Source organism: Protomyctophum parallelum (assembly GCF_964188405.1).
Source record: "Protomyctophum parallelum genome assembly, chromosome: 21".
In the NCBI taxonomy this organism is placed as follows: domain Eukaryota; kingdom Metazoa; phylum Chordata; class Actinopteri; order Myctophiformes; family Myctophidae; genus Protomyctophum; species Protomyctophum parallelum.
Window position 1 is genome coordinate 33986577 of NC_139713.1, and position 60372 is coordinate 34046948.

General features: G+C 42.8%; 3 protein-coding genes across 3 annotated transcripts; 1 reads left to right on the forward strand and 2 right to left on the reverse strand.

Moving 5' to 3' along the window:
- Positions 1-710: 710 nt before the first annotated feature.
- On the forward strand, positions 711-8584 carry LOC310879034 (uncharacterized protein). Its single transcript, XM_083793454.1, has 3 exons — positions 711-833; positions 6664-7037; positions 8463-8584. The coding sequence occupies exons 2-3, from the start codon at positions 6763-6765 to the stop codon at positions 8506-8508; spliced, it is 321 nt and encodes a 106-aa protein (XP_083649580.1). The 5' UTR covers positions 711-833; positions 6664-6762; the 3' UTR covers positions 8509-8584.
- A 9990-nt stretch (positions 8585-18574) lies between these two features.
- Positions 18575-20280, reverse strand: LOC310878782 (claudin-23-like). The gene has a single exon (XM_083793170.1). It carries the CDS (start codon positions 20145-20147, stop codon positions 19287-19289), a length of 861 nt encoding a protein of 286 aa, XP_083649296.1. The 5' UTR covers positions 20148-20280; the 3' UTR covers positions 18575-19286.
- Positions 20281-24660: 4380 nt separating this feature from the next.
- LOC310879027 (N-acetyllactosaminide beta-1,3-N-acetylglucosaminyltransferase 2) lies at positions 24661-25998 on the reverse strand (the record flags this gene model as incomplete). Its single annotated transcript, XM_083793447.1, has 1 exon — positions 24661-25998. The coding sequence occupies one exon, from the start codon at positions 25996-25998 to the stop codon at positions 24661-24663; it is 1338 nt and encodes a 445-aa protein (XP_083649573.1).
- Between the last annotated feature and the right edge of the window lie 34374 nt (positions 25999-60372).

Consider the following 60372-nt stretch of genomic DNA (forward strand, 5'->3'; position numbering starts at 1 on the left):
ACCTCTTTCCTACACTGTCTCCCTCAACTGTCCTGTCTGTCTTTCCTGCACCATCATAATCTCCTTCCCTTGGTCCATTAAGAGGACTGTTGGTTGACTTGGTAGCAGTCTTATAATGGTATGTTTGTGGTGAGCATGCCTCTGCCTGGTCCAGACTTGTTTTTCTCGCCTCAGTAGTTTTCAATCTGACCATCCCCCCCCTACTTGTCTGAAGGGACACACCGCACCTATCCACAGAAATGTATCAGCATTTACCTGGAGGCCAGGAAGAGGTGGGGTCTATTCTATTGTATTGTAAACGAGAACTGTGATTTACTCGAACCACTCGAGCCCTACATAATGTCTTATGGCGAAGTGAAAATTGATGTTCTGCAAGCTTGTGGACGGATCAATTTCTGGCGAAGAGATTTTGTTTAGTCGGGGGGGGGGGGGGGGTGGACCATGTATAAAGCCATAAGCGACCGCAAGTAATCTGGTACTTTATATGGGTTTCAGTGGTTAATTCAGTGTTAAAAAGACCTATAGTATATTTTATCCTAGCGTTGTGTGACTGTGACTGAGCCGGCGTGATTCAGGAGTGTGTGTGTGTGTGTGTGTGGCCATTGCATCACACTTGCAAGAGTTGTGTGACTCAGAGCTCAGGTAAGGGTACAGCCGAGGGAGGAGGGTGGGGTGTCTGGGTGTATGGGCAGGTATTTACAAGGGCTCCGGTTCCTTCCTCTTCCTATAGCTTTTGTTCTGAATTCCTTCACTGAAAAGAGAAGTTATTGTGTATTCCCACTCATACAGACGCCAGTAAAACTGACAAGATAGGTACTGCATTCCTCGTCTTGGTGAGTAGCTGCGTTTCGTGATAAGATACAGTGGGCTACTGGTATGTTCTACAGTATATCGCTACAGCTGTGTGTGTGTGTGTGTGTGTGTGTGTGTCCCGTCCCGTCCCGTCCCTAAGTCTTTGTTTGGCACTAATCTATTGGGTTCTTTGATTTTGGCGGAACCTGAACAACCTGACAGACTTTGACTTGCCTTTCACAGCCATCATAACATTTAGTTTTTATTGTTATCAGCTAGTCTGAGGCGCATGTGGCTCCTTAAGAGTTCACACACAGTAAGCTGTGTTTAAACATTTGTAACTCAGAGAGCACGCAGACACACGTACAGGTCCATTTGGTTCAATTTTTATTAGTATACTCTTCTGAAACTGTGGCTGTTGTGTGTTGGTGTAGCAATATAACCTGCTCTACTTCAATACATATTTGGATGTTGTTAAGCTGTGTTGTGTGTAACTGTGTATCAACTGTTCATGTTTGAGGGATTTCTAGTTACTCTTTGAGTACAAAAGTTAGAATGTAGACTCATGGTGTGTTCAACCACAAGGACAATGGTCCTTTCTCAACAATGAGGTGCTGTTTTAAAGGAGAATTCCATACTAAAAGGCTTTCTTACCTTTCTTTGTAGTTATGTCCCCATCAAAGAGGTCCAGGTGTTATTTTGTGCAAAAGCTCCTTATTGGCTATTTCCCCTACCATAAGCCCTAAATGAATTGCATTGCATTGAATGGGATGTATGGGGTGTTGTGCTAATTCGCTTATTTCCATCGCTCAAAATTATTTTATTTTTTTTATATATCCTCTCTTCATAATGTAAATAATAACCCAAGCGGCACAGTTTACTACTTATTTCGATGGAAATAAGTGAATTAGCACAACACCCCATACATCCCATTCAATGCAATGCAATTCATTTAGGGCTTATGGTAGGGGAAATAGCCAATAAGGAGCTTTTGCACAAAATAACACCTGGACCTCTTTGATGGGGACGTAACAACTACAAAGAAAGGTAAGAAAGCCTTTTAGTATGGAATTCTCCTTTAACAGGCAGTGGTTGTGGCACTTTTAACCTGTATTTCAGTGCCGCCTTATTTTATCGTCCGTTTGGTATTTTAGCCTCTCAGTCAGTATTCATAGTCTCAGATTTGTTTAGTCTCTCCGGTTTTAGCGTTTTTATTATATGATGAAGGCATATAATACATTTACTGTACTGAGAGCGAGTCGATATCGTGTCATTCCTAATAGTATGTCTGGATTTCAGTTGTGAAACCGTTGACTTGTACCATCTTGCTCATCCCAAGTCACAATGAGTCAAATAGATCTGTTATCTTTGTTTTGTCTTGTGAGAAATTAAAAAAACGTAGCTCTCTCAAATACTTTCCACACAATATGAAGAAAAAGAAAACATCAGCAGATAAACAACTACATTTACCATACATATAGTCGTGCATGAAAGATCATTTCTGCATCATTAACCCATTCTGACCGGGCACCCATTTTGGTGTTGGCATCATGTTATGCTTTAGCTATTTAAAAATAGCAGATCTACAAGCTCATATCGCGCCACCGAGTGGCGCGATACGAGCTTGTAGGTCTGCTATTTTTGAAAAATCGAAGAGCGACTGACATTTTTAGAATCTGATCTCAGGTCAGAATGGGTTCATCAGACCAGTGTGTGTCCGGCGGAAACCTCGTATGAATCTGATCTCAGGTCAGAATGTGTCGTTTAGGTCAAACTGGCTGGATAGGGAGCATAGATGTAAATCTAACCACAACAGGACCCTGAGAGGGAACACATTCTGTAAGAATGACCCTGCTGGATGTTAGCTTGGCAGCTACTGTATATCCATTATTTATTTATTTTAATCATTTTTTATCCCACGATTTTGTAACCCATTTTTCAACCCTCGTATCAATTATCTAATGTGATCCTGGGCTCTACACACCCTCCGCCAACCATGTCCCCATATATGGGGGACATGGGGAGAGCAACGGCCTTGATATCAGAGAGAGAGAGACTGGACTCTGGTGGGATGGGATAACTCCTGAGTGTGTACACATTACATTTGTACACACTAAATTCAGATGAACACTGCAGGTGTGGCTAATGGAGTGCTTTGCCAATATGGGCGTTTTCTGCATGTGCTGTGGTTCCTCTGTGTGAAACAATGGCGTGTGTGTGTGTGTGTGTGTGTGTGTGTGTGTGTGCGTGCGTGTGCGTGTGCGTGCGCGCGCCCTGAAGGCATGATTCTGTGTGAAGGTAAACTGTTCATACTTTGCCATATGATGGCAGATCCGCGGATCTGAAATGTCACTGTGCAGCGAATCAGGCTGGAACCCAGGCTAATGTGATGAAAATAACCACCAAGCTCGTGAGCTCCTAGATCTCAAACTCTCAGGTCCGGGATTGGGTCTCGAGGCTCGTCTGCGCCCCCAGATGGTCCAGAGTAATCTAGTAAGAGAGTGGCGACACTATAGCGTTGACTCCAATTGGAACAATAGAATGCGGAAGTGTTCATTCTATATCTCAATGGGATAGTTCCAATTTTTGGAACTATAGCGCCCCGCTTTGCGGAGAGATCAAAGCGTGTCGCCGCTCTCTTACTAGATTACTCTGAGATGGTCATCAGTGGCTACATTGGACAGGACAGTAAGGCCTACTATTCCCAGTAGCAAATAACTCTTCCTACTTTCCGGCCTGGGTACCGAGGCTAAACACCAGAGATACCCAACCCACTGGTACGTGTGCCTGTGCTGGTACTCGGGACATGTCCCACTGGTACACGAGAAGGGAAAGGGAATCCCAAGTTTTCCCGAACCTGAATCTATAACCGCGCGTCACCAGGATTAATGATAATGGTCAATGACAGTGATATAACATTATGTTGTGATATAATAATATAGCAGCAGGTATATATAGGCTACTTGAGGCCAGTCAACTGTTTTTCGTGTTTTGGTACCTAAAACCTACCTAAAACCTTGACTGTCGTCTGTCCTACAGTTGAGCCTGTCACATAGCCCTGTCTCTTTTGTATGTCTCGTTACCTGATGAGCCTTTTACTTTGAATGAACTCCTCATTGAATGTATAACAATGGAGAGTGCTGAGTTTATCTGGAAAGCAGAACACAGAACAGGGAAACAGGATACCGTCCCACGGTGTTGCATGTTTTGGGGGGGGACAGGGAATATAAAGTCTTATGTTATCAACTAGAAAAAGTGCCCTTCCGGGCACAGGTCTCCACCAGGTTATCCACAGATCCGTGCAGTTAGAGGTAAAAACACTTTTCGGCCAGTTATAGCGCCACCTTGAGGCTGAGTTGAAATTGTTCATGTGGCATTTCGTCCTCGGCCTAGTGGGAATGTGGGTGCACAATTTCACGGAAATCACGCGATGTGTTCATGATTTGCAGCATTTTGTTTGAAACTGAGCACTCCTGTGAACTTTGGAAGCCAATCTTAACCAATCAGGATGGAGTCTGATAAATCTGAAAGACCCGTTTCGTTGAATGGCTCTAGAGAGACTGTGTACCAATTTGCGTGATGTTTGGACAAAATCTGTAGGTGTACTGTGCAAAAACTTGTTTTGCACAAAGCGGCCTCCTGGTGGCGCTATAACAGGCCGTTCTGGAAAGTTTGGGGCAGAGGTTCATGGTTGGCATCCAGGGAGTGTGTGTGCAAAATATGGCATCGACCGGGTTAACGGTGGCCGAGATTAGCTGTTCACGGACACACGGACGGACACACGGACGGACGGACGGACACGCGGACGGACGGAGTGCAAAACATACTCTCCCCACATGCCTTCGGCCTGGTGGAGACAACCAGCGCTGACATGAACTGTGGTTGTTGAGCAGTTTCAAGTAGGCCTACCTTTAGCAAACAGACATCCAGAGAAGTTTGAAAACCCTTTTCCGAGACTAGCTAAATTTGGGTGGGTGCACTAGCATGTTGTAACATTACTGAAGGCTTGTCGATGCTCATTTCACAGTTATTGAGCAATGCTTCCTGCCTGTGCCAGTGTGTCAGCTCCCTCAATATTACTGATGTCATTCAAAATGCACTTTTGCTGCCAGGCAACGACAGACACACATGTCTGTCTTGCCTTGCCCGTTTGTACGGTATGCCAGAGCCCAGAGATTTTTCCCCCCAGAGTGCTGAATAATATGGTTCAAGTAGAAGGTGTTAAGCAACACTGGTAAGCTGTTACCATGCTTTGTTTTGAGCTCCACTGTTGCAGCGTTGACTGTTGCGGTACAACTCACACAAACACAACAAGATCATGAGTGCAGGAAAGGAACTGTCCTGGCTCTGCTGGTGTTTAGCCGTCTATAAGTGACCTACTGGACAGATCAGCACCACCACACACACACACACACACACACACACACACAACACACACACATGACACACACATGACACACACACACACACATTCAGACATTCTGAACGAAAATACATTGCATGGATGCAACTGGGACGTACCCCCAGTGATGTATCCCAAGGACATCAGGGTTTCGGGTCTCGCAAACATTATACCCCTCACTCGGGTGACCCAGCCAGGGTGATTAAATGTACTGGATATCTTAAACTCACAATCAAAGTGTAATGAAGTTGAAGTCCAGATCAAGGAAAGGTTTAAAGCAGGGGTTTTCAACAGGTGGTCCGTGGACCACTGGTGGTGTGTGGTCCCTGACCATGCATTTAGTAATGTAGCAAAGTGAAGATTTTGTATTTTCTTGTGTGTCAATGTTGTCAGAATTACTGGGAAGTCTGAGGTTAAGAAATTCCACAGAAAAGGGTAAGTGTACCAGTTACCTCATTGAGTCATCATTATTAGGAAACAGTATTCCATAGCAAGTGTTACGAAAGCACTAATCTTAGCCCATATCCCATTGCAACACAACAGTGGTCCCCAGGTTGATTCTTAGTCAAGGTGGTGGTCCCTGGTTCACAATCAGTTGAAAACCCCTGGTTTAAAGTGTTGAGAACACAATCACAGATTTATTACAAGAGCGCTCCTGGAGAATGACAACACCAAAGTATCATGACATCTCCCAATTACAAGTTTCCACCCTCTCTTATACAATTCGAGAGTTCCCAAAATAAAGACACACATGGTTGAAAAGCAACAAGACACTCCTTTAACACATGGCCTTATATGGCTGTTCTTCCAGTCTGCTAGAATTCACACAAATAGGTTTTTGACTGCTGGTAACAGGTGAAAGAGTATTTACCCTACTACCTCTGTCAGCAGTTATCTTACATAGACTGAAATGTCATTTTCCCATTACAGAAGTCCCGACTTGCGTCCCAGTAGCTACCGTCGATCAGGCCCACTAGGGAAAGATCAGGGCCACACAAAAAAATTGGAACCACTCCGGAACTACTATGCCAGACTGAGAGGTACTATTCTGGCACATGGAGGGACTAGGCTCTGTGGGTTGTCTCCTGTCCGGGCCCCTCCTACGTCTCACCAGGTCCACTCCTGCTCTCACCAGGAGTACAGCCAGGACCTGTGCGTTGCACCATAAATAAATAAAGTCAATGGGGCTCTGATTGGACTTGGACTGATACCTTGCCCACATTTGGAGTCATACCTCATGTCATAAATAACAGGCTAGTCACATTTCCGTTGATGCATTATTTTTTATTCATATGACAATGTGAATGAATTCATCTTAAAATGGAAATGTTTTTCCTTTTTCTACTCTCTCTGTTGATGACTTGACTGCAAAACATTCTGGTAAAAGTGTCATGCAATCTTTGCAATTCTCAAGTGAAGGCCAGGGATCATGATTGTGTGTGTAATATGAGGTTTATGACTTTTTCCAGGGCCAAATCCAACCCATCCTCCAGTGCGTCGATCTACACTTCTCATCCTTCTGACCCCATACTTCATCTTCACTCATCTTGTCATCCATCCATCCTACAATGTACACCTCCCTCCCTCCAGGGATTGACTACGATCTGCCCACTTGTGGGGACACACAGTGTAATGGGCGCGGTAAGTGCGTGGGCGCCCTAGGGAGCGGCAGTGAGATGGTGTGCGACTGCGTGCTGGGGTACAGAGGGCACTCCTGCGAGGACACGGTGAACGACGCCGTCAGCCTACCGCTGACGCTGGGCGTCGTGGCCGTCATCTTCGGAGCCCTGATCCTGGCCTTCATCGTCGCTAAGATACGGCAGAAGTACAAGAAGAGACGCAGGTGAGAGTTACTGATTTCACACTGTGTTGGGCCAGAATAACTCCTCCTACTTCCGGGCCCCTTCCCTACTTCCTTCACAGGTGTTACCGATGATACTAATGAAGGCTCTGTTCCATTCTGGTCAAACAGAGTCGGGGTGCTGCTATTGTGCATGTTGGCTCACTGGAAACTCTCAAAGTGACCTTGAGTGGGTTCCACGGGTGTGAGATTCGGAGATTGTACAAATGGAACCAAATGGACCCTTAGTACGTTTCCATTTGTACACTCAGAGTTACGAGAACACTAAAATAGAACAGAGCTAAATAGTATCGTCGGTAACATGGACAGAAGTAGGGAAGGTGCCCGGAAGTAGTGTAGCTAATCAAATCAGTTAATGGTACGCCTCAGTAATGGCCGTGTCCAGGGCACCCCTCTGTGGATTAGTCTATAAATAAAATCCATTCATACTTCAAACAAAAAGAAAACTGCCCCCTCACGTATTAGGAGGGGAGTATGAGTCACCAGAACAGGACGGTTGTTTTTGATTAATCTATTATGGTTAAAAGGGAGTTTGCAGCTACAATGGGTTTGCATAGGAAGGGTGCGTGTCTGATAAAATCAAATTATCTAAGTACTGAATCAAGCAACTTGGAAACTGTCCGGGGTGCTCACAACACAAAAGTGAGTAGACAATGAAATGACTCACATTTTGTGCTATTTTTGTTAAAGCTTGACAGTTGGAAGCTTTGGGTACTTTGGTAAACTAAGTTTATTTTGATGCCAATACTTTTGTACATCTCAACCTCCAATTTTCCAAAACACAACTCCCCCTCTCCACAGTGCACCCCCCACCCCCTACACCCCCCCCCCCCCCCCTGTCTGATAAAATCAAATTATCTAAGTACTGAATCAAGCAACTTGGAAACTGTCCGGGGTGCTCACAAAAGTGAGTAGACAATGAAATGACTCACATTTTGTGCTATTTGTGTTAAAGCTTGACAGTTGGAAGCTTTGGGTACTTTGGTAAACTAAGTTTATTTTGATGCCAATACTTTTGTACATCTCAACCTCCAATTTTCCAAAACACAACTCCCCCTCTCCACAGTGCACCCCCCACCCCCCCACCTCCACCCATACCGCCGCTACCTGCCCCTCACCACTCCCTCTCAGTAGTAGGCGTGAGTCATGGAAATGGGAACCTGTATGTATGCAGCAGAGGTGGAGTGGTGTGTGACATCTAGTGGCTGATATTTAGCGCGTTTAACCACTTGCCTATACACAGCTTCATGTGACATGCAAATAATTCAAATGCACTGGAGGGGAACTATATCTTTCTGCACACTGCACACTGTTTAGTGGTGAGCTCCCTGCTTGTATAAGCATTGAACCATTCTGCTGACTGACTCACACAGAAGAAATACATTGTGTGTGTTTGTTTCTTAACAGGAGCGAAATTGCTGCATTGAGACAGGGCTACAATGTGGTTCTGTAACACGGATCAAGGCAAGTGTCAAACTGAAACACACTGACAGAGACCACAATTAATGACTGGCAACGGTTGAATGATGAATACATTGTTATTGAATGATGAATACAATGTTATGTAAAGTTAGAGTACCGGTATATTAATACAATATACAATATGTGCTGTGGTGGTCATTTGTGGATGACCCCTTCTCTTCCATTGAGACATTCAGTGTTCACTGAGACATTTTCAACTCAAGTGATTTTGTCAAAGTGAAAAGAGTTTAACATAACATAACATAACATTACCCACACTTTGTGGGTGGTGGTGGTGGTGGTGGTGGTGGTGGTGGTGGGGGGGGGGGGTATATTGCTTCAAGTCATGTGAAAATGTCACAACACTGTGGTTCATCGCCATGCTGGCTTGTGGTGGACATTTTTGTCAAATTGCCATGGAACAAATGAGTGGACAATAATATTGCCAGAAACAAATAAAGAGTTATATACGGTAGTCTGAAATGATCATACTACAACAAATGGACCTGCACTGCCTGTATAGGGTCCACAAATAAACCTGCAGGGTCCATTTGGTTTTATTTGTACACTCTCAGAGTTATGGGGTTCCTTGAAAATAAAACGTTAGCGAACCACTGTCCGGGTGGACTCCTAATGTGCCATAGGACAGTGTGTCATAGCAAATCGGTTTCTGTCATAAATATTTTGATCATAAGACACAATTACTGAGTGTCAGTAACGTTATAATGTTATGTAAAAAAATCCATGTCTTGCCACGGACACATTTTTCCGTGTATGGACACGTTGATGACCCCTGTGTGTGAACGGAACAGAATGGTGCTTTTATCATATCACAATCACATACACTGTAAAATATAACACTCTCAGTAGCAGTATTTTTTATACAGCTAATCATTTTAGAATATATACCTAGTGCAGGTAGCATGTATGTTTATGAATCGGTCAGTCTAAAGAGTTCCTACATTGTCTTTCAATATAATAGAGAGAGACTCAACTTAGTCCAAATTGGATAGAATGAATGAAGAAAATATAAGGCTGTGCAGGATAGACTATATGAACTCATCATACTGATTCTCTCCTTCCTCCCCTTTTCTCTCCTCTCCTGCAGGTCAGCTGTGGATGCCAATGACCTTTGAGGGTAATTTCCTCATCAGGAACAAGTGAAGTGTTGTAAAGACATTGGATTTCATCAGAGGAACCTTTCTTTATATAGTATCTGTGTAATCTGAGAGAGCTAAAGAAGATCCAACCTGCTATCCGATTGGTTCCCTGCTCATCTATTCACTGGACAGCTCATTGGCTCCCTGACCAGCTCGACCAGTGACATCCTAGAGACATTGTGTTGACATATTCATCATCAACTGCACCCTGACTCAGAGCGAGACCAACATGGCTGCCATGTCACGATGATCAATTGCATAGTTTATGCAATGTCCTGGTAGCTTATTCATTGAGCCTCTTCAAATCCTATATATTTGCAGAGTGCTTGACACTTGACAGACAGACAGACAGACAGACAAGACAGACCGGCAGTCTCCTTGAAATAGATTCCAGTTTGCTTTGTGGATCAACTAGTAATGCGTCACTGTCAGGAAGAAACCTTGTATGATATATGTTTAATCTTTTTATGTGTTCACCTATTTAACCATTCAATCCCTATTTTATACTATGTTATATGACAGTGTTGTGCTGTTAGCTTGTGCGTCTGTAGCCTACTATTGTATACATTTGTAAAATATTTGACAATTTTTGCCTATAATGACATGCTCAAAAGAGAGACACCATCACGCCTAGTTGAAATAAGTGTGCCTGTGGATTTTAACCAAATAATAAGTATTATAGAAGTCAAGAGCTTGTGACTGAATGACTATACATTGGATCCATTTTCTGAAAAGTAATTTGGACATACAAGGTTTCTGCCTGACAGCGACAAAGAGTAACAGTCCATATCTGTGTGCTTAGTTAATTAATTAATCAACTTGTATAGTGTAGTCTCGCATAGACGGATTGGAGACCGGGACGGAATAAGACTCACAGATTCCCCTGGGCCATTTATCTTTGAGAGCCCCCCAGCTGGGTGGCCACGCAAACACATTTACTCGGATTGTAAGGCATTTCTGGGTAAAGAAGGTGCCTGTAGAGACCTTGTTGTACTATATAGGCTGTGTGGGGGCATGCACATTTGAGTGATATTTCACTTTTAAAAAAACCTTTTTTGTTCATTTCATCATCTACTCAAGCTTATGTGAACAGTGAACACCCCAGACCGTTATTAAGTTGCTCCATTCAGTATTGATATTCATTTTAGCTGCCCCGCCCCCTTCCTATACAAACTCTATTTCAACCAGTTAGTTTCATCGAAAACAACATCGAAGACTGCCCTCCTAATACGTGAGGTACCGTGTATTTTTTTTAATATTATTTTATTTTTTAAATATGAAGGTTGTCCTTCATATTGGGACGGTAGTAGGATTGGTTTTCAAAGCAGTAGGCCTAGATTCATTAGACTCGTAATGGGTCCATTTGGTTCCATTTGAACACTCAGAGTTGTGTGTGCCATTGTAGGAGGTCGTCTTCCAACTTATTGAGAAATAATATACACCCTGGTGTCGGGTAGGATATTGTAGGAGCTGAGGCATTACATAGTGTCCCCTGTACAGTCTATGGTTCCAACTGATAAACATTGTGAAAATTGCAGATCTGAGCGTTGTGATCTTGTAGATCAGCTATTTTCACAATTCTAGACACTCATTATTTGACAGTTTGGCCAATGTTTGACCAGTTTTAATTGTGTACTTTGTCAACTTTTGATGCAGTGATGGTCTTTTTTCAATTCATTTTTAGTAGGCCTACTATGTATTCAAAAGGTCTTAAAGGTCCTTATATTGTCACTTTACCCCCTAAAATATCCTGTGTGGACTCCCCTGGACGTCCTGACCCACAGGTTGAGAACCACTGAAGTAGGACACCTAGTGGGCAAGGTTCTAAAGTTATTTGAAGCAGATGGTGCACCAGATTTGTCACCATAATGATGCACGTTATTGTTTTTTTGTTGCAATTACCTCTCTCTGTCAGGAGAGGTAGACAACGGACATATAGATTGAAATGTATGGTCTACCTGCAACTTCTAAAGCATACTGCAGATTTTTGTTTTGTTTTATGCCTGTGGCTTCCAGCTTATCGGGCAAGCTTTGCTAACACTGTGATTATAGCCTTTTTCTGAATTGGGAGTCTTTGACACACCATTGACTGAATTACTGTTGCTTGTCTGACTGTAAGGGCGACTGTGGCTCAGGAGGTAGAGCAGGTCGTCCAATGATCCCTGGGTCGGCGGTTCGAATCCCGGCTCCTCCAGTCCACATGTCGAAGTGTCCTTGGGCAAGACACTGAACCCTACATTGCCTCCAATGAGTTGGTTGGTGTGAGCTTGCCACCGTTGGTGTGTGAATGTGGGAAGTGAGGACGCTGGCGTCGACTGTTCGCCACTTCACCTCCCAATGTATGAATGAATGAACCATTGTTTAAAGCGCTTTGAGCACTTGGAAAAGCGCTATAAAAATGCAATTCTTTATTATTATTATTATTGTGGATAAGCTGTATTATATAGCCTGTAATAAATGTTGCCTATATATTAGCCTCCACATCTGTAATGCATTGGCATACATGGAATTTACAGTATGAGTGACAGAGAATAGAATTGTCAAAATCCCCAGTGTCCATTTACTGCAGTTACATTTGTAAGTGTAAGTATAAATGTGTACACTTTCTTAGTTACAAATGGATAGATTAACAGAGGAATTTACTGTATTGACTAAGTCATTTTATCTAGATACCACAGTATTACCACTTGTGGGGATGGATTACAGAATAATCCTTGAGCATTGATTGATTGATTGATTGATTGATTGATACGTAGTCAGAAATGTAAACAGCGTGTGGTGCAGTCAGACATTAAAGCTAAAAGGATAACCCAAAGAAATCCTGGGGACTTGTTTCCCTTACAAAGTGTGTGTGTGTGTGTGTGTGTGTGTGTGTGTGTGTGTGTGTGTGTGTGTGTGTGTGTGTGTGTGTGTGTGTGTGTGTGTGTGTGTGTGTGTGTGTGTGTGTGTGTGTGTGTGTGTGTGTGTGTGTGAGTGTGAGAGAGAGACAGAGAGAGAGAGAGAGAGAGAGAAATTGACGGTAAATCTATTTCTGTATATGGTTGACTATCTGTGTCCACGTGTGTGCGCTCTCCCTCCGTCTCTCTCTGTGATGAGTCATGTCTGTAGTGATGAGTCATGTCTGTAGTGATGAGTCATGTCTGTAGTGATGAGTCATGTCTGTAGTGATGAGTCATGTCTGTAGACAGACAGTGATGACATCTTTTTTTTTAAATATATGTTTATTGGTAATAGGTTTCAACAATTTAGTACAGTTTGAACATACCATTTCTTTCTCCCTCACCCCATCCCTCCCCCCAGTTATCGTCATCATCAAAACAATATAAAAAATAACATTAATAATTTAGTACAGACATACAAAAACAAACATACATACAGACATATGATATAAACAGTAGGATACAAAAATAACAATTTAAGCACAGATAACAAAAACAATATAAATAACAAAAAGTAAAATAAAATAAAACAAAATAAATACAATTATGAGTTGGGTTATTCGAGTTCAAGAGATAGTCAGTCACAAGTTATGTCGGAAAATATTGTGTTCGGAACGTTGTCATATATCACCCTCTATACACAGTTCTATCGTTATGAGAATGCAAAAAACACACATAGTATTGATTCAATTGGTCTGTCGGAAGAACTCTCAGATTCTCAAAGTAGGTAATAAATGTTTGCCAGCTAGAAAAGAACCTTTCTGTTGAACCTCTAATTGTAAACTTTATTTTTTCCAATTTAAAAAATCCCATAATATCCTTAAGCCACATAGCTATAGAAGGGGAAGTTGGGGATTTCCATCCCAACAATATTCTACGTCTTGCTATCAGTGTGGCAAATGCTACCATATTAGACTGTTTAGTGATGACATCTTGACAAAGACATCTAAGAGAAAATCAGAAACTGTCAAACTGTCACCTAAACCCTGGCAGATTTGTTTTCAATATTAACCCCCAAGTTCTTCAGTGCCAGTCTGACCATGGAAATGTTGTCACTGCACTGATTACACACATTCCAAACACATTCGCATACACGCCTTCGAAACCATGTGCTGCTCTGAACTGGTTTCCGCTAGCATGTCAGAAATGGTTTCTATTCCGGTGACACAGCCAGGCCAGTGACTGTGGCCCGTTCAGAACTGGTTCACCTTCATTTTGACATTCCTGTATGGTTGTAAACGCTGTTTATAATCTTCCGATGAAGTTAAATATGGCAGCCATATAGGCCTATATTAGATGCTTGACTTTATCAATAATCTGTCTTCACTATTGTAAAATAGTTAATTTAGTTAATTAGTGCATATTTATGAAAATAGTCTAGAAGATAGTCTCCATATATATGTACCGTTTGTTAGCTAATGTGAATGTTATTTTGTATAATTATGCTATAGTGGCTTGTATCTTTTTCATACTGCATACATTGTATTTATATTCTGCATCTGTCAATGTTACTATGAGAATCACAAGACAACATAAAAATTATTTCACTTAACTTTACAAACTGTTACTGTTACTCTTTATTTTTAAAATCTAGGTGTGTCTGTGCACTGCAGTAGCCTATGCCCTACGTCACCACAAAAGGAGGCCAATTATACCTGTAGCTCATATGTATTGCAACATATGCGTGACATGATCACTATACAGAGACATTTCCATGGATACGTTACTCTCACACAGAAATGTGCACGTGCGTGCGTGCGTGCACGGCATGTCAACAATTCAATGAGGAGATGGTTTATACGGAGGCAGAGAGAGAGAGTATACTGTAAACATACAGTATGTGGGCTAACCTCTGGCTCGTGTCTGATATATGAGAAGACATGTAACTGATACAACAAGCACAAAGCTAAACCTGTGGCTTTTAACCCATTCTGACCTGAGATCAGATTCATACGAGGTTTCCGCCGGACACACACTGGTCTGATGAACCCATTCTGACCTGAGATCAGATTCTAAAAATGTCAGTCGCTCTTCGATTTTTCAAAAATAGCAGACCTACAAGCTCGTATCGCGCCACTCGGTGGCGCGATATGAGCTTGTAGATCTGCTATTTTTAAATAGCTAAAGCATAACATGATGCTGACACCAAAATGGGTGCCCAGTCAGAAGACGCAATCAGTATATAAACTGCAATCCGGATCTCCTCATGTGCGGGAGACCAGACTTTGATCGGGCCAGTGGAGATACAAAGAATGACGATGAAAACATTTGAATGAATACATGTTAAACTAGAACTGCACTCTGTCGAGTGCATACTCGCTTGTTGCACATCATGCGCAAGCAGAGCGCGCAAATACTTTCGACCGCCACAAACTGTCAAATCTCAGTTTCCCTGTGAAGGAACGTTTGAAATGTTGAATTATTAGGTTTAACTATTTGCTACCTACCTACTTTATGCATGTAACGTAGTGACTACATGTGCCTGATACGGCAGTGGTGCAAGATTACATACATGTATACATAGGAGCATTACCTTTAATCCTCCCAACACTAAAACATATCGTCATTACGTCACCATCGGAGACCAATTACACTCTGGCATTGGATTGGGTCCTTTAATCCACATCTTTATTATTATTAGTCATCATTGAGAGCTAGTTATACCAGCTAGTTATACCAGCTAGTTATACCAGCTAGTTATACCAGCTAGTTATACCAGCTAGTTATACCAGCCGGGTGGATTAAAGGAACTGCATCTATGTATATGTAATTTGTAAGTTGATTAGCGGTATACTGTAGTTACTTTGCGCCGTATGCACCGTCCCAGCATTTTCGATGCGTATGCACCGTCCCAGCAAATTATGACGTAATGACTAGTTATGCCTGATAAAACCAATGGTTTTCGATGGTGGTGACGTAATGACGATATGTTTTAGTGTTGGGAGAATTAAAGGTAATGCTCGTATACATGTGGCACCACTGCCGTATCAGGCACAAGTATTCATTACGTCATTTGCTGGGACGGTGCATACGCATCAAAAGTGCTGGGACGGTGCATACGGGCCCTGGGCGAAACTAGTAATTGCGCGCTCTGCTTGCACAAGTAATGATTGATTGATTGATTGATTGAGTTATTGATTGATTGATTGATTGGGGGGGGGGGGTCTGAGTTACAAACAGGATGTACTTTTCACATTTCTGAGGACATGACTAACAGTACACCTCTAATATCTTAAAAAAAGCATTGCGCAGAAAGCGGGGATTGAATCCAGGCCTCCCACTCGCCAGACCAACGCGCAACCTGTCATGCCAATAGAAATGTTGTATGATGTTGTATCTCGACGACACTGCAAACGAGGGTGACCTGCTGACCTCAATGTCTTTCGAGAATAAATAAAGGTTTGAATGAATGAATGAATGAATGACTCCCGATCCCGGCGGCCTTCGCCGCGTGTCTTTCCCCCATCTCTCTCTCCATTTCCTGTCAGACTACTTTCATCCTATCAATAAAGGCAGAAAAATCCAAAAAAATATCTTTACAAAAAAAAAGGCCCACCAACGCCTTTATTTCCTCAGGAGGCTGTATTTGTAAGTATTATGTAACGCTTCAAACCTGGGTCTCCCATGTGGAAAGCCAACATTTTAACCACTAAGCCAAAAGAAATTCCCTATAGCTTGGGAGAAATTACTTTTGGACCATCAGGCTAAGGTTGTGAGCCACGATCTGCTACACTATAGTTCCATTGATCCAAAAATATTTGAATATACATGCTTGGAAAATGTACGTGGCCGACCCACATGGCCACTTAACAGTTAAGTGGTCAGATGGGTGGGTGGGGCGTGAATGCTTTCAAGATTTTCAAGTGGGCCCTGATGTTTTACTGCTGCCTTATAGGGTCATTTGTACTCTTTAAATCACAACAGACTAGAGCAGGTTTTACTGTGCACTAAAGGTGTTATTGAGGACCAGCGGTGGACAGTGGCCCCTTTAACAACGACATTCTGTTAGAGACAATGAGCCTGAGCAAATAGAGAAGGTGAAATTGTTGAACAAGGCGGAGCGAAACAGACCAACCCCTCCAACTGGTTGGACTACATAGTGTGTATTCCTGAGAGGGAAAAAATATTTACACGCAGTAGTCAACCTGTACTACTTGTTAGAACCGTCACAACACTGTCTTCCAGGGTTGGATTTTGATGGGGGGGGGGGGGGGGGGTAGGATCCATGCCCCTGCTTTTGATACCACCCCCCAATATTCCTGCTTCTGGTCAGGCTGAATTAAACATATGCATTTCCTTTTGGGAAATGTACTGTAATGTTATGTAATGCCTGATGTTCAAATAATGCACCCTGTTTGTTCAGAGCCTGATACTGCCTGTGCACCTACTGTTTCCTTTTTGTTTTGTTTTTTAAACCCTGCTGAAATCATTCATCATTTGAATTTAACCACTAAGTTATTCAACCTGTCATTGAAATAATACATACAATAAAATCACAAATTAAATTAACTGGTATCTCTTATTCCTTAACATTAAACAAACATACCACTAACTAACTTGTATTTCCATGAATGTTGTTGTTGTTAGTTATACCTACTCTTTTAATTACTCTCTCATCGTGGACTTCCAACTATGAGTTTTACACTCATATTTGGTGTGGAAGTGTTTATCTCTTAAATGTGATAACCTATCTGATTTAAATTACCCAACAATGTGTCGTCATGCAATGTGTATTACTTATTAGCCTTGCACATGACAAGACATTAACTCAGTCAGAAGGTCATAATAAATACAGTTCACATTTAATACAGCACTTCATTTCATACACTTCATTTCATAAAATATGCTGTAAAGTGCATCCCCAGAAAAAAAAATGATAACATCTAAAGAAATAAAATGCAAAAACAGTGCACACTGCCAAAAAAAGACAAAGGATTTAAGGCAGGAACCCTCAAAGATGTCATGTTTGAGGGTTAAATTAAAAGGTTCATGTTCTAGGTTGTTGCTTTCTTTCGTTTGAACAATTTTAGCTACTTTTGACAGATTACAGGATCTATTGAATGTGAAGGGGGAGGTGACAAACTGACATATTTAGCCACTTGTTGGAATGGCCCCGCCCCCCTGTCAAAACGAAAGAAAGCAGCAAAAAAAAAAAAGGGAGAAAAAAAAAGAACACTGATCTTTTCCTTTCTCTAATACCCTAAAACATGAACCTTGGTTTCTCTAATACCCTAAAACATGAACCTTGGTTTCTCTAATACCCTAAAACATGAACCTTGGTTGGAAAAAACAAAGTTGTCCTATAAATGCAAGGGCGACATTCTGCGCAGTTATTTACAATAGTCTTTCCTTCAGTATTTCTGCAAAAACATGATCAACTTGATCAACTTCTGATCGACTTAACATATTTAAATGTCAAATTCCACCGAAACACCTTAAAACTAAATTAACCCAATTAAGAGAAGGTGCAGACAGCAGCTAATCTGTCAGGATAATTAGTGTAAATGGCAAAAAAAAAGTACAGTATTTGTCATGTTTAAAAGAACAACAGTAAAACCTGAATTAGTCTATGACAGTGTCCTGATAGAGTATAAATTATGCACAATGCCATAGCAAAATGACAATTGTCACACATTAGATATAGCTACTGTTTTAAGTGTTGGAGGTAGGCTACTATTACTCAAGTGTCTCCATATTTATATATACACCGGTAGGTTAAAGGTATATTCAGTGATTTCACTCAAAAAACCTATAGGTTTCGTTTTTGGCTGTGGGACCCAGCCTTTCGTCCAATCAGGATAGAGAGTCAAAAATGAAACCTAAGGTTTTTTGACCCCCAGGGGACAGGGAGGAACTCCTTATATGGCCAGCACACTCTATAGTAGGGAGGATTATCACAACAAAACAAAAAAATAAGTGATATTTGAATTAAGTGAAATCACTGAATATACCTTTAAAAGGCTACTATTTTCTTTTACTCCAGTGTAGCCTAATTATTTTACAACTTTTCAGATTAAGATTGTTAATTACAAAACATACATTGAATGGATACATTATGACGATTAAGCTACCCAGCAGCACATAAAGTAGGCCTATAATGAAAACCAGTCCCACCATTGCCAACTGTAACAATAAAGTGATGAGTACTTTTAAGTTTGGTAGCCCATACTCTAAAGGCCTATATATTTTTAAGCCAAAACTTTTGCACATTTTTCACTCCGGCTACAAGACTACTTTAGCCCTATACTTGTAACAGTATTCCACTTCATTGTGCTGTAAAAAAAATAAACACACTTTTTCCACCACTGGACGTCAATTTAACATCCATTATACCAGGCATGGTAGGCTACATGTTAAATACCATGTTTAACTATAACATGGGTTAATTGTTCGCTGTCTTATCCCAAATCATTTCACCAAAATATGCCCTGGATGATGTAGCAGCTATACCTGACCCCCCTGGGGGCCATAATTGAACCCCAACAACAACGCATCCATATTGTGGGGGGGGGAACAGAAAAATTGCAGATCTACAACTAAGATCACAGCCATCCATGCGTTGTGAGCTTGCAGATGATAGATCTGCTATTTTTTAGCTAAGAAAAATCGGTCCAAGTCAGTTACTCGGGTCCAATTCACGTGATTATTAAGTAGGCTATAGTTCAGTAGTCTCACAGATCGATGTCTCCGGCTCTGCCGCTGTATGAGTACGAGGTGTTCACTGACCGGGCCGGGGGGCTCTTGGCCCGGGGAAAGGACACATCGTCGTCCATGGAGTCTTTGGAGTAGGGCACGCTGCTGGCGCTGCTCCGGCTGCGGCTCAGGCTCGGCGGTCCTACCTCCATGCGCGGCGGCGGCTTCTGGTGCCTGAACTGGGCCGTGCCTCCTCCTCCCCCCGAGGCCATGACCTCGTCCAGGGGCCTCTCGCCGCGGTTCTTCCCGCCGCAGCAGCGGCAGATGCCGATGAACATCACGAAGCCGCCCAGGAGCTCCATGATGCCCCCGATGTAGCCCAGGATGATGCTGAAGCCCACCTTGATCTCCGCGACGCTGCTGGTGTCGGTGGCGAGCTCCTTGAGCACGTGCGTGTACCAGCAGATGGGGATGAGGGTCAGCGCCCCGGAGCAGAAGATCAGCAGCCCGCCCAGGCCGGCCACCGTCCAGTTCGGCGTGGTCTTCCAGCAGCGGATCCCGGGCACGGCCACGGCGATGCCGATCAGCGTGACGAGCAGCGACGCTATCATCATGCCCTGCGCGATCTCCATGATCTGGTTCTTGAAGTACGAGACGTCCGTCTGGCTGCACTCTATCTCCCGGCTGGTGTCGAACGCCCTGCAGATGTCATAGATGCCCTGCTGGAGGACGAGGTCCACCGGCTCGCCGGGTATGTTGTGCAGGGTCCTCCAGTTCGGGGCCACCGTGGAGGTCAGGTTAAAGATCCATCCGCACGGAGCCATCACCATGCCGAAGATGAAGATTCCCGGCGTGCGCGCCGAGAGGCGGATCCACTCCTGAGCAGTGCGTCTCGGCATGGTTTTGTTTTTGTTTTTTCCCCTTTTTGCTCGGGTTTGTGACCGGGTCTGCTGTAGAGACGTGTGTGTTGTGTCCGCCAGGCAGGCAGTGTTTACCAGCCAGTAAGTCACTCACTCTGTCTGGAACTCTGGATGGAGTTTGACAGCAGCCTTCAGCAGCTGTGTCGTGTTAAACAAGTTCTGACTGAAACCTGGAAGGGGGCGGGGCCTCGCCTTCTAAATGCCTGCGTCTGTTCAGAACAAGAAAGGTGTGTCTCACGCAAGTCTGTTTCATCTGTCCCGGCTGTGTGTGTGTGCGTGTGTGCGTGTGTGTGTGTGTGTGTGTGTGTGAGAGAGAGAGAGAGAGAGAGAGAGAGAGAGAGAGAGAGAGAGAGAGAGAGAGAGAGAGAGAGAGAGAGAGAGAGACACACACACACACACACACACACACACACACACACACACACACGCTGAAGTTTCGATGGGGTTTTATAATGCTTGTGGTGGAAATAGCTAGATTTGTATCTGTTGTTCATTACTTGACGATACCTACTTTACACTTTCTGCTCTCTAAAACAAAACCTGTAATATAAATTAAAATTACAATACAAAATGATTTTAAATTTATTTTATTTTATTTTGAATAAATACATGGTCAACAGACCTGATACATCTTTCAGTTGAATGAAAGGCCATTGTTGACCCATATGCACAGTATCACACATCCAACGTCCCCAGGGCTTTGACAACAGTCAGAGCCCTATAGCTGATACCTTTAAGTTTACATCATCATTAAACAAATAATGATGTGGCATAAATTGTGGCAGCGGTGGCCGAGTGGATTGCGGAGCGGGCTAGATATCGGATGGTCGCCAGTTCGAATCAGCGGTCCGACACGTTAAAATTACCACCGTTGAAGTGCCCTTGGACAAGGCATTGAACCACTACCATGAAATGCTCCATGTGGGCCTGGCTGTAAACAAGTATCTGATGCTTAGTCCAGTTACCCTTGGTAAAAACTTGATTTACCAGAACGCATTTCTTCTTCTTCTTCTTCGCCTACGTTCAGGTTCAAAGTAAACATGTTGCTGTTTTTCACCCTGATAATTGTTCAGATCCGTTTTCGCCAAAGTGTTTTTTTTTTAATTATGAGCCGTGGTTGGTTTAGTTTTCTGTTAAACATGATAGGCCTAAAATAGGCTTGTAAATCATTATGTATTTTATCGCACAATATAGGCTATGACAACAAGGACATAATGTCTTCACGTTTTGAACTGTCTTTAAAGAAAGGTACAATCCATAACTTCAATACCAAGAAGGTCCAGGTAGGATATAAAACCAGCAGTAGGCCTACTACAGGCCCAGGTAGGATATAAAACCAGCAGTAGGCCTACTACAGGCCCAGGTAGGATATAAAACCAGCAGTAGGCCTAGTACAGGTCCTGGTAGGAGATAAAACCAGCAGTAGGCCTACTAGGGTTCAAACAAATACACAAACCAATGAATTTTGAGAAATTGTTAAGAATGTTGCTCAGCAGGAATGCATTTACAAACTTCACGGGGGAGAGAGAGATAGTGAGTGTGTTTTTGCATGTGTCTGTATTACTGCATCTGCCATGCACCTTAGTAAAACCTATAGGCCTATTGCATCATTGGGGCAAATGCTTGTGGATCTGATATTTTCAGCAATGAGATTTGGTATAAAGGGAAAAAAGGTAATTACTACTATAAGGGTCTCTGGGCTGCAAGCAATGTGTTAATATATAGCATCACAATCATTAACCACTTTATCCATTTGGCTATGCAAACATGTCAGATGTGCAAGCTTGAGTTGTACATGTGGTATTTTTGAACATTTTAGAAAGAATATTGAAAATGTTTGATTTCATTTTTGAATAATTCTTCTCTTCTGGGGGTTCCTGGCACAAAACATTTTCAAATGGGACCGCAGACAAATAGGATATACACATCAATTTAAGGGTCTTTGATTTGAAAAGGTTGGAGAACCACTGTATCACTACATAGCCCTGGGGCTGGGGTTACATACTGCATGGGAAATGGGGTTAACTGGTTACAATTATATGTTTGTGAAGTATAGTCATCGAGCGGGAGTTCACACAGAGCAGAGAAGTGGAATGTAGACAAACCAGACACCAGTCCTTAACACACCTTTACACTGTCCAATCTGCAGTGTTAGCCTGAGATAGATTCATTCACTCACTCTCAGGGTTACATTAACACTGAAGATTGCACTGAAACCAGATTAAAACAAATACATAAAATGTCATAATCAGCTGTTAGGTCATCAGCACACCATTTCACTTCTCTGTGGCCCCTTTTCCACCGGTTGGTTCCCAGTGGGAACCGGTTCAGTTCTTTTTGGTTCTTAGTCCATGAGCCAGAGCTCCAAAATTTAAACGTTAATTATGAATTGAGTGGGAAAAACCATACCTATATTAGATTGTTATCGCCATTAAACTTCCCCAATTGAGTACTTACACGAAGACAATGATTTATTGTATTACAGATTTTACATTTTTAAATATGCAAATGAGGCATTATGTAGGAAAATATGCAAAATAATCAAAAATATGAAAAAGCTACTACTGTGGAAGGGTTATCGTGTATTAATTTACTTGTATTGATCCTATAAACAATTTAATACAGGGTATAGTTTGCCCACCAATTTTGGAGCTCTGGCTCATGGACTAAAAACCAAAAAGAACTGAACCGGTTCCCATTGGGAACCAACCGGTGGAAAAGGGGTCATTGTGTAGTGTGTGTGTGTGTGTGTGTTTCTTCAATGTCTGTGTATAGGTTGGAACTCAGGTGGATGCTTAATTGAAATTGAAACAATCACTACAATTCAAATAATGCTGTTCTTCAGCCAATCTATCGCTATTATTCTCTAGCCTGCCATGGCCAGACTAATATCTTTCCCCCCTGTGGCAGTAATAGGCTAATCGATCTCATCACAGGGATACACTGTTGACTGATCTATGCCTCCACCTAGGGGTTTAATAGCCTTACTGCGGTCTATATTTACTAATCTCCTATTAATGTTTATCTTTTTATTAGACTGACCATACACATTTTATATGTAATATTCTGTAATCCAGATTTCTAATATGAATACATACACTTCCTTATTGTTCATATCAAAAATAATGTTTACATTCGTTAACGGCACAAACATATCTTCATCATCAGTGGTGGCAACCGTGGAATCAATAGTGAGACAGAAGTTACATTCATTTTCTCTTATCATTTAGTTATCATTCAAATGTAGGCTATATAAAACACATATTTTTACTTGGATTAGTTCTCTTTACGTTTTAAGATTACATCTATTTGAGTTCTTTGATTAACATTAACACACGGCGGGCAACCTTTTGGGGCACATGATCACTTAATTATTTCCCAAGGCTGATCACCAAGTGCCAGAAAGTGAAAACCACCATAGCTTTCTCTTCTTACAGGCTGCTAATTACAATACAAATATTGAATAAGTCAATCATTTTTATAATACAACCTAACAAAGAATGGGTTAACCTAATTGACTATTGACTAATAAAGGTCAGATCAATTCTATCTGGGGTGTATATTTGTATATCAAACAGTAATGCTCAATAGTGGCTATTTTTTATTAACTTGATCACCTCAATAACACATGAATCTCATCACTAGTTTATTATGCTTACTGTACATAATTACATTTCACAAATTCACAGCATAGAAATAGAAAAGTAGCCTAGAAGAGACATTTCCATTTGTATCATCCATCATATTATACTAAGGGAACTAATGTCCCAAGCTGGACAATTCATTTTACAGCAGATATTAAAAGCTCTAAAAGTGGATTACTGCAATCCAATTTATCATGCTAAATATAATTAAATTAGTTAGCAGAAAGTGTCACAATGCATCTCTGCAGTTAATAACAGCCTGGTTTGCTTGTACTCTTTGCAGCTGCATCAAATGTTAGAGCCGATACCTTCCTAAATGTAAAATGCTTTTTGTTAATTTAACTCAAAAGACTGTACAAACGTAACCAAATTGGGCTCCATTTGTATGCTCTATTGCTCTTCACAGTTAAATTAACATTTGGAGTTTACTGTGTACTAGATCTTGATGATGATGACTTACAGTATGCGTCATGACTGCATTTTCTTAACTAATTGTAACTGATGCATTTCATTCAGTTCTGAAGATGAAACTCAAAGTAATGTTCAGTCACAAAAAGATAAATAAAAAAGGAATCGCATAAATATAGATGTATGTGTGTATAACATTTTGTTCAGTAGCCTATGTGTGTATCGCACAGAATGTATTAATTATATTTATAGTGTGAGGTCTTCAGAGCCAAATGTGGCTTTATATTGAAAGAAAATACCATGAATGTTGTTGTACCAGGTAATTGGTATTAAAAGAAAAACATGTAAAACTGTCTTTCACCTGCACTGTAAACTCCTACGTGACAACAACAATATAGTCGACTTAAATTTAAAAATAATTGTCCGTGGAACAAGTCCCCTCAACACGGAGGAGGTGGAGTCTGCAGCTGCTTCCACAAGGTCAGCATCTCCGTGGGGCTGCGTCTGTGAACCAGCAGCACAGATCTATAAGCGCACGACTTGTCTCTCTCGGACTCCGGGAGGTCAAATGTCAAAAAGCCCTGGTGATGGACCGGGGCCAGGCCCAGTCTGTGAAGGCACATGCCCAGGTAGACGTCGTCGATGGGGAAGAGCTGCACTCTCTCCGAAACCTCTCTCAGACGCGCCACGAGCGAGCCCGAGTACACCACGCCCCCCCCGCCGGCGTACGGCGGGTAGACCCCCTCGTAGAAGCTCTCCGGGATGTAGTATTTGGCGGCGGGCTCGCGGTTGGGCCTGGCGTTGCTGATGACGTCGCCGACAATCAGCTCCATCGGCGCGTCGTCGTCGTCGTCGGACCCGTTCCTCGCGGCCCGCCGCGCGCCGTGCTCCTCCCGCCGCCCGTGCAGGTAGTCCAGGAGGGCGCCCGTCCGGACGAACACGTCGTCGTCGCCCTTGAAGACGAAGAGGGCCCCGGGGCAGCGCGTCTGGACCCAGCGCCACACCAGCAGGTCCTTCAGCGTCAGGTTGAAGAAGGTGTCCGTGAAGTCCCACTGGAGGATGTCCTCGTGCTGCCGGCTCTCCAGCGCCAGCAGGCTCCCCAGGTCGGGGTGGGGGCCCGCCGCCGCGTCCTGCCTCCCGAGCAGGAAGACGGTGCGCACCAGCCCGCCTCTCCCGCCCCCCGCCGCCTCGCCTCTGACCAGGCCGCTGCGCCCCCACGTCTCGCGGATGGCCTGCCGGTTCTCAAAGTTCCCCACCTGGGATTTGATCGCCATCAGGAGCATGGGGGGGGTGTCTGGGGCTGGGCCGACGCTGGCGTTGTTGTTCGCGCCGCACGTCCCGGGCTGGTCGATCAGCAGGGGGTACTCGCGGCGATGCATCGACCAGATGAACGCCCGCATCTGCTCGGGTAAGTCGTGCAGCAAGTCGTCCGGGGTGTCGAACGAGGTGCAGTTTTTCCTCTGCGCCGTCGCTCCGCTCACTTTCCCTCCTCTGCGCAGGATTGGGTTGTTCTGCCGGTCCCAGGCGTGCTGCAGGCGGTTCCACAGTGCGCCCTCTTCCACTAGGCGCAGGTTCCAGAAGGGGCCGAGCGGGTGCGAGGCCAGGTCGCTCGTGTTGGCCGACGCGCCCGGGGCGACGTAGTGGACGACTGTCGGCGGAGGCATGTAGGAGACGGTGACGAACACGGACACCATGACGTAGACGAACAGGTGGAAGGTCATCAGGCACGGCAGGAGGCACATGCACATCAGCCGGCCGTTGCATCTGCAGCGCGCCATCGCGTCGTCTGTGCTGCGCGCAAATCACACACACACACACACACACACACACACACACACACACACACACACACACACACACACACACACGTCAGACATAATCACATATCAGACACATCACACTCAGTGCTCTATACTAGTTCCACTCCTTTTCTCCCATAACACCAAAGCTCCAAAATCGGAAAAAAATAAACCCACAATCCTTTGCTTGCAGAGCTAAGGTTTTGGTTAATGTTGGGTTCAAGTGACTAAAACATAATTAGTAAAAAAGTCATAAGGTATGCACATCCCCACAGTTATTAAATACGGTGCTGGACCCAAAACATTATCAAATGAAGAACAAAATGGAATGTCCGCACACGATAGGCTGCTCCCCCGTCCTCTTTATTTCGACCTAACAAAATTGTTAGGTTGAAATGAAGAGGACGGGGAGCAGACTATACAGTATATCATGCGCAGACATTCAATTCCTTTCTTCATAAAAACACAATTACACAGTTTAAAAAGTGGAAAAAAGCAGTACTGTGTGAGTTATCGTCTTCGTTCATTGAAGTCGCAGGGAGGCAGTTGCAGGAGAACTGAGGAGGAAAAAAAAAACTCCCTGCTCTAACAAACCCACAACCAACTCCCTGGAGATACTGTCACCATAGTGACGATGCTCCACGGAGGCTGATTATTATCCAACATCATACATGGGCAACTGGCGGCCTGGGGGCCACATGCGGCCCCCCCACCATCACTTAATGCAGCCCGTAGGTTAATATGGGAATACTGATACATTATTGATTTCACCTGTTACAATTCCAAACATGCAAACATGACCCACTTTAATTACTGCAGTCTAGATTTAGTAGCTTAATGACTAGTATTACAATGTTATTGTCTTTTAACTTTTTCATGTCCAACTAGACAAAGTGCCAATCGGCACAGGTCTCCACCAGGGCAGGTCAGGTTGTGGCCTCATGGTGGCGCTATAACAGGCTGTTGAGGAAGATTTGGGCCGGAGGTTCGTGTTGGAGGGATGCAGGTACAATGTTTTTCCATGTGTGCATACATAAGTTGTATACAGATCGATGCAGTTATAGCTAAAAACAGGAATTGGCCTGTTATAGCGCCACCGTGAGGCTGATTTTGAGGAAAAAATTGTGGCATGTCGTCCTCGGCCTAGTGAAAATGTGCGTGTATAATTTAACGGAAATTGCACACTGTGTTTGTGATTTGTGGCCTTTTTTCGAAATGGACAAATCGTGTGAGCTTTGGAAGCCAATCTTAGCCAATCAGGATGGAAGATGGGAAATGGTGGCGCTCCGTGTTGATCACATGACTATGGAAAGTTCTGGAAAGTTTGGGGCAGAGGTTCATCGTTGGCATCCAGGGAGTGTGTCTGCAAAATTTGGCATCGACCGGGTTAACGGGGGCCGAGATTAGCTGCTCACGGACACACGGACGGACACACACACACACACGGACGGACGGACGGACGGACACACGGACGGACGGAGTGCAAAACATACTCTCCCCACATGCCAAATTTTGCACACACACTCCCTGGATGCCAACATGAACCTCTGCCCCAAACTTTCCAGAACGGCCTGTTATAGCGCCACCAGGAGGCCGCTTTGTGCAAAACAAGTTTTTGCACAGCACACCTACAGATTTTGTCCAAACATCACGCAAATTGGTACACAGTCTCTCTAGAGCCATTCAACGAAACCGGTCTTTCAGATTTCTCACACTCCATCCTGATTGGTTAAGATTGGCTTCCAAAGTTCACAGGAGTGCTCAGTTTCAAACAAAATGCTGCAAATCATGAACACATTGCGTGATTTCCGTGAAATTGTGCACCCACATTCCCACTAGGCCGAGGACGAAATGCCACATGAACAATTTCAACTCAGCCTCAAGGTGGCGCTATAACTGGCCGAAAAGTGTTTTTACCTCTAACTGCACGGATCTGTGGAATGTGGATAACTTTGTATGCCAACTCCCTAGAGGCCAAGGAAAAACCTTTGTCTGGAATTTTTCACATCTGCTCTTTATAGCGCCACCAGGAGGCCGACATATGTAAAACACATTTTCTATTATTACTCCTTCAGATTTTATCCAAATTTCACGCAAATCGGTACACATGATCTCCATAGTCATGTGATCAAGACAGGTTTGTTTGATTTGATTTGATTCTCATATTCCATCCTGATTGGCCACGATTGGCTCCTACAGTTTTCAGGAGTAGCCCGCTTTGTACAAATCGCCACAACTCCTCAACGCAGCGTCCGATTGCGATGAAACTGCACGCATATTCCCACTAGGCTGAGGAAGAATCCTGGTGGAGACCTGTGCCCAGAAGGGCACTTTTTCTAGTTTGTATTCAGTTCATAAAGTTAACATAACATGAAATTAAATTAAATACTTTTCAGGATTAAAAAAATAGCTGATCTACAAGCTCAAAACGTGTCACAGTGCGACACGTTTTGAGCTTGTAGATCGGTTGATTTTGCTACGACAGTAATATGCAATGTGGCCCTCTGGAGTGAGTGTGGAAATATAGTGGCCCCTCTCCATCGTCAAAGTTGCCCACTCAGAGCATCGTGCAGAGTAAAACCCTCAGAGTTCTTTTACCTCTGAAGAGTGTACAAATGGAACCAGAGCAGTGTTGCCAAGTATGCTTATTATTATTATACGCAAATGTGGGCTTGTTTTTCTCTAGTGTTTATTTTAATTAATAGTTCTTTCCCACAGTATAATTATCTGTTATAATTAACACTTGGCTAATATAAGTGCATCAGAGAGAGAGAGAGAGAACTTTACTGCTGAATGGATTTATCCAGCTGAGATGGGAGAGCCAGTGATCTGAGTTCTAGTGGATATCTCACAGTCCAGCTTGACTGTTGGCTTACATTACAAGTTACACACAAACGCAGAGGTCATATCCATCCATGAAAACCAAAGAACTGGTGGTGGCAATCAAAGCAAGCATTGACTGACTGACTGACTGACTGACTGACTGCCTGACTGGCTGGATGACCTATATAGTGGCCGACTGACTGGCTGGCTGGCTGGCTGCAATCCCTGTAGCTAGCCTGTGTTTATTCCATATTTGCATGATGGGCATGTCAAAACTTAAGTAGCCCTCTCAAACTCAAAGCATGCATTACCTAGCCTGGGTCCAGACCATAGACTCCGCCCACAACCTGAGTGGTCACCGTCAGCTTCACGAAGCTTTCTGATAATCAGGCTGTTTTCAAAGTGGGGGCTGCAGACTGCTGGCCGCCATGACGGCCGCCAGAGGGCGCCAGAGGAGCGGTAGGAAAAAGGGGGAAGATTTGTTTATATACTTTATGCATTAAAACAAAACAATAATGTTATTAGTAGGCTACGATTGCTGGCGTCAGTGGCGTCACTATTTTGGTCCTGTCCATTACTGTCAAAATAAAATGTGCTTATTGTTATTGTTATTGTTTATCATCGCCAGTTTTGTTGTGTTTTTCCAACAAAGAAATGGTCAGTTTTGTTGGGTCTTTTGGCCAATGTGCGGCAGTTGTCGCGGTGCAAACACCTACCTGAAACACGTAGACTAGCCTAAAGGGACTGATGCAAGTCCGTTTCAAACTTTCAATTAAACAGGGAAGACTGAACACAATTGAACTTCCCCCGAACATGCAGGAGAGAAAACGTCTGGAAGCTTCCATTGGTCGTATAAGGTAGGACTATAATTTATTTCGTTTTATATTGTTTGACACACAACAAAACAAATGCTGTGTGCTAATGTGCAGTTGCCAGTTTGCAAATGTTTGTTGCCAGCACGTGCTCCATATCGGCCTATAAAATAAATAGTAAATACATCCTAGACATGCTAGATGTTTGTGTTTGTGCAACATGCATATCTGTAATTTCTCAATTCTCATGCAGATTGGCTTACCGTTCACAACATCCAGTGGTGTAAAGTACATTTACTTAAGTACTGTAAGTACAACTTTGAGGTACTTGAGTATTTCCAACTTCTTCTCCACTACATTTCAGAGGCAAATGTTGTACTTTTACGCCACTACAATTAAAAAACATTAACCATTTCAGCCCTGTATGTTGGCCATTTGAAAATAGCCAATCTGCTATTTTCGAAAGATTTAAAAAATATATATACATTTGGAAACTTGTGAAATGGGGCATATTCTGCATGAATGTGTATCTTCTACTTTTGGTACTTTAAGTACATTTTGATGCCAATGTTGCTTTTACTGCTTTTACTCAAGTACATTTTTAATTCCGGACCTTTACTTGTGACATAGTATTTCTACATTGCAGAATTGATACTTTTACTTAAGTAAAACATGTGAGTATAGGTCTACTTTTCCCCACCACTGGCACTGACAACAATTACAACTGACATTTATGTATACGATAGTGTTAATTGTTTTCTTTCAATGTGTTGCCCCATACCACAGAGCTACAGTAGCAGAGGCTAGAATCATACTAGCCCTGGAACATGACTGCCATGATGATTATCATGACAGTCATGGAGAAACTTTGCCCTGTTTTTTGCGCTCGCTGCATTTACAAGGTTTACGTATATATAAACATTCAGATTTCAAATATAAAGTACTCACAAAGTGTCCCATGGGTGTTAGTTAGTAGCAGCGCCAGTGATTAGAATTGCTGCGTCCCGCGTTGTTTAATAAAAAGCATTTTTATCTGAGCTCCCCGGCTACTTTTTTCAATTGGGGTTCGTTTGGGAAATCCACAGTTGCACACCGGGAGCGCACTCGCCTATTAGTCTGTATTGGCAGGGCGGTCAGTGTACCTATATCGAACACACCGAGTGCCACCCTCCTCCCGACCGATAGGGGCGCGTAGTTAAAAGCCAATGGCAAAATAACACCTCGGATAAAAATGCTTTTTATTAAACAACGCAGGATGCAGAAATTCTAATCGCTGGAGCTGCTACTAACTAACACCCGTGGGACAAATTGTGAGTACTTTATATTTGAAATCTGAATGTTTATATATACGGAAATCTTGTAAATGCAGCGAGCGCAAAAAACAGGGTGAAGTTTCTTCATGACTCTCGTATGAATACGAGAGTCATGAACCATGGCTAGAATCATACAGTCCTAGGCTGTGTCAGACTTACTTACTGTCCTTTATGCCGGCTGGCATGTAGGGCAGCAACAAAGGGTCTCCACTTCTGTTCAGTCTGTTCTGGGCAAGCGTCTTTAGTTTATATAGATCCCCACCCAGGTGTGATGGAGCTAGGGTCTTCAACTCTCCCTCCACTGTCCCACTGTTCTTTGGTCGGCCTCTTTCACGCTTGCCCTCTGGTGTCCAGTGAAGGGCAGTTGGGGGTGATGTTGTGTGCTGCTCACTACGGATGACATGCCCAATCCATTTCCACCGTCTTCTCATAAGGATGGCATCCATGTTTTCCTGTTTGCACAGGTCAAGAAAGGTGTTGGTTCGGAGTTGATTTTGGGCCAGAATATTCGTTGTATTTTCCGTAGGCTTTTGGTGTGGACGCCGGTTCAAGGTTGACAGTTTGTGCAGATAATTTTCTGTCGTTCTCCAACATTCAGAACCATAGAGCACGGTAGACAGGACACAGATCTGTTTGGTGTTGGTGCTGTAGGCTGTTTCAGAGACAAAGAAAGCATTAGTGTGAAGGTGGTTTAAATTCACTTGTTGAATATAGTTATTCTGTACCTTGTCCCCTAGTTTGCTATAGTCACTAGGGGGGAAAAAGTATTAGTATTAGTATAGTGGTGGAAAGTAACTATCATTGTACATTCTGCACAATGACTATACTTTGGATACTTGACACCGACATTTTTGTACTTTTACTCAAGTACATCCTGAATAAGAGACTATATATCTACAATGCAGTAGTGATACTTGTACTTGCGAGTAGGCCTAATTCTTCCATGGCATCACTTAGTAGTAGTAGTAGTAGTAGCAGCCTAGTAGTAGAGAGGTAGTGGTATGTATATACTAGAATGTATATATCTTTTTATTTGATGGATTCCAGTCCTCAGTAATGCTTACTATACTGCAAGTGGAACATGTAGCACCGTCTATGACCAGTTGAGGGCGGTGCAGTCACACTGAACAATGCGAGGCCACTATAGTGGTAGAAATAATGGTTGATATGGTACTGTTGAGGGCTTTGGCAGTGTGAGCACTCCTTAATTCTTAAAGTATTCTACGCATCGGACAAAAAATCTATTGATCTGTGAATACGGATATTTAACCCATTCTGAACGGGCACCCATTTTGGTGTTAGCATCATGTTATGCTTTAGCTATTGAAAAATAGCAGATCTACAAGCTCATATCGCGCCACCGAGTGGCGCGATACGAGCTTGTAGGTCTGCTATTTTTGAAAAATTGAAGAACAACTGGCATTTTTAGAATCTGATCTCAGGTCAGAATGGGTTCATCAGACCAGTGTGTGTCCAGCGGAATCCTCGTATGAATCTGATCTCAGGTCAGAATGGGTTAATAGCGGACCTGCTTTTAGACGGGGGAAACCATTCAATGCAGGATTCTCTGTAGAGAGAAGAGGCAAGGATGTAGCCTTTTGTAGACTACAAGTAATAAATGCAGGGGGAACACTTTGATGCATTTCAAAACATGAAAAGGGTTTGAGGGCTATTTTGTGTGGTACACCACACCACCACCCACAATATGTCTGAATATCTTCCGGTCCCATTTGTCCCATTTGTTTGCTTTGTAGTACGAATCCTCTCTTGCCCAAAAAACATCCTGTTACTTGTATTTTGTATTTATTCCTTCATAGAGATAAATAGATTCTGTAGATAGACAGACAGACCCTCATTTCAAACATTTTAGTTCCAGGGACCTGTGCAGAAACAAAAGGGTTGAGTTACAAATGTTTGCTTTGCAAAGATTTTCACAGTTTTTCACGATTTTTCCAAAATGGCCAGAAGAGCTTGTACATCTGCTGTTTTTGAATAGTATAAATAGTGGTTATATATAATAAAGTGTTTAAAATCTAAAATGACACAGGTTGCTTTCCCAGTTTTAATGGGTTAACACATAGGATTTTAAACATAGCTGTTGAAAAATAAAATGTACATGCATATTTGCTATTTTTGAAAAATCTGTGTGGAAAAATGTGGCGTGACACACGAATATATATTCGTTCACAACGCTTTTAACTAAATCTTTGCTTCTGGTCCCGGGAACAACAGATTTTGAGATGGTGGTCTGTGGCCAAATGCATATCATTTTGGGGGTCCTTGACATGAAAAACTTTGAGAACCACTGCCATGGAAACATGGGTTTTTCAGAAAACTGTCATGAGTTTAGAAGACATTTTGTAGAATCTGGCTATCAGTCCTAAATGGGTTAACAACATACTGTATTGCATAGTGTGTTGACTTACTGAGCGTTGCAGTGAGAGTGAGTTATTATCATTTTGTGGTATCGTCTGATCTCATTTAGTTTTTTCTTTCCTTTTGTTTCCGTTCTTTTATCTCCTCTTTTCTCACCTCCATCTTCTTCCAGTAGGAGGAGTCATATCAAGCTATAGAGCCGGGCAATATGTAGCGATGCATTGATACGAGCTGATACGGCTATATCGTGATGTCTTATCCCCAAATGTTCACACATTTTCAAGATTTCTTAGAAAAATAGCTGATCTACAAGCTCTCAAATGTTCAAGATAAAAAGAAAGAAAAAAGGCTGATCTACAAGCTCTCAACGTGTCACATTGCGACTGGTTGAGAACTTGTATGTCTATTTTCAAATAGGTGATGTATATATAGGCATATGTTTAAAGTGCTTAAACTGATTGGATGCTATATAGAGCACCGAAGTCCTGACTTCAATCGCTCATCCCCTGGTTCTGCCTGGTTCACGGAAGTCATTTCTCTATGGAGAATAACATGGGGTCATCTTAATATCGTTTCATATCAAGCATTGTGGTCCAAAAATAAACAAGATGTCTCCCCGTCACTGTCAGGGAGGTGTCTCTGTATCGTTTGCGACCGTCAGTCACTCATATTCACATATGATACAGTCTGTTTCTGGCGAAAATGTAACTAATTCAGTAGCAGTAACAATAGCGTTTTCTCTCAGTCAGTTGATTCTTCCATTATGAGTGAAACGGCCGGGATGACATGTTTATTTCTTAACCCATTCTGACCGGGCACCCATTTTGGTGTCAGCATCATGTTATGCTTTAGCTATTTAAAAATAGCAGATCTTTGATTTTTGAAAAATCGAAGAGCGACTGACATTTTTAGAATCTGATCTCAGGTCAGAATGGGTTCATCAGACACAGTGTGTCCCCGGCGGAAACCTGGTATGAATCTGATCTCAGGTCAGAATGGGTTAAACACAGTCCTTGTATGAGGTGATCTAAAATCCCCCCTATGGGGATTACAATGCAAATAAAAAGTACATGAACCTGCGGATTTGCTCAATCTACCGATATTGACGTCGGACTTCAGTGCTCTATATATTAACTAATTTGGCTGGGGACCCCCTGGAACCCTTTCAAGGACCCCATGGGGGTCCCCAAGACCCCATTTGAGAACCACTGATTTCTAAGTCCTATTTCACTTTCCCTATAGCCTTGACGACCTTATGCAAAGGCTTTAACCCATTCTGAACGGGCACCCATTTTGGTGTCAGCATCGTGTTATGCTTTAGCTATTGAAAAATAGCAGATCTACAAGCTCATATCGCGCCACCGAGTGGCGCGATACGAGCTTGTAGGTCTGCTATTTTTTTAAAATCGAAGAGCGACTGACATTTTTAGAATCTGATCTCAGGTCAGATATACATACAGTAGTGTATGTATAGGACCAGCCCCTCCTAAGCCCAGCTTTGTGTGTTTGTCTGTGTGTACCCCATAGCGATGATTTGATTGGCTGAGCAGAGCACCACGGAATTGAGGATAAAGAGTGAGGACAGAAAAGTGAGGACGCCAATTGTGGGTGTGATTTTTTTTTTAGACTCTTTAGTTCTTGGTTTATACTAGATTTCTAGATGACATGCTATACATTTGATGTATTACCTCTTGTTTTCCTTGCTTAATGTAAGTCGCTCTGGATTCAGAGCGTCTGCTAAAGTGCTAAAATGGTAAATTGTGTTTCATAAAGATGCAACACTTTGTGAGTGTGTAGATTGGCTATTTAAACAAAATACAAATAATAATAATAATAATTATTATTATTTTTATATAGTTATTATTTAGTCACAAGCTCTTGTTAATAGTCTTCATTTGTTCAATATTTATAAAAGCCACAGACACACTTAAACACTTTATATTTCTAAAATAGGCTGCACACATGCACGCACGCACGCACGCACGCACACAATCACATTTTCTAATTCTAATTCTAATTATTGTCCATGTATTTTGTGTTGTGTAATGTTTTATTGGGGCGACTGTGGCTCAGGAGGTAGAGCAGGTCGTCCAATGATCCATGGGTTGGCAGTTAGAATCCCGGCTCCTCCTGTCTACATGTCCAAGTGTCCTTAGCAGACACGGCTTTGTAAAGGCACGCAGTGTGATAGAAAAGTGCTATAAAAATGCAATCCATTATTATTATTATTATTATATATTATTACTACGGTATTATGATTGTGTGTGTCCGTGTGTGTGTGTGTGTGTGTGTGTGTGTTTGTGTGTGTGTGTCTTTGTGCATGTGCACACGTTAGTTCTTTTCCGAGCATCCCTGATATAATAATAGACATATGGTGAATAATTGTAATAAGTCTTTGAATTGCTGAATTATTTAGCTTGTTGACTTTACCTCCAGCCCGTCTGACAGTCTTACTGTTAAACAGCACTGAGACATTAAAACACATTGAAAACACTGACCGCCTTAAAAGGCTCACTGTGTGTGTGTGTGTGTGTGTGTGTGTGTGTGTGTGTGTGTGTGTGTGTGTGTGTGTGTGTGTGTGTGTGTGTGTGTGTGTGTGTGTGTGTGTGTGAGAGAGAGACAGAGAGAGAGAGAGAGGCTATTGTTTCTAAGTGAGCATGCCTGCGGTCCATTACTAAAGCATCATTAAGCCTCTGTTCCTTCCTCATGGTTTGGCCTTGGTCCTGATCAATACTGCTGCGACACACACACACACACACACACACACACACACACACACACACACACACACACACACACACACACAGCTACACAGCAGTTAAGTGTTTCCCAAACAAATTAATACCATATCCTCTTTCTCTCTCATGTGCATAAACTTTCTGGAAGCCTAACTCAAAGTAGGCTACTGTAGTAGATAATGGTCCACCGGCTGTTTTTCTTTTTACATTTGCACATCATGGTGAAATGCTGAGTGTTCGTTTAAACCTGAGGGTCCTTTTGGTTACACCTTTGGTGCACTTTCAGAGTCGGACGGGAAATCGCTTAGATCTGTACATTTCACATTGACTGAATGGTTTCCTTCATTTTTGAATCTCAGATTTTTCATGGTTGTTTTTTAATATTCTTTATTATTACCATGAAAGATTGGTGAGTAATATTGCTAATAATATTGTTAGTGTTGGAAAAAATAAACCCGTGGACCTTTTGGTTTGCCAGGCATTTTAGTTGTTTATGTTTCTTAAAGTCTCTGTATAGTGTTAAAGAATATATGCACAAGGCCTCATCGTGTTCCTGTCAGAAAAGCCTAGGGAAGGTCAATTCTAAAAGGATAAGTAGCCTTGCCGAGCCATGAGGCCCATAGGGCTGTTTCTGTAGCGTGAGGCAGCTTGATGTACAAGTACACCCCCTGGACATGACGCTAGTATGTCGCAGGGACTTTATACCCCCAATCCAACCCTTGATGCTGAGTGTCAAGCAGGGAGGCACTGGGTCCCATTTTTACAGTCTTTGGTATGACCCGGCAGGGGATTGAACCCCGACCTCCCAGTCTCAGGGCGGACACTAGTCTAACCATAAGGCCACTGAGCTGGTTAAAAATTCTAAAAGTGATTCAACTTTTTACATGGGTTTCATACAGAAGTGAATGAGCATTTCTTTTTTTTACATCTTGTTCTTAACCCATTTAGACCTGACAAAACCGTTTTCTGAAAAGCCTAGGTTTCTATGTCAGTGGCTCTCAAACCCTTTCATGTTCTCGCGGACCCCCATCTCAAAAGTATTTTGTTCCGGGGACCCCCAGAAGCAAAGATATGAGTTTTTAAAACGTTTGCTTTAAAATATATATATATTCAAAGATTTGCAAAAAATAAATAAAATGCTTAGCTTGTATATCTGCTATGTGTTTTAACATTAAAGTATAAAACATGGTTAAAGGATTTAAAAATCCAAAATGACACACTTTCCGGGTTTTAATGGCTTGAGTCGGGGTTATGGATTTCATATTATATTTATATTCAGCCCCCCCCATAATGGTTTACAGACACAAAGTAAGTTCATTCACTGTGACTACATGGCGTCCAGCCTTTATGGGCTGGTCAGGTATTGATCGCACAGTGCTGTGAACCGTCTGTCTGTATGTCCTGGCCCTGCAAATGCAAATGGCTTTCCAATAAGTATAGGAGAGTAATTCTGCTGGGTGAATTACAGGCAGCGCTATGTGAGCAATAAGGAGAACACTCACTGACTACACAGTAAACATCCTCAGCGTTCATTTGTCCATTTGTAACTCTGAGAGAGTGCATGGAGAAATGTAACCAATGCAGAGGTGGAGAGTAACTAAGTACATTTACTTATTTAATGAATAGAAACTAGAAAGTAATATGCATTTGCCATTATGCAGGTTTATTTTGAACATACTGGCTGGTACCTTTGATGTCAATATTTTCTATGCAAAATAGCAGTAGTCGTACAAGCTGTACTTGGATTCAGAAATAAGGGGATATACAGGTTTGAGAACCACTGATGTACAGTATATAAACAGTGGTGTAAGTACTGTACTTAACCCATTCTGACCTGAGATCAGATTCATACGAGGTTTCCACTGGACACACACTGGTCTGATTAACCCATTCTGACCTGAGATCAGATTAAAAAAAATGTCAGTCGTTCTTCGATAAAAAAAAAAAATAGCAGATCTACAAGCTCGTATCGCGCCACTCGGTGGCGCGATATGAGCTTGTAGATCTGCTATTTTTAAATAGCTAAAGCATAACATGATGCTGACACCAAAATGGATGCCCGTTCAGAATGGGTTAAGTACAATTTTGAGGTAATTAGTATTTACAATTTACAATACTTTTACTTCTACTCCACTACATTTCAGAGCCAAATCTTGTACTTTTACTCCACTACAATTATTTGACAACTTTAGTTACTAGTTACTTTTATAGATTTTCATTCACCACTTCAACCCTATATTGTGAGCCTCCTAACCTAAGTACATTTTTTTGATACCACTATGTTTATGTTTATTTATTTGATATGGACATAACAATCACATTGCTCATTGCACAATTGCACAACTTGTAGATGCATCGTTTACAGTGTGTTAGCACGAGTGCTAGTTTTCACCACTTGTCCATAGGAGACTTTTCTGAAAATACAAAGTTAAAAGAACACCCAATCTAAAAATAAGAAGTACATTCAATAAAAAGTACATTCAAGTGAAATTTACAGCAAGGTTACAGTACATTACATAACCTCCAGTACAAAAGTAAACATAATCATTCTCGTAACCAGTCAGGAGCTATACATGTGAGCACAGTTGATCTGATTTCAACCATAGTTTGAGACCTCTATAGAACACATTACCATCCGTCTCTAGTTTTAAGACCGTAAGCAAGGAGTTCCATAAGTTAGCTCCCTTTTGTACTACTTTTGTACTTACTTTTTGTAAGTAAATGTTGAATTTCCATACGTTTACCCGTAACAAAGTACTGTACCTCTGCATTGCAGTATTGATACTTTGAGTACATTTGAGTACTTTTTCCCCACCACCAGCGTGGACGTGTAAGTGTTCCCATGCAGGTGAGGCGGCGTGCCGCCGCGGTGCACCGTGTGACATGATCCAAGCTGATCGCTGACCCCGCGCCTGTCATCTATCATTCATATACGGGACTTTTGTTGTGATGTTTGTCTTTGTGCGCTGCGACAGACAGGGTTACCGCTTTTCTCCCAGAGTTCCTTACATCTGACCTTCCTAACCCCCTCTCCTCTCTATAAGCCTTAGACATGCACTGCGTGTGCGCGCCCGTGTGTGTGTGTGTGTGTGTGTGTGTGTGTGCACTTGCATTTCTATACTTGTGAAGCCCAGATGTCCCCACAAGTACGGTACAATTTGTGAACAGGGCAAGTTCTCGGGTCCTCATAGCAGTTACAGTTACATTAGACATTTAGCTCCCTGTTTAACAATAACCCAATAAGATCTGAGGCCGGGTCTAATGCCTTGGCTTCTAAATCAGTAGTTTGCACACCATACATCCATCCCATCTTCAACCGCTTATCCGTAGTCGGGTCGCGGGGGCAACAGCTCCAACAGAGAGCTCCAGACTTCCCTCTCTAGAGCAACATTATAGTAACTTCCTCCTGGGGGATCCTGAGGCGTTCCAACTTCCAAGGCCAGTGTGTCGATGTGTTTCCTTTCCTCCAACTGCGCCTTGGTCTGCCCCGGGGGTCTCCTCCCAGTGGAACGTGCCTCGAGGACCTCCCTAGACAGATAGTTTGCACACTTTCAAGATTTATTCAAAAGAAAATGGCGATGGCGCTGTGAGCTTGTATATCTGCTATAGGCCTATTTGAATAGCTAACACGAAAATGTAATATGACACAAGAGTTGCTTTCCCGGCTTTTAAAGGGTTTTAAATTAGAAATGTAGTGGTTAGGTTTAGGGTTGTCGTTATTATGGCTGACTTATTATCAATTGCACACCTGTGTCGTTCGGACGTGCGCCGAAGATTGCAGATCTACAAGCTCACACAACGCGTCGCTGCTTTGTCAGCTTTGTCTTCTATTTGATTTGCTATTTTCGGCTTTAGGGTTTAGGGCCGAAAATTGCAAAGAATTGTGAAAATGAAATGTCCTCACAAGTCTAGTTTGTGTGTAGTTTGTGTGTGTGTGTGTGTGTGTGTGTGTGTGTGCGTGCGTGTGTTCTGGGGTCGCCGTAGGAGAATGGATAGGAGTAATCATGTATAAGTTATGTGTGCTAATTAAGACTGGGTTGTAACCTATGGCTGAACCTCGACACAGCACAATGGACCGACCACAAACCTTTGTACCTGCCAACTCTCCTCCACACTACAGTGTTGGATGTCCAGGTGTGCGGGTGTATATTGGTGTACATACGGTTTGTGCGTGACGTGCACGTGTGAGCGTGTGTTTGTGTGTGTGTTTGATTTGTGCACGGCTGTGAGTTAGTATGTGTCAGTGGTGGAAGACCCGCAAAGGCTTTCCCACTATGATGTGGTGGAGTAGAAGTAATACAAATTGGAGATAATCCAGTAAAGTAAAAAAATACTTCAAAATTGTGCTTGAAGTCCAAAGTCTGTCGTACGATTTGTCACACACGTTACCGCAGCGAAATTCGTTCTTTCCGCATTTGACCCCATCTCTTGGAGCGGTGAGCTGCAGCCGTGATGCACTCGGGGAATCATTTGGTTTGTTGATTTGACGCCCCAATCCAACCCTTTGATGCTGAGTGCCGAGCAGGGAGGCATTGGGTCCCATTTTTACAGTCTTCGGCATGACCCGACCTCCCAGTCTCAGGGCAGACGCTCGGTCTCTAACCACAAGGCCACTGTCTGGTTACTTGACTATACTGTACACGTCCACCACTGAGTATGTGCAATGTGTGTGAGACTGAGTGAGTGTGGGTTTGTAAAGTATGTCTGTGCTTGTTGTCCGGTGCTCACCTTGTATCACCATGCATGTTTTTCAACTTTTTTGAAAAACATGTATGGATTTATTTGATTATTATTATTATTATTATTTTAATGGATGCCATTATACTTCATCGTACAACAGTGTTGTGCAAAAAGTACCGAAAATGGACAATCTTTTATTTTTATATTAAAGTGAAGTTGAAAGTACAAACGTGTGTGTGGGGGGGTGTGTGTGTGTCTGTGTGTGTGTGTGTGTGTGTGTGTGTGTGTGTGTGTGTGTGTGCGCGCGCGCGCCAGTGTTCCGGCTGGCTGGTATACAGCGGCCCCGCCGGCCCAGGCTTCTTTGAGACTGTAACTTAAGCACAAGGAGAGAGAGAGGGAGAAGAAAGGAGAGAAGAATGGAGGGCAGAGGAAGACAAATGGAAAGCGAGAGTGGGCGGTTACAGGTGAAGAAGGGCTGGAAGAAAAGAAAAGTAACAGAATGAGAGACAGAGGGGGAAGAAAGCCGGAGCCTTGTAATTAGTCCTAAATGAGTTTTCCACTGAGTTAGTGACTCGTGGCGAAACAGCCTCACAGACAACGATACAGGCCAGAGAGGTTAGGAGGTCATTTACCATTCACGCACACACACACACATACACACACACGTACACACACACACACACACACACACACGTACACACACACACACACACACACACACACACACACACACACACACACACACACACACACACACACACACACACACTCATGTGCACACACACGCAGGCAGGCCACGTTGTGGTCACAAGCAGTGTTGATTTTGACAGGACATTTTGAATTTAGTTATAGTCTCTTGAATAGTTTTCATTTAGTTTTATCACATTTTAATCACCTGGAATGTTTTAGTGTGTTAGTCTAGTTTTAGTCGACTAAATATCACAAGATTGTAGTCGACTAAAACTGTGTTTTGGCGGGCCTTGGTGCCGTCATAATGGCTGATTTTACACTTGCTGAAAATAGCCGATCTGCAAGTTCACAACGCGACTTCAACCAAGTGCCGCGCTACGAGCTTGTAGATCTGCTATTTATTTTTTTATCGTCAAAATGTGGCGCAAGTCTTTGAATTTACTGTACAGTATATTCTTTCAGAGCATACGTTTTTAACTCGTATCTTTGCTTCTGGGGGGGGGGGGTCCCTGGAACAACATATTTTCAGATGGGGGTCGGCGGCCAAGTACATATACATTTGGGGGTCCTTGACATGGAAATGTTTGAGAACCACTGACATTTCTTTTTCAGAAAACTGTCAGGATTTATAGAAGGCATTTGTAGAATCGTCCTCAGGCCCATTTTAATTCCAAGGTCCCCCGTAACTCTCAGACTTACAGACCTGTAAAGGTTCATTTGGAACCCCCCCAAGGTAGTATGAAGGACCATGCTTGCATTTAGGACTGAGGCTCAGATTCTACAAACCCCCTAGAAGCAAAGATATGACTTAACCCATTCTGACCTGAGATCAGATTCATACGAGGTTTCCGACTGGACACACACTGGTCTGATGAACCCATTCTGACCTGAGATCAGATTCAAAAAAATGTCAGTCGCTCTTCGATTCTTCAAAAAATAGCAGACCTACAAGCTCGTATCGCGCCACTCGGTGGCGCGATATGAGCTTGTAGATCTGCTATTTTTAAATAGCTAAAGCATAACATGATGCTAACACCAAAATGGGTGCCCGGTCAGATATGACTTAAAAACGTTCGCAGGGAAAGAATATATACTCATTTCAAAGATTTGAAATGATTTAAAGAACATCTGATCTACAAGCTCATAGCAGGGCACTCGGTGCCAGGCTAGATCTGCTGCAGTTTAAAATACTGTTGAAAAGTGTAAAATGAGCCATTTTCGATTTTCGACGGCATCAAGGCCCGCCAAAATACATTTTAGTGGACTAACTCAACTGTAGATTTAGTCGACTAAAATCTTATGATATTTAGCCGACTAAAACTAGACTAACACTAAAACATTTCCAGGTGACTAAAATGTGAGTACAACTAAATGAAAACTATTCCAAAGACTATGACTAAAACTAAAATCAACACTGCCATGCATGTTAAAGGGACACTTCACCCTTTTTGCAAAAAAATATATGTTAATGACGTTTAGAAGCTTTAGATCACTTTCCTGGGGGTATTTATGTGTGTAATATGTGGTTTTAGTTATTTTAGATTTTAGCAGTGAGCCTGTTGTCTCTGATGTCATGGACACTGGTCTCACTACCTTCCTGGACTACAATTCCCATAATTCTTTGGTGCACTGCTCCTCCTTGCGGATAGGGGAAGAGCTGTCTTACTGAGACAACATGTAGTCCAGGAAGGAAGTGAGCCCAGTGTCCATGACATCAGAGACAACAGGCTTACTGCTACAATCTAAAATATCTAAAACCACATATTACATACATAAAGCCCCCCAGGAAAGTGTTCTAAAGCTTCTAAACGTCATTAACATATATTATTTTGCAAAACGGGTGTCCCTTTAACTGGTTACACTGAAGTATCTAACAACCAGCTGGGCTAAACAACCCTCAGCCTTCTACAGTGCAAACCGCTATTATGCATCTGCAGATCATCAAACATTAATGGCTGAGGTCTGCGTGATTTACGGCTGGGATCCCTGAGGTGTCACTTTTTAAAGCCCTTAAAATGCCATTAAGAAGCCATTGACCACGTCAGGTTCCATGTAACCAAACCACTTCAAAACCAACATGTCATCTTTGACGTCTTCCAGTCTGAAATGGACGGGCACATTTACAGGAGAAAGAAAGAAAGAAAGAAAGAAAGAAGGAAAGAAAGAAAGAAAGAAAGAACATGCTGTAGGATTGATATGGTTAACTGGTGTTGCTATAAATCAGGTGTTAGAATTTCACTACATGAGGTTTCATGGTGTCTTTTTTTTTGTCTGGTGGAAGCAATCCCATTCTGAACTGAGATCAGATTCATACAAGGTTTCCACTGGACACACACTGGTCTGATGAACCCATTCTGACCTGAGATCAGATTCTAGAAATGTCAGTCGCTCTTCGATTTTTCAAAAATAGCAGACCTACAAGCTCGTATCGCGCCACTCGGTGGCGCGATATGAGCTTGTAGATCTGCTATTTTTCAATAGCTAAAGCATAACATGATGCTGACACCAAAATGGGTGCCCGTTTCTGTGAATCTGTGATCAGTTATTCACATTTTGGGGGAAATGAGAGTTAATTTGGGGGGAATAAACAGAAGGGAAGGGGCGGGGGGGGGGGGGATTTTCTCTGGCGGCCTACTAAAAAAGAAACTGTAAATTGATACAATTTTATTAATTATCTCCACTTGGCTGAAGGCGGCGGTCTTGTCTGTCTGTCTGTCTGTCTGTCTGTCTGTCTGTCTGTCTGTCTGTCTGTCTGTACAGAGGTAAGAGCTTGGGTCACAACACCACAGCCAAATCAAGGGTTCCTTTTAACATGCAAACACACCTCATCTCCCTTCGTGCTTATTGGCCACCTAATGACCATTCCACCGGCCAATCAAACGACCACAGGCCATTAAGACAAACGGGCAGGAAGTGTCCTTGTGGTCATGATGACCTCATTGTCGTCAAACCTTTAACTGCACTTTGAACCACTCTGGTGGGGTTCAAAAGGTCACTGCACTGGAACAACTCTCCTCTCCTCTCCTCTCCTCTCCTCTCCTCTCCTCTCCTCTCCTCTCCTCTCCTCTCCTCTCCTCTCCTCTCCTCTCCTCTCCTCTCCTCTCCTCTCCTCTCCTCTCCTCTCCTCTCCTCTCCTCTCCTCTCCTCTCCTCTCCTCTCCTCTCCTCTCCTTCCCCTCCCCTCCCCTCCCCTCCCCTCCCCTCCCCTCCCCTCCCCTCCCCTCCCCTCCCCTCCCCTCCCCTCCCCTCCCCTCCTCTCCTCTCCCCTCCCCTCCCCTCCCCTCCCCTCCTCTCCTCTCCTCTCCTCTCCTCTCCTCTCCCCTCCCCTCCCCTCCTCTCCTCTCCTCTCCCCTCCCCTCCCCTCCCCTCCCCTCCTCTCCTCTCCTCTCCTCTCCTCTCCTCTCCTCTCCCCTCCCCTCCCCTCCCCTCCCCTCCCCTCCTCTCCTCTCCTCTCCTCTCCTCTCCTCTGCATCAGTAAAATGTATTTCTTCCGGTTAAAGGTCTCTCTCGACATTATTTAGTCACAAGCTCTCGTTGATGACTTTCATTAGTCAAACATTCATAAAGTCATTTTCAATGCCATCGTAGTGACTGCTTTACCCTTGCTGTGAGCTTGTAGATCAGCCATTTAAAAATGTCAACATGCAACCAAGTGTAAAATGACTCCATTCTTTACATTGTAGTCTAGTTTTTATTCGTTGAAATTGTCAATATATTTAGTCTTAGTTTTTAGTCACCATATCTTAGTTTTCATTTAGCTTCCGTTTAGTTTTCGTCAGTGAAAACAGGTAGTCGACAAACATAGTATTAGTTGACGAAAGTAGCATTGTATGCATTGTGTGGAGTGAAAACGCCCCCCCCCCCCCCCACACACACACACACACACACACGTAAATTGGTACACATAGCCATGTGATCAAGATGTAATTTGCCAGACTTTTCAGATTCTCTTCTGATTGGTTACGATTGGCTTTCAAAATGCCACAAATCATGAACGCTTGCACTAGTGCACGCACCATCCCAGTAGGCAAATGTTTCAAATGGGCGTTATGGTGGCGCTGACGGGGATCACTGCTAGTTGTGTGTGTGAAATAGCCTCTCTCCTGTTCTCCTGCTCCCTCCCATACTCTCTCTCTCTCTCTCTCTCTCTCTCTCTCTCTCTCTCTCTCTCTCTCTCTCTCTCTCTCTGAGCGCATGCGTGGGCGTGAGTGAGTGTTTGCGAGTTGGTATAAGTGAGTTCTCTATCTTTCTTTTTTCTCTTCTGTTCTATATGTTTTTTGTTTTTGATTAATTGTTGTGTTTTTTCTAACGGTTGTTTAAGTGTAGCGGGGCTCACAACCAGGGCGCTATGCCCGTGGTTAGTGGCCATGAAGATTTTGAGAATCTGACACGCCGACATGCTATTAAAGTTGTCACTACGGCTGGCGTGTCAGCCGAAGAGGTTAGTTATGCTGTTGGAGAGGTGGTAGGATTTCAAAGTGTGAAATCAGCTTCTCGCATGAACGGTGGTATTGTTATCTTCCTGGACGGTGTGGATAAAGTTGATAAAGTTGTCGAAAAGGGGATTGTTGTCCGCGACACATTCACACCTGTTCTTCCGCTGATTAGTCCAGCTAAAAAGATAATTATTTCAAATGCTCCTCCGTTCCTTAAGAATGAGGATTTGGCAAAAGAGTTGTCACGTTATGGGAAGTTGGTTTCCCCAGTTAAAATGGTTTTATTGGGGTGTAAATCGCCGCTGTTAAAACATGTTGTCTGTCACCGAAGGCAGGTCTATATGGTTTTGAAGGAAAGCGATTTGAACTTGACGTTCAGTTTCAAAGTCTGCGGCTTTAATTATACTGTGTTTGCCACTTCTGATAACATGAAATGCTTTGGTTGTGGAGTGGAGGGGCATTTAATTCGTTCTTGCCCCCGAGCCTCCTCTGCCGCGCCACCGGCCCCGGTGGCTGCTGCTGAGAGCAGTGGAGAGGGTGGCGCTGGCCCGTCTGGAACAAAAGACGCACAGAGCGCACCGGCACCGCAGCCTGAGTCTAACTCGCCCGTTGCGCAACATGTTACGGAGACAGAAAATGAAACGGAGGCAGTTGCGCAAGGGCCTAGTTCTGTGCAGGGGGATCAGAACGAGCAAAATGATCGAGAGGAAATTGGGGATAAAGGGGTAAAAGCAAAGTCCAGCGGGGTGTTACAGAAAAGCAAATTGACAAAGAAAAATGGGAATAAAGAGATTAACAGGCAGAGTCAGGCTGACGATGTGGTTAAAGAGGTGCTAACAGGTGAAAGTGTGTCTGCTGAAAAAAGCAGCGCAGGTTCATCAAACACACCAGTAGGCCAGTCAGGGGGAAAAAAGAAGTCTGCAGCTGCAGTAGTTGTTCAAAACATGGTTTTTGGCCAAATGTCTGTGGTTTCTGAGAAAGAAGACATTTTTGAGGATATGTGTTTAGCTAGTAAGCCCAACAAAAGGAAATTTAATGAGAAAGAACAAACTGGTAATAAAGGTAAAAATTTGAAAGCAATGGGAAATATGTCAGCATCAGATGATGATGAATGTGAGTGGACTCCTTCACAAGAAGAGGCTTTGTCTCCCTCACAGGAAGCCCAAATTGAGTTTTATCCTATTGATAAAATTTCGAAATTTCTGTCGGACACGAAAGGGCTTAGGGGGGTAAAAATTGAAGATTTTTTCCCTGATTTGAGAGGTTTTGTCAGGTCTGTAGCACTGCTAGTCAAGCAAGATGGGGCTTTCACTGACCAAGAGATTTGGAGGCTTAAGAAAATGGTTACAAAAGTTAAAAAGGCAACTATGGAGGATGATGATGATTAAGTTGAGTTTGTTTTTCCACACATTTGTATGTGTGTTTTCTGTATTGTCAATTTTTTTCTTTTTGATGGGGGACTTTAAAATTGGTTCTTTAAACATTAATGGTGCAAGAAGTGATGCAAAAAGAGCTTCTCTTTATAAACTGATAGAGTTAAAAAGAATGGATGTAACGTTTATTCAAGAAACGCACAGTGATGTTATAAATGAAAATGATTGGAAAAAAGAGTGGCCTGGAGAGGTTATTCTAAGTCATAAAGTGTCTAACAGTGGTGGGGTTGGGGTGCTCTTTTCAAAGGGCTTTAGTCCCTATTCTTTTGAGGTGGAAGAAGTAATGTGTGGTTATATTTTAAAAGTGAAAGTTCAATATGAAAACGTGACAATGAATTTTATTAATGTTTATGCTCCAGTTTTGGCCATTGAAAGAATGAAATTTTTGGATATTTTGTGTAATACCATTCAAAACTGCAGTGACGATTTTTTGTTTTTGGCTGGTGATTTTAATTGCACAGAATTGGCGGCAAATGACAGAAATCACTTAGAGCCTCATCCTGCTTCTTCCGTTAGACTTAGGCGTATAATAGAGACTCATGAGTTGAAAGATGTGTGGAGGGGTTTTCATAGAAATGCTAAGCAGTACACATGGAGTCATACCAAGGAAAACGTTTTGTCTTTGGCTAGGCTTGATCGTTTTTATTGTTTTAAACAACATTTTGGTATTTTTAAAGATTGCAGAATTGTTCCTGTTGGTTTTTCTGATCATTGTCTTGTTCACTGCTCATGTTACATACAGAATATTAAGGTGCAAAGTGCGTATTGGCATTTTAATACGAGTCTTTTTCATGACAAATCTTTCGCAGAGGCTTTAGAACTTCTGTGGGTCTCACATAGGCATAATAAATCTAATTATTCCTCATTGCAACAATGGTGGGATATTGGTAAGACCCAGATTAAACATTTTTGTCAGCAGTATACTCGCAATGTTACTAGACATATTACCAGGTCTCTTCAAGACCTAGAGATTGAAGTGGTAGAGCTACAGAATTTGATAGATTCTACAGGAAACCAAGAGCAAAGTGAAGCTCTGAAATCTAAAAAGGCTGCGTTAGCCAACCTGCTGGGCCTCACAGCACAGGGAGCTCTGGTCCGGTCCAGGTTCATGAATGCATCTCACATGGACGCCCCCTCGCAGTTCTTCTTTGGTTTGGAGCGGAAGAATGGTCAGAAAAAGATCATTCACTCACTGCGAGCGGACAATGGTTCTACAATCACGGGCACTCCTGAGATTCGGAGGTATGCCACCTCCTTCTACAAAGAACTGTTTAAAGAGGAGTTTGTGGAGGATGCTGAGCTCGCTGACTCGTTTCATGACGGACTTCCTCAGGTGAACAAGCGCGATAACGCAGTGTTGAACAGAGAACTGTCTGTGAATGAACTGTACACGGCTCTCATGAGCCTGGGAAACGGCAAAGCACCAGGCATTGATGGACTGCCTGTTGATTTCTACAAGTCGTTTTGGGAAGTGATTGGTGAAGATATGCTGGAGGTGTTTCGAGACAGTTTGAGCAAAGGACTGTTGCCACTGAGCTGCAGGAGGGCAGTTATTACCCTTCTGCCAAAAAAGGGAGATCTACAGGAGCTAAAGAACTGGAGACCTGTCTCTCTGCTGTGTGGGGACTACAAGATTCTCTCTAAGGCTCTGGCCTCCAGACTCAGAGAGGTGGTGAGTGAGGTCATTCATGTTGATCAGACTTACTGTGTGCCTGGCAGGTTAATAAGTGACAACATCACTTTAATTAGGCATGTTTTGGACGTCTCTAGCTCATTCGGCTTGGATACTGGTCTTATTTCCATAGATCAGATGAAGGCTTTTGACAGAGTCGAACGAGGGTACCTGTGGCAGACCCTAGGTGCCTTTGGGTTCAGCTCTGGATTTATTGCTAAGATCAAGGTATTGTATAGTGACATTGCGAGTATACTTAAAGTTAATGGTGGCTTGGCTGCGCCTTTTGAGGTAAAACGGGGGATAAGACAAGGATGCTCACTCTCAGGAATGTTGTACTCTCTCGCCATAGAGCCACTGCTTCATAAATTAAGGAGAGAACTTTCAGGTGTTCTTTTCCCTGGTTGCATGACAGCAGTCAAACTCTCGGCGTATGCAGATGATGTAATTGTGACAGTAAATACACAAAGGGACATTGATTGTTTGGAGAAAAATATTGATTTTTTTAATAAGCTCTCCTCAGCCAAAGTTAATTGGGCAAAGAGTGAGGCTGTAATGGTCGGGGATAAATTGAGAGATGATTTAAGATTACCAGAAGGGTTGATTTGGAAAAAAGGAGGTATAAAATATTTGGGTGTTTTTTTGGGTGAAGAGTCCATGTTAAAAAAGAACTGGGAGAATGTTTTGGAAAAAATAGAAGGAAAGCTTAAAAAGTGGAAGTGGCTTTTGCCAAGCATGTCCTATAGAGGTAGAACACTTATAATTAATAATTTGGTGTCTTCTTCTTTGTGGCATAGATTAGTTTGTGTGGACCCTCCGCCAAAACTGCTTTCAAAAATCCAGGTTATTTTGGTAAATTTCTTTTGGGATAAGCTGCACTGGATTCCACAAGCTGTTCTCTTCCTTCCAAAGGAGGAGGGTGGACAAGGACTCATACATCTGCCTAGTAGAGGTGCTGCTTTCCGTCTACAGTTTGTTCAAAGACTGTTGTATGGACCTGAGGATTTGGTATGGAGACCACTTGCTCATGTCACTCTTCAACATTTTAATGGACTGGGCCTGGATAATTCACTGTTTCTAGTGGATTTTAAAACAATGATTTTCAAGGAGTTGCCGCTTTTCTACCGCGGAATATTCACGATCTGGAAACTGTTGTTGAAGGAGAGGCTGGAGGAAAACATCTCTTTGTTTTGGCTGTTAAAAGAACCTGTACTGCATGGAGAACGCTTGGGCACCCCCTGCTGGGCAGGTTCAGCGGTTGCAGAAGTGTTTCGCAGGGCTGGGATTATAACTTTGGGATCTGTTGTGGACATTGCTGGGCCTAACTTGGATAATGCTGCTGCTCTAGCATCTGAGTTAGGAGTGAGATCTGTGAGGAATGTAAATAAGCTGCTTGATCACTGGAAACATCAACTGACTGGACATGAATGCCTATTGCTGGAACAATATAGCAAAGGTTTGGTTGGGCCTCATAATGATGATTTTTTTCCAGGTCTTGGTATCTGTCCTGATTTTGGCAACTGTGCTGGGGTTTTCTTAAATGAAGAGAGTTCTAATGTCATAGATTTGATGGAGGCAAACGGCAAAACGCTATATGAGATGATGGTAAAATGCTTAAATAAGGATAAATTGCACAATCGGGTTGATACACCTTGGAGGGGTCATCTGCTTTTGGGGGAAGAGGTTAAACCTGAGTGGAGAAGTGTTTACAAGCCACCATTGACAAAAAAAGTAGCTGACTTACAGTGGAGAGTGTTACATGGTATAGTAGCTGTCAATGCTTTTATTTCTGTCATGAATCAGGATGTAACTGATAAATGTCCTTTCTGTCCTGGCAGGGAGACAGTGTTCCACAGTTTTGTGGAGTGTAAGCGCCTGGTGCCCTTGTTCAGGTTGTTGGAGAGGCTATTCAGTATGGTGGGAGAAGTTTTCTCCTTACAAATATTTATTTTGGGTTTTAAATACAGAATGGCTACAAAACAAAAGTCTCAACTCATGAATTTTATTCTGGGACAAGCAAAGATGGCTATCTATGTTAGTAGAAAAAGAAAAATTGACGACTCAGTGGACATTGATGTGGATTTATTGTTTAAAAGGATGGTGAAAGCGAGAATCATGATTGATTTTAATTTTTATAAAGCAATGAATGACATTGATAAATTTACGATGGTCTGGACATATGATGATTTTTTATGTTCCATAATGGACGAGCAACTTATTTTCTCTTTGGAAATGATGTGATTTTTTAAAAATACTTGTTGGAATGTGTTTTTATTTTTGTGAGACTTGTTGATTGATGAGAGTTTTGTTAAAATAAAGATTTTGTTAAAAGTCTCTCTCTCTCTCTCTCTCTCTCTCTCTCTCTCTCTCTCTCTCTCTCTTTCTCTCTTTCTCTCTTTCTCTCTTTCTCTCTTTCTCTCTTTCTCTCTCTCTCTCTCTCTCTCTCTCTCTCTCTCTCTCTCTCTGAACTGAGATCAGATTCATACGTGGTTTCCGCCGGACACACACTGGTCTGATGAACCCATTCTGACCTGAGATCAGATTCTAAAAATGTCAGTCGCTCTTCGATTTTTCAAAAATAGCAGACCTACAAGCTCGTATCGCGCCACTCGGTGGCGCGATATGAGCTTGTAGATCTGCTATTTTTAAATGGCTAAAGCGTAACATGATGCCGACACCAAAATGGGTGCCCGTTCAGAATGGGTTAATGTAAACAGCTGTTTGTGTCATCATGAGTACTAACACTGTGGACAGACCTTTAATCCCAATTTGTGTTTTGGAAGGTGTGCGTGTGTGTGCGCGTGAGTGCACGTGCGCATGTGTGAGAGTGTCAAAGTCTCACGCTTATTACAAGTAATGACGAATAACAGAAACATACATACTGTAGTGACAACCCCATGTGCTGCAAGACAAGGTGTGTGTGTGTGTACGTGTGTGCGTGCGTGCGTGCGTGCCTGTGTGTGTGTGGGTGCAGGTGCGTGCGTGACATGTGCTACATGTCGGGGTGTGTGTGGGGTTATGAAAACAGTTAGCTTAATAATTGATGTTCTGCATTTCAATCAATTTCACCGCAGTGTTAGGCTAATTAAGGTTAGCTCTGTCCTCCCAGGGGCTGTGTGTGTGTGTGTGTGTGGGGTGTGTGTGTGTGTGTGTGTGTGGGGTGTGTGTGTGGGGTGTGTGTGTGTGTGTATTTCCTTAATCCTGAGGGCTCGATGCTCCATTTTCTCTATTTCAGGAACAAGAAATGGAAGTCTTTCTCTCTCTCTCTCTCTCTCTCTCTCTCGCTCTCTCTCTCTCTCCTGAGGCAGGATCCTAAATGCAATTAACACAGCCGCTTTACTGCCTACTAATTATTAACACACACACACACACACACACACACACACACACACACACACACACACACACACACACACACACACACACGCAGAGCAAAGATGAATATTCTATGCTGCTACTAATTTATAGTTCATTGGTGTTTTGTTTTAATTAATTAAATAAGAAAAGTACACACTTTAACGACGCCTGGCTGAACATGACGGTAATAATTATCCTGCGTGTGTGTGTGTGTGTGTGTGTGTGTGTGGGGGGGGGGTCTCCCAGTAGTTAAAACTAACAGAAATAAGTAGAGGGGTCAATTAAGCAGCAAAGTGTTTTAACTCGTTGTTCTTTTGACGGGAACTCCGGTTCTGATTGAATTGATGAATGAATGGATATATGAATGGATGGTTGGATCAATGAATCACTGAATGGATGGTTGATTAGCTTCGGTCCCAGCCGTGTACTCTGATCTGCCAAAGAGAAGAGCCTGGTCACGACTCAAAGGCAGAGAGTGTATCGGTGGAAGTGTCAGGCCGGAACATCCGTCAGAGGTATTTCTCCCGCATGCGATATGTTTTTGCACGTTTTTCCCCACACAATTGCGATTAACGATTTAATTGTGTTTCTTTGCATTGCACATTGGAACGTTTCTATTTTTTATTTCTATTTCTGTTTGCCTTTTAGGCTTCGTGATTACAAACTGCACAGGGCAGAAATGAAATAAATGACACATAACTTATATAGGCAGCGGCTATACAAAGAAATCACACATTTAATGCATTTTACTTTCCAATTTTTTTTACAAAAAAAGTAGTTGATCTACAAGCTTATACAACGCAGACGTAAGCTTGTAGATCTCCTTTTTTCTGCTATGGAAACTTTATCTCAAATAATTACGATTAGGCGATTATGATGTAATAACACAAAACAATAGATGCCCTGGTGGACTCTTTATGTACTGTGTACATACTGTTTACTAGATTTTTTTTTTTTAACTTTTTTTAATTTTTATCCCACGATTTTGTAACCCAGTTTTCTTTTCACCCAGTGCCAATCATCTAATGTAATCCTGGGCGCTACACTTCCTCTGCCAACCTGGGGGGGGGCAGCGGACTGACCTCATGCCTCCTTCTATGCATGAGGAGTCCAAGCTGCTTCTTTTCACCTGACAGAGGGGAATTTCCCCGGCCGGAACGTAGCGCGTGGAAGGGACACGTTATTCCGACCAGTTCCTTTCCCCTCCATCAGGCGCCCCCGGCTGGCCAGGGGGAGGTAGTATTAGAGACCAGGATTACTAGATTTTACAATAATATAGTGTGTATATGTGTCAATAATATATGTGTTATTCCATTATAATTTATTTCGTTTATATTGATACAATCACATGAACATTAATCGCTGCACAAGGAACCCCAGCCTAGAGCCATGATATCTGCAGTAGCCAGGGATACATACAAAAATCTAAACTCCTTCAATTATTTTATTACAACATGCAAATATCCACAAAACGATTGCTTCAACATCAAATACGTGTGTGTGTGTGTGTGTGTTTGTGTGTGTGTCTTTGTGTTTGTGCGTGCGTGCGTGCGTGTCTGCGCGCGTGCACAATTGCACACGTTTGTTGCTTGTGGGGACCTCATGTGCTGCTGTCTATTAAGGAGATGTCAAGATGGTTTCTTTTCTAATAATGAGAAAGGAACGGGACAATGGAGAGAACAGAGGGAAGGAAATAATGAAAAACAAACACAGATTGTGTATTACTATATGAGTAAAACATGAAAGAGAATAGTACGAGAGTGTGTGTGTGTGTGTGTGTGTGCGCGCATGTGTGTGTGGGCGTGTGCGTGGTGGACTCAGGTGTTGAAGTATACTTTCCTATTACACTTGGTAGTCGTCAAACACAAGCTCCGAAACACACTTCTCCTCGGCTCAACATCTCCTCTCTCATACTGCAGTTTGTTTATCTCATTACTGTTCTCCCTCGATCTGGTCTCCTCTCCTCTCCTCTCCTCTCCTCTCCTCTCCTCTCCTCTCCTCTCCTCTCCTCTCCTCTCCTCTCCTACTCCTACTCCTACTCCTACTCCTACTCCTTCTCCTCTCCTCTCCTCTCCTCTCCCCTCATTTGACCATGGTTTTAGCCTGATTCAGGCCCCATGTCTTCCAAAGATTGTCTTTGATAGATATTTTTTGATACATCGGTTGTTTGTGAATGATTTTCCATGTGCCGTGTTGCCGAAATCATCTCTTTCATGTCACTTTGACTTGTGTACTCTTTGCCCAGAGAGATAACTCCTGTCTTTTCATGTATCGGGCCTTCACTGGCGCCCCATTCTCTTCTCTCTGTGAATAACATGTTTTTGGTCTCTCATAATAAGAACTGTGACACTCTCACCATTTGTAAATCTCCCATCCTGCAGATGTCACTATTATTCACGTATGTAAACCTCTGACCGCAGAAAAGACTTACTTCCTGATGTCAAGAGATTGTTTTGAATTCTGTACTATATAACCATTCCACTGACGCTGTGTTGGACCTCCCCAATATCACAGATTTATCATTTAAAAACGTATGCTGCTGGTCTCCACTCCGTTCATTGCGTCGTGTCAAAGCTTCTTTGCGTTTTTCATCATTAAGGTGATTTTACTTTTCATATTCTCTCATGTTAAAGTATTGAGTAGTTTTTCTCTAAAAGTATTTTCTATCCTTAAAAGGTTTATTATTATAGTATACATTTTTCTATAATGATACGGTTAACATTATACTATAAAGTTAAGGTTTAGTATTTACAAATTGGTAATACATTACTTTGATAAAGATTTTACATGATACAAGGTACATTTTGACTTGAGTACATTTACTCTATTACATTGTACAACTACTCTTACCACAACTAAATGAATGGTTCCACTCCATTCTTCTACTCAAAGGTTATCCGTTTATGGTCTGAGTATAATACTCTAATTACTTGCAAGAGGGGTCTTCATGCATTTTGGCGTTAGTGCCTAGTCCTTACTGATGTTGGGTTAATATTAATATCCATAAAAATATAAAATTAGATAACAGTCCAGTCTTTGTCCCTTCTATGAGGCGACGGCTGTCTAGCCCATTCTGACCTGAGATCAGATTCTAAAAATGTCTATTACATCCTGACAGTTTCATTATTAACCCATTCTGACCTGAGATCAGATTCTAAAAGTGTCGATTTTTCAAAAATAGCAGACCTACAAGCTCGTATCGCGCCACTCGGTGGCGCGATATGAGCTTGTAGATCTGCTATTTTTAAATAGCTAAAGCACGACACGATGCCGACACCAAAATGGGTGCCCGGTCAGAATGGGCTAGAATTGGCTACAGTGGCAAATGTTGAAGTCAATGTTGGCATTGGACGTGGCTTCAGCCATCTATCAGTCCGCGCCCACATTTGGCCCAAATATGGGCATATGCCCAGGACAGGAAGTCCACGGAGGCCGCGAAGGCCATGGCCGTCGTTTGCCCCCTTCTTCTGCCCCCTCAACAAATGGCATGCCCCGTTGCCACAGTGGCCTTAACCCATTCTGACCGGGCACCCATTTTGGTGTTGGCATCATGTTATGCTTTAGCTATTGAAAAATAGCAGATCTACAAGCTCATATCGCGCCACCGAGTGGCGCGATACGAGCTTGTAGGTCTGCTATTTTTGAAAAATCGAAGAGCGACTGACATTTTTAGAATCTGATCTGAGGTCAGATTGGGTTCATCAGACCAGTGTGTGTCCGGCGGAAACCTCGTATGAATCTGATCTCAGGTCAGAATGGGTTAAGGGTTTATGCCCCAGCTGACTGTACCACTTTCTCCCACGTGACACCAGTGTCTTTTGTTGAGATTCTGAATTCTTCTCCCAGTCTCATCCACAAACCGTGGATATGACTAAAGAAATCACATATACTCCTTGAGAAGAAAAGTGTGTGTGTGACTGTGTGTGTGTGACTGTGTGTGTGTGTGTGTGTGTGACTGTGTGTGTGTGTGTGAGAGTGAGAGAGGGGGGGTTTTGTGTGTGAGTGTGAGGGGGGGGGTTGTATGTAAGTTGTAAGTGTCCGGCCTGGGGGTATTGCGGCTTGCGACATATTGTGAGGTTATGGTGTGTGTGTGTGTGTGTGTGTGTGTGTGCGCACATGCGTGTATGTGAATGTGTATTTGTGTGTAACTGCACGCTCGCAAGCACGCGTTAGCGTGTGAGAGAGAGAGAGAGAGAGAGAGAGAGAGAGGCCCCTGGCCAGGCCATACGTTATTGATGCTCTCGCCTGGGGGCGTGTCGGGGGGAAATGGATGTGTGTGTGTGTGTGTGTGTGTGTGTGTGTGTGTGTGTGTGTGTGTGTGTGTGTGTGTGTGTGTGTGTGTGTGCGTGCGCGCGCGCGCAGGGGGTCATGCTGTGTCTCCAAACAGCAGGTAGTGAGAGATGGCCGGCCTCAGATATGATCAGTCATCTGTTGATCAAGATATACTGCTGCCTTCTCTCTCTGTCTCTCTCTCTCTCTCTCCCTCTTTCTTTTCATTTTCCTTTCTTTACATTATAACCATAATTGTTGTCGTGCTATATGTTACAATAACGGGTATTGATATACATCTCTGTCCTTGCATGATGAGACGCGCCCGATTATTCCACTTCTAACTTGCCGCGGCTCGCATGTCACAGCACCACCGCAGCTCAGTTTCGATATATATCCAATTGTCCAAAAACAACCGCATCTCAATTTTGTCCACAAAGAAGTGTATGTGTTGTTCAGTCTGTGTGCGCGCGCGTGCATGTGTATGTGTCCATCTATTTGCCAGAGAATCACTGTGTTTACTTATTTCTATCCATAATAATACATCTTTCCCTTAACCCGTTCTGACCGGGCACCCGTTTTGGTGTCGGCATCATGTCGTGCTTTAGCTATTTAAAAATAGCAGATCTACAAGCTCATATCGCGCCACCGAGTGGCGCGATACGAGCTTGTAGGTCTGCTATTTTTTTTTAAACCGAAGAACGACTGACATTTTTAGAATCTGATCTCAGGTCAGAATGGGTTCATCAGACCAGTGTGTGTCCAGTGGAAAACCTCGTATGAATCTGATCTCAGGTCAGAATGGGTTCATCAGACCAGTGTGTGTCCAGTGGAAAACCTCGTATGAATCTGATCTCAGGTCAGAATGGGTTAAAAAACCTGCACTATCCACAAGTTTCACACATTTAATGTATTTGCTAAATGGTTACTGTGTCGATTTCAAATCATTGAAACGCATCGTATTGCCGTATTTTTGCTACTTTTGTGTGATACTGTGAAGTACAGAATTAATTCACCGAACAACATAAAAAGTTGAACCTGTAATGGTGAGAGGATTCTGGCCGACAGCAACGTGCTACTGGTCTCACATAACACAATAACTTTTAATAAAACAATTTTTTACTGTACCTTTTTTTTATTTTATTTTTAATAAAATCACACCCATCCCAGGTTTGTTTGTTTGTTTGTTCGTTCTTTCTTTCTTTCTTTCTTTCTTTCTTTCTTTCTTTCTTTCTTTCTTTCTTTCTTTCTTTCTTTCTTTCTTTCTTTCTTTCTTTCTTTCTTTCTTCCTCCCTCCCTCCCTCCCTCCCTCCCTCCCTCCCTCCCTCTCTCTGTCTCTCTCTCTCTCTCTCTCTCTCTCTCTCTCTCTCTCTCTCTCTCTCTCTCATATGTAATCCAGCCTGAATAATGTCTCATGTGTCTCATGCGACTTTGTAGAAGGACAATATTGATGTGTCGTTGGTTTGTGTGTGTGTGTGTCTAGTCTGTACAGTATGCAGTTTTCTCCTCTCTGCCCCTTCCTTTCATTAAAGTGTCATGTTGCATGTATTGCGCACGCACGCACGCACGCACGCACGCACGCACGCACGCACGCACGCACGCACGCACGCACACACACACACACACACACACACACACACACACACACACACACACACACACACACACACGCACAGGCACATGCATGTGGCCTGTCAGTGTGGTGAATAGAGAAGTTGTGGTTACGTTTAAAGCGCTGTGGTGAATAACTGATGGTTTTTATTTGAACCTTTTAAAGGTTGTGTTGTATTCTGTGGTTAACAGATAATGGGCTTTTACTGTGTGGTTAAGGACTCATCGTGTGTGTGTGTGTGACTGTGTGTGTGTGTGTGTGTGTGTGTGTGTGTGTGTGTGTGTGTGTGTGTGTGTGTGTGTGTGTGTGTGTGTGTGTGTGTGTGTGTGTGTGTGTGTGTGTGTGTGTGTGTGTGTGTGTGTGTGTGTGTGTGCGTGCGTGCGTCATTATGTATTTGTGTACACATACATTGGCATTGGAAGTTACAATTTGTATTTTTCTGCTTGCCCACTTCACACTTGCAGAGGGTGTAATAATAATAATATAATATAATAATCATAATATAATTATCATCTGACATCATACTATAATTCTAACAATGTCTGAGTGTCTGTGTGTGTGTCTGTGTGTCACTGTGACTGCCGTAACTCATTACTGCCTGCACCAATCACTCCCACTTTTCACACAGGCATTTACCATATGAATATGGAGGGCGTAACGAAGCCAATCATTAATGATTATTAATTAATTTATTAGTCAATTACAAACGCACCCGGGCGCAGTACCCCCCATGGCCACAAGGGGGGGGGGGCAAATATCTCACAACGGGTAAGGGCTAGTATATGATAATAATACAAAAAAATCTGTCCTTTTCTTTATTTTTTATTTTTTACAAAATAGCTATTTCTGCTATTTTTGAAAAACGGTTGAAATTTCACCGACATTTTCCAACATGGAAACGATTGACGATAATGCAAAAATAATTGCGATTATATCTCAAATAATTGCGATTAGGCGATTTTATGTAATAATTGTGTCTCATATCAGGTTTAAGTTATAAAAGAAAATGTAGCTTTGAATACTTTACTACTTGTTTTTAACTTTACAGTGCAGATTACTGTACCTCGAGTCAAATGTTTGACTGCAGACTCTCCTTGTATGGAGTAATATTTGACCAGGAGTATATCTGTCCTATGACCAAAGTCACGCGGTTGAGCGCCTGATCCACCATGCACTGACTATGAGCACCATGCATTGTTGTGTTTGATTGCGTACACACATGCGTGCAGTGCACGCATGTGTGTAAAGTACTGTACTTTACACTGTACTTACAATTATTTCCAAATTTCAGTACTTTTACTTACATCTCAGACTTTTGCAGTATTGAGTTACTTTCCTACCACTGTGTGCATGTGCGTGTGTGCACGCGTGTGTGTAAGTAAGTAAGTAAGTAAATTTTATTTATAGAGCACTTTTCAAAACAAAGTTACAAAGTGCTGTACAGTAAAAACAACAATATAAACAATCAAGTTAAAACAGGCACAAAGGAGCAAACAACACAGAGTAAGAGCAGAAACATAAATTGACAACAGTAATAGTCAAACTAAAAGTAAACGTTTACAAGATAAAATGTAACCTAAATAAATGAGTTTTTAATTTGGACTTGAAACCTTCAACAGACTCTGCAGTTTTAATTGATAGGGGTAGGGCGTTCCACAGTGTGGGAGCAACCACTGCAAAGGACCGTTCCCCCTTAGTTTTAAATTTTGTCACCGGAATATTCAGGAGGCCTTTGTCAGAGGACCTGAGGGGTCTAACAATTGGTTTTGCCACCAATAAATCTGTAAGATAAACTGGGGCTAGGCCATGTGTGTGTGTGTGCCATTGCTTTCCAATGTGTGGTTATAACTGAACCCAGCACAGTTCAAGCGCGTGCTGACCCCTCACACGATGCATAATACAACAGGACTGACCGCACGCTGATGTAGTAGACTGGAGTAATGGACTGAAAGAGAGAGAGAGGGAGGTACTAAGTGGCATGAAACATATGTTTTAACCAATTCTGACCTGAGATCAGATTCATACGAGGTTTCCGCCGGACACACACTGGTCTGATGAACCCATTCTGACCTGAGATCAGATTCTAAAAATCTCAGTCGCTCTTCGATTTTTCAAAAATAGCAGACCTACAAGCTCGTATCGC

Excerpts from the sequence above, each read along its gene's own strand:
- LOC310879034 (XM_083793454.1), top strand. The coding sequence starts at position 6,763 with ATGTACACCTCCCTCCCTCCAGGGATTGACTACGATCTGCCCACTTGT. Across the intron at positions 7,038-8,462 it reads AAGTACAAGAAGAGACGCAG|GAGCGAAATTGCTGCATTGA; the intron begins GTGAGAGTTACT and ends GTTTCTTAACAG.
- LOC310878782 (XM_083793170.1), bottom strand. The coding sequence starts at position 20,147 with ATGCCGAGACGCACTGCTCAGGAGTGGATCCGCCTCTCGGCGCGCACG.